Source organism: Osmia lignaria, unplaced genomic scaffold (genome assembly GCF_051020975.1).
Source record: "Osmia lignaria lignaria isolate PbOS001 unplaced genomic scaffold, iyOsmLign1 scaffold0006, whole genome shotgun sequence".
NCBI lineage: Eukaryota > Metazoa > Arthropoda > Insecta > Hymenoptera > Megachilidae > Osmia > Osmia lignaria.
Window position 1 is genome coordinate 13,959,903 of NW_027478163.1, and position 72,089 is coordinate 14,031,991.

A 72,089-nucleotide genomic window follows, 5' to 3' on the forward strand; every position below is an offset into this window, starting at 1 on the left:
CAGATTTATCTCAAGGGAAGGGGCCTGACGGACATATTTCGAGATATTTCTTCTTCTTGTTGTTCTTCTTCTGCACAGCTAAGCTGGAAGTGGCATTTGCGGCTCGCACTAGTGCAGAGTTATCTCAAAGAAAGGGGCCACGGTGTTTCTGTATCTCTATTATGTTGGTGCTGCTTCGGAACTTTTAAATATCTCGATATATCTCGAAAACTACGCTTCTGATCAAAAAATATCATAGAACATAAATTGTAGGAAACATAATTCTCTACAAAAAACGTCTCTTAACATTTTGCCATAGCTCGCTTCGTTTCCGAGATATTTGCAGATTTATCTCAAGGGAAGGGGCCTGACGGACACATTTCGAGATATTTCTTCTTCTTGTTGTTCTTCTTCTGCACAGCTAAGCTGGAAGTGGCATTTGCAGCTCGCAATAGTGCAGAGTTATCTCAAAGAAAGGGGCCACGGTGTTTCTGTATCTCTATTATGTTGGTGCGGCTTCGGAACTTTTAAATATCTTGATATATCTCGAGAACTACGCATCTGATCAAAAAATATCATAGAACATAAAAAGTAGGAAACTTAATTCTCTACAAAAAAGTCTGGTAAGATTTTGCCATAGCTCGCTTCGTTTCCGAGATATTTGCAGATTTATCTCAAGGGAAGGGGCCTAACGGACATATTTCGAGATATTTCTTCTTCTTGTTGTTCTTCTTCTGCACAGCTAAACTGGAAGTGGCATTTCCAGCTCGCAATAGTGCAGAGTTATCTCAAAGAAAGGGGCCACGGTGATTCTGTATCTCTATTATGTTGGTGCGGCTTCTTAACTTTTAAATATCTTGATATATCTCGAGAACTACGCATCTGATCAAAAAATATCATAGAACCTAAAAAGTAGGAAACTCAATTCTCTACAAAAAAGGTCTCTTAACATTTTGCAATAGCTCGCTTCGTTTCCGAGATATTTGCAGATTTATCTCAAGGGAAGGGGCCTGACGGACATATTTCGAGATATTTCTTCTTCTTGTTGTTCTTCTTCTGCACAGCTAAACTGGAAGTGGCATTTCCAGCTCGCAATAGTGCAGAGTTATCTCAAAGAAAGGGGCCACGGTGTTTCTGTATCTCTATTATGTTGGTGCTGCTTCGGAACTTTTAAATATCTTGATATATCTCGAGAACTACGCATCTGATCAAAAAATATCGTAGAACATGAAAAGTAGGAAACTTAATTCTCTACAAAAAAGGTCTCTTAACATTTAGCCATAGCTCTCTTCGTTTCCGAGATATTTGCAGATTTATCTCAAGGGAAGGGGCCTGACGGACATATTTCGAGATATTTCTTCTTCTTGTTGTTCTTCTTCTGCACAGCTAAGCTGGAAGTGGCATTTGCGGCTCGCACTAGTGCAGAGTTATCTCAAAGAAAGGGGCCACGGTGTTTCTGTATCTCTATTATGTTGGTGCTGCTTCGGAACTTTTAAATATCTCGATATATCTCGAAAACTACGCTTCTGATCAAAAAATATCATAGAACATAAATTGTAGGAAACATAATTCTCTACAAAAAACGTCTCTTAACATTTTGCCATAGCTCGCTTCGTTTCCGAGATATTTGCAGATTTATCTCAAGGGAAGGGGCCTGACGGACACATTTCGAGATATTTCTTCTTCTTGTTGTTCTTCTTCTGCACAGCTAAGCTGGAAGTGGCATTTGCAGCTCGCAATAGTGCAGAGTTATCTCAAAGAAAGGGGCCACGGTGTTTCTGTATCTCTATTATGTTGGTGCGGCTTCGGAACTTTTAAATATCTTGATATATCTCGAGAACTACGCATCTGATCAAAAAATATCATAGAACATAAAAAGTAGGAAACTTAATGCTCTACAAAAAAGTCTGGTAAGATTTTGCCATAGCTCGCTTCGTTTCCGAGATATTTGCAGATTTATCTCAAGGGAAGGGGCCTAACGGACATATTTCGAGATATTTCTTCTTCTTGTTGTTCTTCTTCTGCACAGCTAAACTGGAAGTGGCATTTCCAGCTCGCAATAGTGCAGAGTTATCTCAAAGAAAGGGGCCACGGTGATTCTGTATCTCTATTATGTTGGTGCGGCTTCTTAACTTTTAAATATCTTGATATATCTCGAGAACTACGCATCTGATCAAAAAATATCATAGAACCTAAAAAGTAGGAAACTCAATTCTCTACAAAAAAGGTCTCTTAACATTTTGCAATAGCTCGCTTCGTTTCCGAGATATTTGCAGATTTATCTCAAGGGAAGGGGCCTGACGGACATATTTCGAGATATTTCTTCTTCTTGTTGTTCTTCTTCTGCACAGCTAAACTGGAAGTGGCATTTCCAGCTCGCAATAGTGCAGAGTTATCTCAAAGAGAGGGGCCACGGTGTTTCTGTATCTCTATTATGTTGGTGCTGCTTCGGAACTTTTAAATATCTCGATATATCTCGAAAACTACGCTTCTGATCAAAAAATATCATAGAACATAAATTGTAGGAAACATAATTCTCTACAAAAAACGTCTCTTAACATTTTGCCATAGCTCGCTTCGTTTCCGAGATATTTGCAGATTTATCTCAAGGGAAGGGGCCTAACGGACATATTTCGAGATATTTCTTCTTCTTGTTGTTCTTCTTCTGCACAGCTAAGCTGGAAGTGGCATTTGCAGCTCGCATTAGTGCAGAGTTATCTCAAAGAAAGGGGCCACGGTGTTTCTGTATCTCTATTATGTTGGTGCGGCTTCTTAACTTTTAAATATCTTGATATATCTCGAGAACTACGCATCTGATCAAAAAATATCATAGAACATAAAAAGTAGAAAACTCAATTCTCTACAAAAAAGGTCTCTTAACATTTTGCAATAGCTCGCTTCGTTTCCGAGATATTTGCAGATTTATCTCAAGGGAAGGGGCCTAACGGACATATTTCGTGATATTTCTTCTTCTTGTTGTTCTTCTTCTGCACAGCTAAACTGGAAGTGGCATTTCCAGGTCGCAATAGTGCAGAGTTATCTAAAAGAAAGGAGCCACGGTGTTTCTGTATCTCTATTATGTTGGTGCGGCTTCGGAACTTTTAAATATCTTGATATATCTCGAGAACTACGCGTCTGATCAAAAAATATCATAGAACATAAAAAGTAGGAAACATAATTTCATACAAAAAAGGTCTCTTAACATTTTGCCATAGCTCTCTTCGTTTCCGAGATATTTGCAGATTTATCTCAAGGGAAGGGGCCTGACGGACACATTTCGAGATATTTCTTCTTCTTGTTGTTCTTCTTCTGCACGCTAAGCTGGAAGTGGCATTTGCAGCTCGCAATAGTGCAGAGTTATCTCAAAGAAAGGGGCCACGGTGTTTCTGTATCTCTATTATGTTGGTGCGGCTTCGGAACTTTTAAATATCTTGATATATCTCGAGAACTACGCATCTGATCAAAAAATATCATGGAACATAAAAAGTAGATAACTTAATTCTCTACAGAAAAGGTCTCTTAACGTTTTGCCATAGTTCGCTTCGTTTCCGAGATATTTGCAGATTTATCTCAAGGGAAGTGGCCTGACGGACATATTTCGAGATATTTCTTCTTCTTGTTGCTCTTCTTCTGCACAGCTAAGCTGGAAGTGGCATTTGCGGCTCGCACTAGTGCGGAGTTATCTCAAAGAAAGGGGCCACGGTGTTTCTGTATCTCTATTATGTTGGTGCGGCTTCGGAACTTTTAAATATCTTGATATATCTCGAGAACTACGCATCTGATCCAAAAATATCATAGAACATAAATAGTAGGAAACTTAATTCTCTACAAAAAAGGTCTCTCAACATTTTGCCATAGCTTGCTTCGTTTCCGAGATATTTGCAGATTTATCTCAAGGGAAGGGGCCTAACGGACATATTTCCAGATATTTCTTCTTCTCGTTGTTCTTCTTCTGCACAGCTAAGCTGGAAGTGGCATTTGCGGCTCGCACTAGTGCAGAGTTATCTCAAAGAAAGGGGCCACGGTGTTTCTGTATCTCTATTATGTTGGTGAAGCTTCAGAACTTTTAAATATCTTGATATATCTCGAGAACTACGCATCTGATCAAAAAATATCATGGAACATAAAAAGTAGAAAACTTAATTCTCTACAGAAAAGGTCTCTTAACATTTTGCCATAGCTCGCTTCGTTTCCGAGATATTTGCAGATTTATCTCAAGGGAAGGGGCCTGACGGACATATTTCGAGATATTTCTTCTTCTTGTTGTTCTTCTTCTGCACAGCTAAGCTGGAAGTGGCATTTGCAGCTCGCAATAGTGCAGAGTTATCTCAAAGAAAGGGGCCACGGTGTTTCTGTATCTCTATTATGTTGGTGCGGCTTCGGAACTTTTAAATATCTTGATATATCTCGAGATCTACGCATCTGATCAAAAAATATCATAGAACATAAAAAGTAGGAAACTTAATTCTCTACAAAAAAGGTCTCTCAACATTTTGCCATAGCTCGCTTCGTTTCCGAGATACTTGCCGATTTATCTCAAGGGAAGGGGCCTGACGGACATATTTCGAGATATTTCTTCTTCTTGTTGTTCTTCTTCTGCACAGCTAAGCTGGAAGTGGCATTTGCAGCTCGCAATTGTGCAGAGTTATCTCAAAGAGAGGGGCCACGGTGTTTCTGTATCTCTATTATGTTGGTGCGGCTTCGGAACTTTTAAATATCTTGATATATCTCGAGAACTACGAATCTGATCAGAAAATATCATAGAAGATAAAAAGTAGGAAACTTAATTCTCTACAAAAAAGGTCTCTTAACATTTTGCCATAGCTCGCTTCGTTTCCGAGATATTTGCAGATTTATCTCAAGGGAAGGGGCCTGACGGACATATTTCGAGATATTTCTTCTTCTTGTTGTTCTTCTTCTGCACAGCTAAGCTGGAAGTGGCATTTGCGGCTCGCACTAGTGCAGAGTTATCTCAAAGAAAGGGGCCACGGTGTTTCTGTATCTCTATTATGTTGGTGCAGCTTCAGAACTTTTAAATATCTTGATATATCTCGAGAACTACGCATCTGATCAAAAAATATCGTAGAACATGAAAAGTAGGAAACTTAATTCTCTACAAAAAAGGTCTCTTAACATTTAGCCATAGCTCTCTTCGTTTCCGAGATATTTGCAGATTTATCTCAAGGGAAGGGGCCTGACGGACATATTTCGAGATATTTCTTCTTCTTGTTGTTCTTCTTCTGCACAGCTAAGCTGGAAGTGGCATTTGCGGCTCGCACTAGTGCAGAGTTATCTCAAAGAAAGGGGCCACGGTGTTTCTGTATCTCTATTATGTTGGTGCTGCTTCGGAACTTTTAAATATCTCGATATATCTCGAAAACTACGCTTCTGATCAAAAAATATCATAGAACATAAATTGTAGGAAACATAATTCTCTACAAAAAACGTCTCTTAACATTTTGCCATAGCTCGCTTCGCTTCCGAGATATTTGCAGATTTATCTCAAGGGAAGGGGCCTAACGGACATATTTCGAGATATTTCTTCTTCTTGTTGTTCTTCTTCTGCACAGCTAAACTGGAAGTGGCATTTGCGGCTCGCACTAGTGCAGAGTTATCTCAAAGAAAGGGGCCACGGTGTTTCTGTATCTCTATTATGTTGGTGCTGCTTCGGAACTTTTAAATATCTCGATATATCTCGAAAACTACGCTTCTGATCAAAAAATATCATAGAACATAAATTGTAGGAAACATAATTCTCTACAAAAAACGTCTCTTAACATTTTGCCATAGCTCGCTTCGCTTCCGAGATATTTGCAGATTTATCTCAAGGGAAGGGGCCTAACGGACATATTTCGAGATATTTCTTCTTCTTGTTGTTCTTCTTCTGCACAGCTAAACTGGAAGTGGCATTTCCAGCTCGCAATAGTACAGAGTTATCTCAAAGAAAGGGGCCACGGTGTTTCTGTATCTCTATTATGTTGGTGCGGCTTCGGAACTTTTAAATATCTTGATATATCTCGAGAACTACGCATCTGATCAAAAAATATCATAGAACATAAAAAGTAGGAAACTTAATTCTCTACAAAAAAGGTCTCTTAACATTTTGCCATAGCTCTCTTCGTTTCCGAGATATTTGCAGATTTATCTCAAGGGAAGGGGCCTGACGGACACATTTCGAGATATTTCTTCTTCTTGTTGTTCTTCTTCTGCACAGCTAAGCTGGAAGTGGCATTTGCAGCTCGCAATAGTGCAGAGTTATCTCAAAGAAAGGGGCCACGGTGTTTCTGTATCTCTATTATGTTGGTGCGGCTTCGGAACTTTTAAATATCTTGATATATCTCGAGAACTACGCATCTGATCAAAAAATATCATAGAACATAAAAAGTAGGAAACTTCATTCTCTACAAAAAAGTCTGGTAAGATTTTGCCATAGCTCGCTTCGTTTCCGAGATATTTGCAGATTTATCTCAAGGGAAGGGGCCTAACGGACATATTTCGAGATATTTCTTCTTCTTGTTGTTCTTCTTCTGCACAGCTAAACTGGAAGTGGCATTTCCAGCTCGCAATAGTGCAGAGTTATCTCAAAGAAAGGGGCCACGGTGATTCTGTATCTCTATTATGTTGGTGCGGCTTCTTAACTTTTAAATATCTTGATATATCTCGAGAACTACGCATCTGATCAAAAAATATCATAGAACCTAAAAAGTAGGAAACTCAATTCTCTACAAAAAAGGTCTCTTAACATTTTGCAATAGCTCGCTTCGTTTCCGAGATATTTGCAGATTTATCTCAAGGGAAGGGGCCTGACGGACATATTTCGAGATATTTCTTCTTCTTGTTGTTCTTCTTCTGCACAGCTAAACTGGAAGTGGCATTTCCAGCTCGCAATAGTGCAGAGTTATCTCAAAGAGAGGGGCCACGGTGTTTCTGTATCTCTATTATGTTGGTGCTGCTTCGGAACTTTTAAATATCTCGATATATCTCGAAAACTACGCTTCTGATCAAAAAATATCATAGAACATAAATTGTAGGAAACATAATTCTCTACAAAAAACGTCTCTTAACATTTTGCCATAGCTCGCTTCGTTTCCGAGATATTTGCAGATTTATCTCAAGGGAAGGGGCCTAACGGACATATTTCGAGATATTTCTTCTTCTTGTTGTTCTTCTTCTGCACAGCTAAGCTGGAAGTGGCATTTCCAGGTCGCAATAGTGCAGAGTTATCTAAAAGAAAGGAGCCACGGTGTTTCTGTATCTCTATTATGTTGGTGCGGCTTCGGAACTTTTAAATATCTTGATATATCTCGAGAACTACGCATCTGATCAAAAAATATCATGGAACATAAAAAGTAGATAACTTAATTCTCTACAGAAAAGGTCTCTTAACGTTTTGCCATAGCTCGCTTCGTTTCCGAGATATTTGCAGATTTATCTCAAGGGAAGTGGCCTGACGGACATATTTCGAGATATTTCTTCTTCTTGTTGTTCTTCTTCTGCACAGCTAAGCTGGAAGTGGCATTTGCGGCTCGCACTAGTGCGGAGTTATCTCAAAGAAAGGGGCCACGGTGTTTCTGTATCTCTATTATGTTGGTGCGGCTTCGGAACTTTTAAATATCTTGATATATCTCGAGAACTACGCATCTGATCCAAAAATATCATAGAACATAAATAGTAGGAAACTTAATTCTCTACAAAAAAGGTCTCTCAACATTTTGCCATAGCTTGCTTCGTTTCCGAGATATTTGCAGATTTATCTCAAGGGAAGGGGCCTAACGGACATATTTCCAGATATTTCTTCTTCTCGTTGTTCTTCTTCTGCACAGCTAAGCTGGAAGTGGCATTTGCGGCTCGCACTAGTGCAGAGTTATCTCAAAGAAAGGGGCCACGGTGTTTCTGTATCTATTATGTTGGTGCAGCTTCAGAACTTTTAAATATCTTGATATATCTCGAGAACTACGCATCTGATCAAAAAATATCATGGAACATAAAAAGTAGAAAACTTAATTCTCTACAGAAAAGGTCTCTTAACATTTTGCCATAGCTCGCTTCGTTTCCGAGATATTTGCAGATTTATCTCAAGGGAAGGGGCCTGACGGACATATTTCGAGATATTTCTTCTTCTTGTTGTTCTTCTTCTGCACAGCTAAGCTGGAAGTGGCATTTGCAGCTTGCAATAGTGCAGAGTTATCTCAAAGAAAGGGGCCACGGTGTTTCTGTATCTCTATTATGTTGGTGCGGCTTCGGAACTTTTAAATATCTTGATATATCTCGAGATCTACGCATCTGATCAAAAAATATCATAGAACATAAAAAGTAGGAAACTTAATTCTCTACAAAAAAGGTCTCTCAACATTTTGCCATAGCTCGCTTCGTTTCCGAGATACTTGCCGATTTATCTCAAGGGAAGGGGCCTGACGGACATATTTCGAGATATTTCTTCTTCTTGTTGTTCTTCTTCTGCACAGCTAAGCTGGAAGTGGCATTTGCAGCTCGCAATTGTGCAGAGTTATCTCAAAGAGAGGGGCCACGGTGTTTCTGTATCTCTATTATGTTGGTGCGGCTTCGGAACTTTTAAATATCTTGATATATCTCGAGAACTACGAATCTGATCAGAAAATATCATAGAAGATAAAAAGTAGGAAACTTAATTCTCTACAAAAAAGGTCTCTTAACATTTTGCCATAGCTCGCTTCGTTTCCGAGATATTTGCAGATTTATCTCAAGGGAAGGGGCCTGACGGACATATTTCGAGATATTTCTTCTTCTTGTTGTTCTTCTTCTGCACAGCTAAGCTGGAAGTGGCATTTGCGGCTCGCACTAGTGCAGAGTTATCTCAAAGAAAGGGGCCACGGTGTTTCTGTATCTCTATTATGTTGGTGCGGCTTCTTAACTTTTAAATATCTTGATATATCTCGAGAACTACGCATCTGATCAAAAAATATCATAGAACATAGAAAGTAGGAAACTCAATCCTCTACAAAAAAGGTCTCTCAACATTTTGCAATAGCTCGCTTCGTTTTCGAGATATTTGCAGATTTATCTCAAGGGAAGGGGCCTGACGGACATATTTCGAGATATTTCTTCTTCTTGTTGTTCTTCTTCTGCACAGCTAAGCTGGAAGTGGCATTTGCAGCTCGCAATTGTGCAGAGTTATCTCAAAGAGAGGGGCCACGGTGTTTCTGTATCTCTATTATGTTGGTGCGGCTTCGGAACTTTTAAATATCTTGATATATCTCGAGAACTACGCATCTGATCAAAAAATATCACAGAACATAAAAAGTAGGAAACTTAATTCGCTACAAAAAAGGTCTCTTAACATTTTGCCATAGCTCGCTTCGTTTCCGAGATATTTGCAGATTTATCTCAAGGGAAGGGGCCTAACGGACATATTTCGTGATATTTCTTCTTCTTGTTGTTCTTCTTCTGCACAGCTAAACTGGAAGTGGCATTTCCAGGTCGCAATAGTGCAGAGTTATCTAAAAGAAAGGAGCCACGGTGTTTCTGTATCTCTATTATGTTGGTGCGGCTTCGGAACTTTTAAATATCTTGATATATCTCGAGAACTACGCGTCTGATCAAAAAATATCATAGAACATAAAAAGTAGGAAACATAATTCCATACAAAAAAGGTCTCTTAACATTTTGCCATAGCTCGCTTCGTTTCCGAGATATTTGCAGATTTATCTCAAGGGAAGGGGCCTGACGGACATATTTCGAGATATTTCTTCTTCTTGTTGTTCTTCTTCTGCACAGCTAAGCTGGAAGTGGCATATGCAGCTCGCAATAGTGCAGAGTTATCTCAAAGAAAGGGGCCATGGTGTTTCTGTATCTCTATTATGTTGGTGCGGCTTCGGAACTTTTAAATATCTTGATATATCTCGAGATCTACGCATCTGATCAAAAAATATCATAGAACATAAAAAGTAGGAAACTTAATTCTCTACAAAAAAGGTCTCTCAACATTTTGCCATAGCTCGCTTCGTTTCCGAGATACTTGCCGATTTATCTCAAGGGAAGGGGCCTGACGGACATATTTCGAGATATTTCTTCTTCTTGTTGTTCTTCTTCTGCACAGCTAAGCTGGAAGTGGCATTTGCAGCTCGCAATTGTGCAGAGTTATCTCAAAGAGAGGGGCCACGGTGTTTCTGTATCTCTATTATGTTGGTGCGGCTTCGGAACTTTTAAATATCTTGATATATCTCGAGAACTACGAATCTGATCAGAAAATATCATAGAAGATAAAAAGTAGGAAACTTAATTCTCTACAAAAAAGGTCTCTTAACATTTTGCCATAGCTCGCTTCGTTTCCGAGATATTTGCAGATTTATCTCAAGGGAAGGGGCCTGACGGACATATTTCGAGATATTTCTTCTTCTTGTTGTTCTTCTTCTGCACAGCTAAGCTGGAAGTGGCATTTGCGGCTCGCACTAGTGCAGAGTTATCTCAAAGAAAGGGGCCACGGTGTTTCTGTATCTCTATTATGTTGGTGCGGCTTCTTAACTTTTAAATATCTTGTTATATCTCGAGAACTACGCATCTGATCAAAAAATATCATAGAACATAGAAAGTAGGAAACTCAATCCTCTACAAAAAAGGTCTCTCAACATTTTGCAATAGCTCGCTTCGTTTTCGAGATATTTGCAGATTTATCTCAAGGGAAGGGGCCTGACGGACATATTTCGAGATATTTCTTCTTCTTGTTGTTCTTCTTCTGCACAGCTAAGCTGGAAGTGGCATTTGCAGCTCGCAATTGTGCAGAGTTATCTCAAAGAGAGGGGCCACGGTGTTTCCGTATCTCTATTATGTTGGTGCGGCTTCGGAACTTTTAAATATCTTGATATATCTCGAGAACTACGCATCTGATCAAAAAATATCATAGAACATAAAAAGTAGGAAACTTAATTCGCTACAAAAAAGGTCTCTTAACATTTTGCCATAGCTCGCTTCGTTTCCGAGATATTTGCAGATTTATCTCAAGGGAAGGGGCCTAACGGACATATTTCGTGATATTTCTTCTTCTTGTTGTTCTTCTTCTGCACAGCTAAGCTGGAAGTGGCATTTGCAGCTCGCAATAGTGCAGAGTTATCGCAAAGAAAGGGGCCACGGTGTTTCTGTATCTCTATTATGTTGGTGCGGCTTCGGAACTTTTAAATATCTTGATATATCTCGAGAACTACGCATCTGATCAAAAAATATCATAGAACATAAAAAGTAGGAAACCTAATTTTCTACAAAAAAGGTCTCTTAACATTTTGCCGTAGCTCGCTTCGTTTCCGAGATATTTGCAGATTTATCTCAAGGGAAGGGGTCTGACGGACATATTTCGAGATATTTCTTCTTCTTGTTGTTCTTCTTCTGCACAGCTATGCTGGAAGTGGCATTTGCAGCTCGCAATAGTGCAGAGTTATCTCAAAGAAAGGGGCCACGGTGTTTCTGTATCTCTATTATGTTGGTGCGGCTTCGGAACTTTTAAATATCTTGATATATCTCGAGAACTACGCCTCTGATCGAAAAATATCATAGAACATAAAAAGTAGGAAACTTAATTCTCTACAAAAGAGGTCTCTTAATATTTTGCCATAGCTCGCTTCGTTTCCGAGATATTTGCAGATTTATCTCAAGGGAAGGGGCCTGACGGACATATTTCGAGATATTTCTTCTTCTTGTTGTTCTTCTTCTGCACAGCTAAACTGGAAGTGGCATTTCCAGCTCGCAGTAGTGCCGAGTTATCTCAAAGAAAGGGGCCACGGTGTTTCTGTATCTCTATTATGTTGGTGCGGCTTCGGAACTTTTAAATATCTTGATATATCTCGAGAACTACGCATCTGATCAAAAAATATCATAGAACATAAAAAGTAGGAAACTTCATTCTCTACCAAAAAGGTCTCTTAACATTTTGCCATAGCTCGCTTCGTTTCCGAGATATATGCAGATTTATCTCAAGGGAAGGGGCCTGACGGACATATTTCGGGATATTTCTTCTTCTTGTTGTTCTTCTTCTGCACAGCTAAACTGGAAGTGGCATTTCCAGCTCGCAATAGTGCAGAGTTATCTGAAAGAAAGGGGCCACGGTGTTTCTGTATCTCTATTATGTTGGTGCGGCTTCGGAACTTTTAAATATCTCGATATATCTCGAGAACTACGCATCTGATCAAAAAATATCATAGAACATAAAAAGTAGGAAACTTAATTCTCTACAAATAAGGTCTCTTAACATTTTGGCATAGCTCGCTTCGTTTCCGAGATATTTGCAGATTTATCTCAAGGGAAGGGGCCTGACGGACATATTTCGAGATATTTCTTCTTCTTGTTGTTCTTCTTCTCCACAGCTAAGCTGGAAGTGGCATTTGCAGCTCGCAATAGTGCAGAGTTATCTCAAAGAAAGGGGCCACGGTGTTTCTGTACCTCTATTATGTTGGTGCGGCTTCGGAACTTTTAAATATCTTGATATATCTCGAGAACTACGAATCTGATCAGAAAATATCATAGAAGATAAAAAGTAGGAAACTTAATTCTCTACAAAAAAGGTCTCTTAACATTTTGCCATAGCTCGCTTCGTTTCCGAGATATTTGCAGATTTATCTCAAGGGAAGGGGCCTGACGGACATATTTCGAGATATTTCTTCTTCTTGTTGTTCTTCTTCTGCACAGCTAAGCTGGAAGTGGCATTTGCGGCTCGCACTAGTGCAGAGTTATCTCAAAGAAAGGGGCCACGGTGTTTCTGTATCTCTATTATGTTGGTGCGGCTTCTTAACTTTTAAATATCTTGATATATCTCGAGAACTACGCATCTGATCAAAAAATATCATAGAACATAGAAAGTAGGAAACACAATCCTCTACAAAAAAGGTCTCTCACCATTTTGCAATAGCTCGCTTCGTTTTCGAGATATTTGCAGATTTATCTCAAGGGAAGGGGCCTGACGGACATATTTCGAGATATTTCTTCTTCTTGTTGTTCTTCTTCTGCACAGCTAAGCTGGAAGTGGCATTTGCAGCTCGCAATTGTGCAGAGTTATCTCAAAGAGAGGGGCCACGGTGTTTCCGTATCTCTATTATGTTGGTGCGGCTTCGGAACTTTTAAATATCTTGATATATCTCGAGAACTACGCATCTGATCAAAAAATATCATAGAACATAAAAAGTAGGAAACTTAATTCGCTACAAAAAAGGTCTCTTAACATTTTGCCATAGCTCGCTTCGTTTCCGAGATATTTCCAGATTTATCTCAAGGGAAGGGGCCTGACGGACATATTTCGAGATATTTCTTCTTCTTGTTGTTCTTCTTCTGCACAGCTAAGCTGGAAGTGGCATTTGCGGCTCGCACTAGTGCAGAGTTATCTCAAAGAAAGGGGCCACGGTGTTTCTGTATCTCTATTATGTTGGTGCGGCTTCGGAACTTTTAAATATCTCGATATATCTCGAAAACTACGCTTCTGATCAAAAAATATCATAGAACATAAATTGTAGGAAACATAATTCTCTACAAAAAACGTCTCTTAAGATTTTGCCATAGCTCGCTTCGTTTCCGAGATATTTGCAGATTTATCTCAAGGGAAGGGGCCTAACGGACATATTTCGAGATATTTCTTCTTCTTGTTGTTCTTCTTCTGCACAGCTAAGCTGGAAGTGGCATTTGCAGCTCGCAATAGTGCAGAGTTATCTCAAAGAAAGGGGCCACGGTGTTTCTGTATCTCTATTATGTTGGTGCGGCTTCGGAACTTTTAAATATCTTGATATATCTCGAGAACTACGCATCTGATCAAAAAATATCATAGAACATAAAAAGTAGGAAACTTAATTCTCTACAAAAAAGGTCTCTTAACATTTTGCCATAGCTCGCTTCGTTTCCGAGATATTTGCAGATTTATCTCAAGGGAAGGGGCCTGACGGACATATTTCGAGATATTTCTTCTTCTTGTTGTTCTTCTTCTGCACAGCTAGGCTGGAAGTGGCATTTGCGGCTCGCACTAGTGCAGAGTTATCTCAAAGAAAGGGGCCACGGTGTTTCTGTATCTCTATTATGTTGGTGCGGCTTTGGAACTTTTAAATATCTCGATATATCTCGAAAACTACGCTTCTGACCAACAAATATCATAGAACATAAATTGTAGGAAACATAATTCTCTACAAAAAAGGTCTCTTAACATTTTGCCATAGCTCGCTTCGTTTCCGAGATATTTGCAGATATATCTCAAGGGAAGGGGCCTGACGGACATATTTCGAGATATTTCTTCTTCTTGTTGTTCTTCTTCTGCACAGCTAAGCTGGAAGTGGCATTTACAGTTCGCAATAGTGCAGAGTTATCTCAAAGAAAGGGGCCACGGTGTTTCTGTATCTCTATTATGTTGGTGCGGCTTCGGAACTTTTAAATATCTTGATATATCTCGAAAACTACGCTTCTGATCAAAAAATATCATAGAACATAAATTGTAGGAAACATAATTCTCTACAAAAAAGGTCTCTTAACCTTTTGCCATAGCTCGCTTCGTTTCCGAGATATTTGCAGATATATCTCAAGGGAAGGGGCCTAACGGACATATTTCGAGATATTTCTTCTTCTTGTTGTTCTTCTTCTGCACAGCTAAGCTGGAAGTGGCATTTGCAGCTCGCAATAGTGCAGAGTTATCTCAAAGAAAGGGGCCACGGTGTTTCTGTATCTCTATTATGTTGGTGCGGCTTCGGAACTTTTAAATATCTTGATATATCTCGAGAACTACGCATCTGATCAAAAAATATCATAGAACATAAAAAGTAGGAAACATAATTCTCTACAAAAAACGTCTCTTAAGATTTTGCCATAGCTCGCTTCGTTTCCGAGATATTTGCAGATTTATCTCAAGGGAAGGGGCCTGACGGACATATTTCGAGATATTTCTTCTTCTTGTTGTTCTTCTTCTGCACAGCTAAGCTGGAAGTGGCATTTACAGTTCGCAATAGTGCAGAGTTATCTCAAAGAAAGGGGCCACGGTGTTTCTGTATCTCTATTATGTTGGTGCGGCTTCGGAACTTTTAAATATCTTGATATATCTCGAGAACTACGCATCTGATCAAAAAATATCATAGAACATAAAAAGTAGGAAACTTAATTCTCTACAAAAAAGGTCTCTTAACATTTTGCCATAGCTCGCTTCGTTTCCGAGATATTTGCAGATTTATCTCAAGGGAAGGGGCCTAACGGACATATTTCGAGATATTTCTTCTTCTTGTTGTTCTTCTTCTGCACAGCTAAGCTGGAAGTGGCATTTGCAGCTCGCAATAGTGCAGAGTTATCTCAAAGAAAGGGGCCACGGTGTTTCTGTATCTCTATTATGTTGGTGCGGCTTCGGAACTTTTAAATATCTTGATATATCTCGAGAACTACGCATCTGATCAAAAAATATCATAGAACGTAAAAGGTAGGAAACTTAATTCTCTACAAATAAGGTCTCTTAACATTTTGCCATAGCTCGCTTCGTTTCCGAGATATTTGCAGATTTATCTCAAGGGAAGGGGCCTAACGGACATATTTCGAGATATTTTTGCTTCTTGTTGTTCTTCCTCTGCACAGCTAAACTGGAAGTGGCATTTCCAGCTCGCAATAGTGCAGAGTTATCTCAAAGAGAGGGGCCACGGTGTTTCTGTATCTCTATTATGTTGGTGCGGCTTCGGAACTTTTAAATATCTTGATATATCTCGAGAACTACGCATCTGATCAAAAAATATCATAGAACATAAAAAGTAGGAAATATAATTCTCTACAAAAAACGTCTCTTAAGATTTTGCCATAGCTCGCTTCGTTTCCGAGATATTTGCAGATTTATCTCAAGGGAAGGGGCCTAACGGACATATTTCGAGATATTTCTTCTTCTTGTTGTTCTTCTTCTGCACAGCTAAGCTGGAAGTGGCATTTGCAGCTCGCAATAGTGCAGAGTTATCTCAAAGAAAGGGGCCACGGTGTTTCTGTATCTCTATTATGTTGGTGCGGCTTCGGAACTTTTAAATATCTTGATATATCTCGAGAACTACGCATCTGATCAAAAAATATCATAGAACATAAAAAGTAGGAAACTTAATTCTCTACAAAAAAGGTCTCTTAACATTTTGCCATAGCTCGCTTCGTTTCCGAGATATTTGCAGATTTATCTCAAGGGAAGGGGCCTGACGGACATATTTCGAGATATTTCTTCTTCTTGTTGTTCTTCTTCTGCACAGCTAGGCTGGAAGTGGCATTTGCGGCTCGCACTAGTGCAGAGTTATCTCAAAGAAAGGGGCCACGGTGTTTCTGTATCTCTATTATGTTGGTGCGGCTTTGGAACTTTTAAATATCTCGATATATCTCGAAAACTACGCTTCTGACCAACAAATATCATAGAACATAAATTGTAGGAAACATAATTCTCTACAAAAAAGGTCTCTTAACATTTTGCCATAGCTCGCTTCGTTTCCGAGATATTTGCAGATATATCTCAAGGGAAGGGGCCTGACGGACATATTTCGAGATATTTCTTCTTCTTGTTGTTCTTCTTCTGCACAGCTAAGCTGGAAGTGGCATTTGCGGCTCGCACTAGTGCAGAGTTATCTCAAAGAAAGGGGCCACGGTGTTTCTGTATCTCTATTATGTTGGTGCGGCTTCGGAACTTTTAAATATCTCGATATATCTCGAAAACTACGCTTCTGATCAAAAAATATCATAGAACATAAAAAGTAGGAAACTTAATTCTCTACAAAAAAGGTCTCTTAACATTTTGCCATAGCTCGCTTCGTTTCCGAGATATTTGCAGATATATCTCAAGGGAAGGGGCCTGACGGACATATTTCGAGATATTTCTTCTTCTTGTTGTTCTTCTTCTGCACCGCTAAGCTGGAAGTGGCATTTACAGCTCGCAATAGTGCAGAGTTATCTCAAAGAAAGGGGCCACGGTGTTTCTGTATCTCTATTATGTTGGTGCGGCTTCGGAACTTTTAAATATCTTGATATATCTCGAGAACTACGCATCTGATCAAAAAATATCATAGAACGTAAAAAGTAGGAAACTTAATTCTCTACAAATAAGGTCTCTTAACATTTTGCCATAGCTCGCTTCGTTTCCGAGATATTTGCAGATATATCTCAAGGGAAGGGGCCTGACGGACATATTTCGAGATATTTCTTCTTCTTGTTGTTCTTCTTCTGCACCGCTAAGCTGGAAGTGGCATTTACAGCTCGCACTATTGCAGAGTTATCTCAAAGAAAGGGGCCACGGTGTTTCTGTATCTCTATTATGTTGGTGCGGCTTCGGAACTTTTAAATATCTCGATATATCTCGAAAACTACGCTTCTGATCAAAAAATATCATAGAACATAAATTGTAGGAAACATAATTCTCTACAAAAAACGTCTCTTAACATTTTGCCATAGCTCGCTTCGTTTCCGAGATATTTGCAGATTCAGCTCAAAGGAACTGGCCTGACGGACATATTTCGAGATATTTCTTCTTCTTGTTGTTCTTCCTCTGCACAGCTAAGCTGGAAGTGGCATTTGCAGCTCGCAATAGTGCAGAGTTATCTCAAAGAAAGGGGCCACGGTGTTTCTGTATCTCTATTATGTTGGTGCGGCTTCGGAACTTTTAAATATCTTGATATATCTCGAGAACTACGCATCTGATCAAAAAATATCATAGAACATAAAAAGTAGGAAACTTAATTCTCTACAAAAAAGGTCTCTTAACATTTGGCCATAGCTCGCTTCGTTTCCGAGATATTTGCAGATATATCTCAAGGGAAGGGGCCTGACGGACATATTTCGAGATATTTCTTCTTCTTGTTGTTCTTCATCTGCACAGCTAAGCTGGAAGTGGCATTTACAGCTCGCACTAGTGCAGAGTTAACCCAAAGAAAGGGGCCACGGTGTTTCTGTATCTCTATTATGTTGGTGCGGCTTCGGAACTTTTAAATATCTTGATATATCTCGAGAACTACGCATCTGATCAAAAAATGTCATAGAACATAAAAAGTAGGAAACTTAATTCTCTACAAAAAAGGTCTCTTAACATTTTGCCATAGCTCTCTTCGTTTCCGCGATATTTCCAGATTTATCTCAAGGGAAGGGGCCTGACGGACATATTTCGAGATATTTCTTCTTCTTGTTGTTCTTCTTCTGCACAGCTAAGCTGGAAGTGGCATTTGCAGCTCGCAATAGTGCAGAGTTATCTCAAAGAAAGGGGCCACGGTGTTTCTGTATCTCTATTATGTTGGTGCGGCTTCGGAACTTTTAAATATCTTGATATATCTCGAGAACTACGCATCTGATCAAAAAATATCATAGAACATAAAAAGTAGGAAACTTAATTCTCTACAAAAAATGTCTCTTAACATTTTGCCATAGCTCGCTTCGTTTCCGAGATATTTGCATATTTATCTCAAGGGAAGGGGCCTGACGGACATATTTCGAGATATTTCTTCTTCTTGTTGTTCTTCTTCTGCACCGCTAAGCTGGAAGTGGCATTTACAGCTCGCACTATTGCAGAGTTATCTCAAAGAAAGGGGCCACGGTGTTTCTGTATCTCTATTATGTTGGTGCGGCTTCGGAACTTTTAAATATCTCGATATATCTCGAAAACTACGCTTCTGATCAAAAAATATCATAGAACATAAATTGTAGGAAACATAATTCTCTACAAAAAACGTCTCTTAACATTTTGCCATAGCTCGCTTCGTTTCCGAGATATTTGCAGATTCAGCTCAAAGGAACTGGCCTGACGGACATATTTCGAGATATTTCTTCTTCTTGTTGTTCTTCCTCTGCACAGCTAAGCTGGAAGTGGCATTTGCAGCTCGCAATAGTGCAGAGTTATCTCAAAGAAAGGGGCCACGGTGTTTCTGTATCTCTATTATGTTGGTGCGGCTTCGGAACTTTTAAATATCTTGATATATCTCGAGAACTACGCATCTGATCAAAAAATATCATAGAACATAAAAAGTAGGAAACTTAATTCTCTACAAAAAAGGTCTCTTAACATTTGGCCATAGCTCGCTTCGTTTCCGAGATATTTGCAGATATATCTCAAGGGAAGGGGCCTGACGGACATATTTCGAGATATTTCTTCTTCTTGTTGTTCTTCATCTGCACAGCTAAGCTGGAAGTGGCATTTACAGCTCGCACTAGTGCAGAGTTAACCCAAAGAAAGGGGCCACGGTGTTTCTGTATCTCTATTATGTTGGTGCGGCTTCGGAACTTTTAAATATCTTGATATATCTCGAGAACTACGCATCTGATCAAAAAATGTCATAGAACATAAAAAGTAGGAAACTTAATTCTCTACAAAAAAGGTCTCTTAACATTTTGCCATAGCTCTCTTCGTTTCCGCGATATTTCCAGATTTATCTCAAGGGAAGGGGCCTGACGGACATATTTCGAGATATTTCTTCTTCTTGTTGTTCTTCTTCTGCACAGCTAAGCTGGAAGTGGCATTTGCAGCTCGCAATAGTGCAGAGTTATCTCAAAGAAAGGGGCCACGGTGTTTCTGTATCTCTATTATGTTGGTGCGGCTTCGGAACTTTTAAATATCTTGATATATCTCGAGAACTACGCATCTGATCAAAAAATATCATAGAACATAAAAAGTAGGAAACTTAATTCTCTACAAAAAATGTCTCTTAACATTTTGCCATAGCTCGCTTCGTTTCCGAGATATTTGCATATTTATCTCAAGGGAAGGGGCCTGACGGACATATTTCGAGATATTTCTTCTTCTTGTTGTTCTTCTTCTGCACAGCTAAGCTGGAAGTGGCATTTGCGGCTCGCACTAGTGCAGAGTTATCTCAAAGAAAGGGGCCACGGTGTTTCTGTATCTCTATTATGTTGGTGCGGCTTCGGAACTTTTAAATATCTTGATATATCTCGAGAACTACGCATCTGATCAAAAAATATCATAGAACATAAAAAGTAGGAAACTTAATTCTCTACAAAAAAGGTCTCTTAATATTTTGCCATAGCTCGCTTCGTTTCCGAGATATTTGCATATTTATCTCAAGGGAAGGGGCCTGACGGACATATTTCGAGATATTTCTTCTTCTTGTTGTTCTTCTTCTGCACAGCTAAGCTGGAAGTGGCATTTGCGGCTCGCACTAGTGCAGAGTTATCTCAAAGAAAGGGGCCACGGTGTTTCTGTATCTCTATTATGTTGGTGCGGCTTCGGAACTTTTAAATATCTTGATATATCTCGAGAACTACGCATCTGATCAAAAAATATCATAGAACGTAAAAAGTAGGAAACTTAATTCTCTACAAATAAGGTCTCTTAACATTTTGCCATAGCTCGCTTCGTTTCCGAGATATTTGCAGATTTATGTCAAGGGAAGGGGCCTGACGGACATATTTCGAGATATTTCTTCTTCTTGTTGTTCTTCTTCTGCACAGCTAAGCTGGAAGTGGCATTTGCAGCTCGCAATAGTGCAGAGTTATCTCAAAGAAAGGGGCCACGGTGTTTCTGTATCTCTATTATGTTGGTGCGGCTTCGGAACTTTTAAATATCTCGATATATCTCGAAAACTACGCTTCTGATCAAAAAATATCATAGACCATAAAAAGTAGGAAACTTAATTCTCTACAAAAAAGGTCTCTTAAGATTTTGCCATAGCTCGCTTCGTTTCCGAGATATTTGCATATTTATCTCAAGGGAAGGGGCCTGACGGACATATTTCGAGATATTTCTTCTTCTTGTTGTTCTTCTTCTGCACAGCTAAGCTGGAAGTGGCATTTGCGGCTCGCACTAGTGCAGAGTTATCTCAAAGAAAGGGGCCACGGTGTTTCTGTATCTCTATTATGTTGGTGCGGCTTCGGAACTTTTAAAAATCTCGATATATCTCGAAAACTACGCTTCTGATCAAAAAATATCATAGAACATAAATTGTAGGAAATATAATTCTCTACAAAAAAGGTCTCTTAACATTTTGCCATAGCTCGCTTCGTTTCCGAGATATTTGCATATTTATCTCAAGGGAAGGGGCCTGACGGACATATTTCGAGATATTTCTTCTTCTTGTTGTTCTTCTTCTGCACAGCTAAGCTGGAAGTGGCATTTGCGGCTCGCACTAGTGCAGAGTTATCTCAAAGAAAGGGGCCACGGTGTTTCTGTATCTCTATTATGTTGGTGCGGCTTCGGAACTTTTAAATATCTCGATATATCTCGAAAACTACGCTTCTGATCAAAAAATATCATAGAACATAAAAAGTAGGAAACTTAATTCTCTACAAAAAAGGTCTCTTAACATTTTGCCATAGCTCGCTTCGTTTCCGAGATATTTGCAGATTTATCTCAAGGGAAGGGGCCTAACGGACATATTTCGAGATATTTCTTCTTCTTGTTGTTCTTCTTCTGCACAGCTAAACTGGAAGTGGCATTTCCAGCTCGCAATAGTGCAGAGTTATCTCAAAGAAAGGGGCCACGGTGTTTCTGTATCTCTATTATGTTGGTGCGGCTTCGGAACTTTTAAATATCTTGATATATCTCGAGAACTACGCATCTGATCAAAAAATATCATAGAACATAAAAAGTAGGAAACTTAATTCTCTACAAAAAAGGTCTCTTAACATTTTGCCATAGCTCGCTTCGTTTCCGAGATATTTGCATATTTATCTCAAGGGAAGGGGCCTGACGGACATATTTCGAGATATTTCTTCTTCTTGTTGTTCTTCTTCTGCACAGCTAAGCTGGAAGTGGCATTTGCAGCTCGCAATAGTGCAGAGTTATCTCAAAGAAAGGGGCCACGGTGTTTCTGTATCTCTGTTATGTTGGTGCGGCTTCGGAACTTTTAAATATCTTGATATATCTCGAGAACTACGCATCTGATCAAAAAATATCATAGAACATAAAAAGTAGGAAACTTAATTCTCTACAAAAAAGGTCTCTTAACATTTTGCCATAGCTCGCTTCGTTTCCGAGATATTTGCAGATTTATCTCAAGGGAAGGGGCCTAACGGACATATTTCGAGATATTTCTTCTTCTTGTTGTTCTTCTTCTGCACAGCTAAACTGGAAGTGGCATTTCCAGCTCGCAATAGTGCAGAGTTATCTCAAAGAAAGGGGCCACGGTGTTTCTGTATCTCTATTATGTTGGTGCGGCTTCGGAACTTTTAAATATCTTGATATATCTCGAGAACTACGCATCTGATCAAAAAATATCATAGAACATAAAAAGTAGGAAACTTAATTCTCTACAAAAAAGGTCTCTTAACATTTTGCCATAGCTCGCTTCGTTTCCGAGATATTTGCATATTTATCTCAAGGGAAGGGGCCTGACGGACATATTTCGAGATATTTCTTCTTCTTGTTGTTCTTCTTCTGCACAGCTAAGCTGGAAGTGGCATTTGCGGCTCGCACTAGTGCAGAGTTATCTCAAAGAAAGGGGCCACGGTGTTTCTGTATCTCTATTATGTTGGTGCGGCTTCGGAACTTTTAAATATCTCGATATATCTCGAAAACTACGCTTCTGATCAAAAAATATCATAGAACATAAATTGTAGGAAACATAATTCTCTACAAAAAAGGTCTCTTAACATTTTGCCATAGCTCGCTTCGTTTCCGAGATATTTGCAGATATATCTCAAGGGAAGGGGCCTGACGGACATATTTCGAGATATTTCTTCTTCCTGTTGTTCTTCTTCTGCACAGCTAAGCTGGAAGTGGCATTTACAGCTCGCAATAGTGCAGAGTTATCTCAAAGAAAGGGGCCACGGTGTTTCTGTATCTCTATTATGTTGGTGCGGCTTCGGAACTTTTAAATATCTTGATATATCTCGAGAACTACGCATCTGATCAAAAAATATCATAGAACATAAAAGGTAGGAAACTTAATTCTCTACAAAAAAGGTCTCTTAACATTTTGCCATAGCTCGCTTCGTTTCCGAGATATTTGCATATTTATCTCAAGGGAAGGGGCCTGACGGACATATTTCGAGATATTTCTTCTTCTTGTTGTTCTTCTTCTGCACAGCTAAGCTGGAAGTGGCATTTGCGGCTCGCACTAGTGCAGAGTTATCTCAAAGAAAGGGGCCACGGTGTTTCTGTATCTCTATTATGTTGGTGCGGCTTCGGAACTTTTAAATATCTCGATATATCTCGAAAACTACGCTTCTGATCAAAAAATATCATAGAACATAAAAAGTAGGAAACTTAATTCTCTACGAAAAAGGTCTCTTAACATTTTGCCATAGCTCGCTTGGTTTCCGAGATATTTGCAGATTCATCTCAAGGGAAGGGGTCTGACGGACATATTTCGAGATATTTCTTCTTCTTGTTGTTCTTCTTCTGCACAGCTAAGCTCGAAGTGGCATTTGCAGCTCGCAATAGTGCAGAGTTATCTCAAAGAAAGAGGCCACGGTGTTTCTGTACCTCTATTATGTTGGTGCAGCTTCGGAACTTTTAAATATCTTGATATATCTCGAGAACTACGCATCTGATCAAAAAATATCATCGAACATAAAAAGTAGGAAACTTAATTCTCTACAAAAAAGGTCTCTTAACATTTTGCCATAGCTCGCTTCGTTTCCGGGATATTTGCAGATTCAGCTCAAAGGAACTGGCCTGACGGACATATTTCGAGATATTTCTTCTTCTTGTTGTTCTTCTTCTGCACAGCTAAGCTGGAAGTGGCATTTGCGGCTCGCACTAGTGCAGAGTTATCTCAAAGAAAGGGGCCACGGTGTTTCTGTATCTCTATTATGTTGGTGCGGCTTCGGAACTTTTAAATATCTTGATATATCTCGAGAACTACGCATCTGATCAAAAAATATCATAGAACATAAAAAGTAGGAAACTTAATTCTCTACAAAAAAGGTCTCTTAACATTTTGCCATAGCTCGCTTCGTTTCCGAGATATTTGCATATTTATCTCAAGGGAAGGGGCCTGACGGACATATTTCGAGATATTTCTTCTTCTTGTTGTTCTTCTTCTGCACAGCTAAGCTGGAAGTGGCATTTGCGGCTCGCACTAGTGCAGAGTTATCTCAAAGAAAGGGGCCACGGTGTTTCTGTATCTCTATTATGTTGGTGCGGCTTCGGAACTTTTAAATATCTTGATATATCTCGAGAACTACGCATCTGATCAAAAAATATCATAGAACGTAAAAAGTAGGAAACTTAATTCTCTACAAATAAGGTCTCTTAACATTTTGCCATAGCTCGCTTCGTTTCCGAGATATTTGCAGATATATCTCAAGGGAAGGGGCCTGACGGACATATTTCGAGATATTTCTTCTTCTTGTTGTTCTTCTTCTGCACCGCTAAGCTGGAAGTGGCATTTACAGCTCGCAATAGTGCAGAGTTATCTCAAAGAAAGGGGCCACGGTGTTTCTGTATCTCTATTATGTTGGTGCGGCTTCGGAACTTTTAAATATCTTGATATATCTCGAGAACTACGCATCTGATCAAAAAATATCATAGAACGTAAAAAGTAGGAAACTTAATTCTCTACAAATAAGGTCTCTTAACATTTTGCCATAGCTCGCTTCGTTTCCGAGATATTTGCAGATTTATGTCAAGGGAAGGGGCCTGACGGACATATTTCGAGATATTTCTTCTTCTTGTTGTTCTTCTTCTGCACAGCTAAGCTGGAAGTGGCATTTGCAGCTCGCAATAGTGCAGAGTTATCTCAAAGAAAGGGGCCACGGTGTTTCTGTATCTCTATTATGTTGGTGCGGCTTCGGAACTTTTAAATATCTCGATATATCTCGAAAACTACGCTTCTGATCAAAAAATATCATAGACCATAAAAAGTAGGAAACTTAATTCTCTACAAAAAAGGTCTCTTAACATTTTGCCATAGCTCGCTTCGTTTCCGAGATATTTGCATATTTATCTCAAGGGAAGGGGCCTGACGGACATATTTCGAGATATTTCTTCTTCTTGTTGTTCTTCTTCTGCACAGCTAAGCTGGAAGTGGCATTTGCGGCTCGCACTAGTGCAGAGTTATCTCAAAGAAAGGGGCCACGGTGTTTCTGTATCTCTATTATGTTGGTGCGGCTTCGGAACTTTTAAATATCTCGATATATCTCGAAAACTACGCTTCTGATCAAAAAATATCATAGAACATAAAAAGTAGGAAACTTAATTCTCTACAAAAAAGGTCTCTTAACATTTTGCCATAGCTCGCTTCGTTTCCGAGATATTTGCAGATTTATCTCAAGGGAAGGGGCCTAACGGACATATTTCGAGATATTTCTTCTTCTTGTTGTTCTTCTTCTGCACAGCTAAACTGGAAGTGGCATTTCCAGCTCGCAATAGTGCTGAGTTATCTCAAAGAAAGGGGCCACGGTGTTTCTGTATCTCTATTATGTTGGTGCGGCTTCGGAACTTTTAAATATCTTGATATATCTCGAGAACTACGCATCTGATCAAAAAATATCATAGAACATAAAAAGTAGGAAACTTAATTCTCTACAAAAAAGGTCTCTTAACATTTTGCCATAGCTCGCTTCGTTTCCGAGATATTTGCATATTTATCTCAAGGGAAGGGGCCTGACGGACATATTTCGAGATATTTCTTCTTCTTGTTGTTCTTCTTCTGCACAGCTAAGCTGGAAGTGGCATTTGCAGCTCGCAATAGTGCAGAGTTATCTCAAAGAAAGGGGCCACGGTGTTTCTGTATCTCTATTATGTTGGTGCGGCTTCGGAACTTTTAAATATCTTGATATATCTCGAGAACTACGCATCTGATCAAAAAATATCATAGAACATAAAAAGTAGGAAACTTAATTCTCTACAAAAAAGGTCTCTTAACATTTTGCCATAGCTCGCTTCGTTTCCGAGATATTTGCAGATTTATCTCAAGGGAAGGGGCCTAACGGACATATTTCGAGATATTTCTTCTTCTTGTTGTTCTTCTTCTGCACAGCTAAACTGGAAGTGGCATTTCCAGCTCGCAATAGTGCAGAGTTATCTCAAAGAAAGGGGCCACGGTGTTTCTGTATCTCTATTATGTTGGTGCGGCTTCGGAACTTTTAAATATCTTGATATATCTCGAGAACTACGCATCTGATCAAAAAATATCATAGAACATAAAAAGTAGGAAACTTAATTCTCTACAAAAAAGGTCTCTTAACATTTTGCCATAGCTCGGTTCGTTTCCGAGATATTTGCATATTTATCTCAAGGGAAGGGGCCTGACGGACATATTTCGAGATATTTCTTCTTCTTGTTGTTCTTCTTCTGCACAGCTAAGCTGGAAGTGGCATTTGCGGCTCGCACTAGTGCAGAGTTATCTCAAAGAAAGGGGCCACGGTGTTTCTGTATCTCTATTATGTTGGTGCGGCTTCGGAACTTTTAAATATCTCGATATATCTCGAAAACTACGCTTCTGATCAAAAAATATCATAGAACATAAATTGTAGGAAACATAATTCTCTACAAAAAAGGTCTCTTAACATTTTGCCATAGCTCGCTTCGTTTCCGAGATATTTGCAGATATATCTCAAGGGAAGGGGCCTGACGGACATATTTCGAGATATTTCTTCTTCCTGTTGTTCTTCTTCTGCACAGCTAAGCTGGAAGTGGCATTTACAGCTCGCAATAGTGCAGAGTTATCTCAAAGAAAGGGGCCACGGTGTTTCTGTATCTCTATTATGTTGGTGCGGCTTCGGAACTTTTAAATATCTTGATATATCTCGAGAACTACGCATCTGATCAAAAAATATCATAGAACATAAAAGGTAGGAAACTTAATTCTCTACAAAAAAGGTCTCTTAACATTTTGCCATAGCTCGCTTCGTTTCCGAGATATTTGCATATTTATCTCAAGGGAAGGGGCCTGACGGACATATTTCGAGATATTTCTTCTTCTTGTTGTTCTTCTTCTGCACAGCTAAGCTGGAAGTGGCATTTGCGGCTCGCACTAGTGCAGAGTTATCTCAAAGAAAGGGGCCACGGTGTTTCTGTATCTCTATTATGTTGGTGCGGCTTCGGAACTTTTAAATATCTCGATATATCTCGAAAACTACGCTTCTGATCAAAAAATATCATAGAACATAAAAAGTAGGAAACTTAATTCTCTACGAAAAAGGTCTCTTAACATTTTGCCATAGCTCGCTTGGTTTCCGAGATATTTGCAGATTCATCTCAAGGGAAGGGGTCTGACGGACATATTTCGAGATATTTCTTCTTCTTGTTGTTCTTCTTCTGCACAGCTAAGCTCGAAGTGGCATTTGCAGCTCGCAATAGTGCAGAGTTATCTCAAAGAAAGAGGCCACGGTGTTTCTGTACCTCTATTATGTTGGTGCAGCTTCGGAACTTTTAAATATCTTGATATATCTCGAGAACTACGCATCTGATCAAAAAATATCATCGAACATAAAAAGTAGGAAACTTAATTCTCTACAAAAAAGGTCTCTTAACATTTTGCCATAGCTCGCTTCGTTTCCGGGATATTTGCAGATTCAGCTCAAAGGAACTGGCCTGACGGACATATTTCGAGATATTTCTTCTTCTTGTTGTTCTTCTTCTGCACAGCTAAGCTGGAAGTGGCATTTGCGGCTCGCACTAGTGCAGAGTTATCTCAAAGAAAGGGGCCACGGTGTTTCTGTATCTCTATTATGTTGGTGCGGCTTCGGAACTTTTAAATATCTTGATATATCTCGAGAACTACGCATCTGATCAAAAAATATCATAGAACATAAAAAGTAGGAAACTTAATTCTCTACAAAAAAGGTCTCTTAACATTTTGCCATAGCTCGCTTCGTTTCCGAGATATTTGCATATTTATCTCAAGGGAAGGGGCCTGACGGACATATTTCGAGATATTTCTTCTTCTTGTTGTTCTTCTTCTGCACAGCTAAGCTGGAAGTGGCATTTGCGGCTCGCACTAGTGCAGAGTTATCTCAAAGAAAGGGGCCACGGTGTTTCTGTATCTCTATTATGTTGGTGCGGCTTCGGAACTTTTAAATATCTTGATATATCTCGAGAACTACGCATCTGATCAAAAAATATCATAGAACATAAAAAGTAGGAAACTTAATTCTCTACAAAAAAGGTCTCTTAACATTTTGCCATAGCTCGCTTCGTTTCCGAGATATTTGCATATTTATCTCAAGGGAAGGGGCCTGACGGACATATTTCGAGATATTTCTTCTTCTTGTTGTTCTTCTTCTGCACAGCTAAGCTGGAAGTGGCATTTGCGGCTCGCACTAGTGCAGAGTTATCTCAAAGAAAGGGGCCAGGGTGTTTCTGTATCTCTATTATGTTGGTGCGGCTTCGGAACTTTTAAATATCTCGATATATCTCGAAAACTACGCTTCTGATCAAAAAATATCATAGAACATAAATTGTAGGAAACATAATTCTCTACAAAAAAGGTCTCTTAACATTTTGCCATAGCTCGCTTCGTTTCCGAGATATTTGCAGATATATCTCAAGGGAAGGGGCCTGACGGATATATTTCGAGATATTTCTTCTTCCTGTTGTTCTTCTTCTGCACAGCTAAGCTGGAAGTGGCATTTACAGCTCGCAATAGTGCAGAGTTATCTCAAAGAAAGGGGCCACGGTGTTTCTGTATCTCTATTATGTTGGTGCGGCTTCGGAACTTTTAAATATCTTGATATATCTCGAGAACTACGCATCTGATCAAAAAATATCATAGAACATAAAAGGTAGGAAACTTAATTCTCTACAAAAAAGGTCTCTTAACATTTTGCCATAGCTCGCTTCGTTTCCGAGATATTTGCATATTTATCTCAAGGGAAGGGGCCTGACGGACATATTTCGAGATATTTCTTCTTCTTGTTGTTCTTCTTCTGCACAGCTAAGCTGGAAGTGGCATTTGCGGCTCGCACTAGTGCAGAGTTATCTCAAAGAAAGGGGCCACGGTGTTTCTGTATCTCTATTATGTTGGTGCGGCTTCGGAACTTTTAAATATCTCGATATATCTCGAAAACTACGCTTCTGATCAAAAAATATCATAGAACATAAAAAGTAGGAAACTTAATTCTCTACGAAAAAGGTCTCTTAACATTTTGCCATAGCTCGCTTGGTTTCCGAGATATTTGCAGATTCATCTCAAGGGAAGGGGTCTGACGGACATATTTCGAGATATTTCTTCTTCTTGTTGTTCTTCTTCTGCACAGCTAAGCTCGAAGTGGCATTTGCAGCTCGCAATAGTGCAGAGTTATCTCAAAGAAAGAGGCCACGGTGTTTCTGTACCTCTATTATGTTGGTGCAGCTTCGGAACTTTTAAATATCTTGATATATCTCGAGAACTACGCATCTGATCAAAAAATATCATCGAACATAAAAAGTAGGAAACTTAATGCTCTACAAAAAAGGTCTCTTAACATTTTGCCATAGCTCGCTTCGTTTCCGGGATATTTGCAGATTCAGCTCAAAGGAACTGGCCTGACGGACATATTTCGAGATATTTCTTCTTCTTGTTGTTCTTCTTCTGCACAGCTAAGCTGGAAGTGGCATTTGCGGCTCGCACTAGTGCAGAGTTATCTCAAAGAAAGGGGCCACGGTGTTTCTGTATCTCTATTATGTTGGTGCGGCTTCGGAACTTTTAAATATCTCGATATATCTCGAAAACTACGCTTCTGATCAAAAAATATCATAGAACATAAATTGTAGGAAACATAATTCTCTACAAAAAAGGTCTCTTAACATTTTGCCATAGCTCGCTTCGTTTCCGAGATATTTGCAGATATATCTCAAGGGATGGGGCCTGACGGACATATTTCGAGATATTTCTTCTTCTTGTTGTTCTTCCTCTGCACAGCTAAGCTGGAAGTGGCATTTGCAGCTCGCAATAGTGCAGAGTTATCTCAAAGAAAGGGGCCACGGTGTTTCTGTATCTCTATTATGTTGGTGCGGCTTCGGAACTTTTAAATATCTTGATATATCTCGAGAACTACGCATCTGATCAAAAAATATCATAGAACATAAAAAGTAGGAAACTTAATTCTCTACAAAAAAGGTCTCTTAACATTTTGCCATAGCTCGCTTCGTTTCCGAGATATTTGCATATTTATCTCAAGGGAAGGGGCCTGACGGACATATTTCGAGATATTTCTTCTTCTTGTTGTTCTTCTTCTGCACAGCTAAGCTGGAAGTGGCATTTGCGGCTCGCACTAGTGCAGAGTTATCTCAAAGAAAGGGGCCACGGTGTTTCTGTATCTCTATTATGTTGGTGCGGCTTCGGAACTTTTAAATATCTTGATATATCTCGAGAACTACGCATCTGATCAAAAAATATCATAGAACATAAAAAGTAGGAAACTTAATTCTCTACAAAAAAGGTCTCTTAACATTTTGCCATAGCTCGCTTCGTTTCCGAGATATTTGCATATTTATCTCAAGGGAAGGGGCCTGACGGACATATTTCGAGATATTTCTTCTTCTTGTTGTTCTTCTTCTGCACAGCTAAGCTGGAAGTGGCATTTGCGGCTCGCACTAGTGCAGAGTTATCTCAAAGAAAGGGGCCACGGTGTTTCTGTATCTCTATTATGTTGGTGCGGCTTCGGAACTTTTAAAAATCTCGATATATCTCGAAAACTACGCTTCTGATCAAAAAATATCATAGAACATAAATTGTAGGAAACATAATTCTCTACAAAAAAGGTCTCTTAACATTTTGCCATAGCTCGCTTCGTTTCCGAGATATTTGCAGATATATCTCAAGGGAAGGGGCCAGACGGACATATTTCGAGATATTTCTTCTTCTTGTTGTTCTTCTTCTGCACAGCTAAGCTGGAAGTGGCATTTGCGGCTCGCACTAGTGCAGAGTTATCTCAAAGAAAGGGGCCACGGTGTTTCTGTATCTCTATTATGTTGGTGCGGCTTCGGAACTTTTAAATATCTCGATATATCTCGAAAACTACGCTTCTGATCAAAAAATATCATAGAACATAAAAAGTAGGAAACTTAATTCTCTACAAAAAAGGTCTCTTAACATTTTGCCATAGCTCGCTTCGTTTCCGAGATATTTGCATATTTATCTCAAGGGAAGGGGCCTGACGGACATATTTCGAGATATTTCTTCTTCTTGTTGTTCTTCTTCTGCACAGCTAAGCTGGAAGTGGCATTTGCGGCTCGCACTAGTGCAGAGTTATCTCAAAGAAAGGGGCCACGGTGTTTCTGTATCTCTATTATGTTGGTGCGGCTTCGGAACTTTTAAATATCTTGATATATCTCGAGAACTACGCATCTGATCAAAAAATATCATAGAACATAAAAAGTAGGAAACTTAATTCTCTACAAAAAAGGTCTCTTAACATTTTGCCATAGCTCGCTTCGTTTCCGAGATATTTGCATATTTATCTCAAGGGAAGGGGCCTGACGGACATATTTCGAGATATTTCTTCTTCTTGTTGTTCTTCTTCTGCACAGCTAAGCTGGAAGTGGCATTCGCGGCTCGCACTAGTGCAGAGTTATCTCAAAGAAAGGGGCCACGGTGTTTCTGTATCTCTATTATGTTGGTGCGGCTTCGGAACTTTTAAAAATCTCGATATATCTCGAAAACTACGCTTCTGATCAAAAAATATCATAGAACATAAATTGTAGGAAACATAATTCTCTACAAAAAAGGTCTCTTAACATTTTGCCATAGCTCGCTTCGTTTCCGAGATATTTGCAGATATATCTCAAGGGAAGGGGCCTGACGGACATATTTCGAGATATTTCTTCTTCTTGTTGTTCTTCTTCTGCACAGCTAAGCTGGAAGTGGCATTTGCGGCTCGCACTAGTGCAGAGTTATCTCCAAGAAAGGGGCCACGGTGTTTCTGTATCTCTATTATGTTGGTGCGGCTTCGGAACTTTTAAATATCTCGATATATCTCGAAAACTACGCTTCTGATCAAAAAATATCATAGAACATAAAAAGTAGGAAACTTAATTCTCTACAAAAAAGGTCTCTTAACATTTTGCCATAGCTCGCTTCGTTTCCGAGATATTTGCATATTTATCTCAAGGGAAGGGGCCTGACGGACATATTTCGAGATATTTCTTCTTCTTGTTGTTCTTCTTCTGCACAGCTAAGCTGGAAGTGGCATTTGCGGCTCGCACTAGTGCAGAGTTATCTCAAAGAAAGGGGCCACGGTGTTTCTGTATCTCTATTATGTTGGTGCGGCTTCGGAACTTTTAAATATCTCGATATATCTCGAAAACTACGCATCTGATCAAAAAATATCATAGAACATAAAAAGTAGGAAACTTAATTCTCTACAAAAAAGGTCTCTTAACATTTTGCCATAGTTCGCTTCGTTTCCGAGATATTTGCATATTTATCTCAAGGGAAGGGGCCTGACGGACATATTTCGAGATATTTCTTCTTCTTGTTGTTCTTCTTCTGCACAGCTAAGCTGGAAGTGGCATTTGCGGCTCGCACTAGTGCAGAGTTATCTCAAAGAAAGGGGCCACGGTGTTTCTGTATCTCTATTATGTTGGTGCGGCTTCGGAACTTTTAAATATCTCGATATATCTCGAAAACTACGCTTCTGATCAAAAAATATCATAGAACATAAAAAGTAGGAAACATAATTCTCTACAAAAAAGGTCTCTTAACATTTTGCCATAGCTCGCTTCGTTTCCGAGATATTTGCAGATTTATCTCAAGGGAAGGGGCCTAACGGACATATTTCGAGATATTTCTTCTTCTTGTTGTTCTTCTTCTGCACAGCTAAACTGGAAGTGGCATTTCCAGCTCGCAATAGTGCAGAGTTATCGAAAAGAAAGGGGCCACGGTGTTTCTGTATCTCTATTATGTTGGTGCGGCTTCGGAACTTTTAAATATCTTGATATATCTCGAGAACTACGCATCTGATCAAAAAATATCATAGAACATAAAACGTAGGAAACTTAATTCTCTACAAAAAAGGTCTCTTAACATTTTGCCATAGCTCGCTTCGTTTCCGAGATATTTGCAGATTTATCTCAAGGGAAGGGGCCTGACGGACATATTTCGAGATATTTCTTCTTCTTGTTGTTCTTCTTCTGCACAGCTAAGCTGGAAGTGGCAATTGCGGCTCGCACTAGTGCAGAGTTATCTCAAAGAAAGGGGCCACGGTGTTTCTGTATCTCTATTATGTTGGTGCGGCTTCGGAACTTTTAAATATCTCGATATATCTCGAAAACTACGCTTCTGATCAAAAAATATCATAGAACATAAATTGTAGGAAACATAATTCTCTACAAAAAAGGTCTCTTAACATTTTGCCATAGCTCGCTTCGTTTCTGAGATATTTGCAGATATATCTCAAGGGAAGGGGCCTGACGGACATATTTCGAGATATTTCTTCTTCTTGTTGTTCTTCTTCTGCACAGCTAAGCTGGAAGTGGCATTTGCGGCTCGCACTAGTGCAGAGTTATCTCAAAGAAGGGGGCCACGGTGTTTCTGTATCTCTATTATGTTGGTGCGGCTTCGGAACTTTTAAATATCTCGATATATCTCGAAAACTACGCTTCTGATCAAAAAATATCATAGAACATAAAAAGTAGGAAACTTAATTCTCTACAAAAAAGGTCTCTTAACATTTTGCCATAGCTCGCTACGTTTCCGAGATATTTGCAGATTTATCTCAAGGGAAGGGGCCTAACGGACATATTTCGAGATATTTCTTCTTCTTGTTGTTCTTCTTCTGCACAGCTAAACTGGAAGTGGCATTTCCAGCTCGCAATAGTGCAGAGTTATCTCAAAGAAAGGGGCCACGGTGTTTCTGTATCTCTATTATGTTGGTGCGGCTTCGGAACTTTTAAATATCTTGATATATCTCGAGAACTACGCATCTGATCAAAAAATATCATAGAACATAAAACGTAGGAAACTTAATTCTCTACAAAAAAGGTCTCTTAACATTTTGCCATAGCTCGCTTCGTTTCCGAGATATTTGCAGATTTATCTCAAGGGAAGGGGCCTGACGGACATATTTCGAGATATTTCTTCTTCTTGTTGTTCTTCTTCTGCACAGCTAAGCTGGAAGTGGCAATTGCGGCTCGCACTAGTGCAGAGTTATCTCAAAGAAAGGGGCCACGGTGTTTCTGTATCTCTATTATGTTGGTGCGGCTTCGGAACTTTTAAATATCTCGATATATCTCGAAAACTACGCTTCTGATCAAAAAATATCATAGAACATAAATTGTAGGAAACATAATTCTCTACAAAAAAGGTCTCTTAACATTTTGCCATAGCTCGCTTCGTTTCCGAGATATTTGCATATTTATCTCAAGGGAAGGGGCCTGACGGACATATTTCGAGATATTTCTTCTTCTTGTTGTTCTTCTTCTGCACAGCTAAGCTGGAAGTGGCATTTGCGGCTCGCACTAGTGCAGAGTTATCTCAAAGAAAGGGGCCACGGTGTTTCTGTATCTCTATTATGTTGGTGCGGCTTCGGAACTTTTAAATATCTCGATATATCTCGAAAACTACGCTTCTGATCAAAAAATATCATAGAACATAAAAAGTAGGAAACCTAATTCTCTACAAAAAAGGTCTCTTAACATTTTGCCATAGCTCGCTTCGTTTCCGAGATATTTGCAGATTTATCTCAAGGGAAGGGGCCTAACGGACATATTTCGAGATATTTCTTCTTCTTGTTGTTCTTCTTCTGCACAGCTAAGCTGGAAGTGGCATTTGCGGCTCGCACTAGTGCAGAGTTATCTCAAAGAAAGGGGCCACGGTGTTTCTGTATCTCTATTATGTTGGTGCGGCTTCGGAACTTTTAAATATCTCGATATATCTCGAAAACTACGCATCTGATCAAAAAATATCATAGAAGATAAAACGTAGGAAACTTAATTCTCTACAAAAAAGGTCTCTTAACATTTTGCCATAGCTCGCTTCATTTCCGAGATATTTGCAGATTTATCTGAAGGGAAGGGGCCTGACGGACATATTTCGAGATATTTCTTCTTCTTGTTGTTCTTCTTCTGCACAGCTAAGCTGGAAGTGGCATTTGCGGCTCGCACTAGTGCAGAGTTATCTCAAAGAAAGGGGCCACGGTGTTTCTGTAGCTCTATTATGTTGGTGCGGCTTCGGAACTTTTAAATATCTTGATATATCTCGAGAACTACGCATCTGATCAAAAAATATCATGGAACATAAAAAGTAGGAAACTTAATTCTCTACAAAAAAGGTCTCTTAACATTTTGCCATAGCTCGCTTCGTTTCCGAGATATTTGCATATTTATCTCAAGGGAAGGGGCCTGACGGACATATTTCGAGATATTTCTTCTTCTTGTTGTTCTTCTTCTGCACAGCTAAGCTGGAAGTGGCATTTGCGGCTCGCACTAGTGCAGAGTTATCTCAAAGAAGGGGGCCACGGTGTTTCTGTATCTCTATTATGTTGGTGCGGCTTCGGAACTTTTAAATATCTCGATATATCTCGAAAACTACGCTTCTGATCAAAAAATATCATAGAACATAAAACGTAGGAAACTTAATTCTCTACAAAAAAGGTCTCTTAACATTTTGCCATAGCTCGCTTCGTTTCCGAGATATTTGCAGATTTATCTCAAGGGAAGGGGCCTGACGGACATATTTCGAGATATTTCTTCTTCTTGTTGTTCTTCTTCTGCACAGCTAAGCTGGAAGTGGCATTTGCGGCTCGCACTAGTGCAGAGTTATCTCAAAGAAAGGGGCCACGGTGTTTCTGTATCTCTATTATGTTGGTGCGGCTTCGGAACTTTTAAATATCTCGATATATCTCGAAAACTACGCTTCTGATCAAAAAATATCATAGAACATAAATTGTAGGAAACATAATTCTCTACAAAAAAGGTCTCTTAACATTTTGCTATAGCTCGCTTCGTTTCCGAGATATTTGCAGATATATCTCAAGGGAAGGGGCCTGACGGACATATTTCGAGATATTTCTTCTTCTTGTTGTTCTTCCTCTGCACAGCTAAGCTGGAAGTGGCATTTGCAGCTCGCAATAGTGCAGAGTTATCTCAAAGAAAGGGGCCACGGTGTTTCTGTATCTCTATTATGTTGGTGCGGCTTCGGAACTTTTAAATATCTTGATATATCTCGAGAACTACGCATCTGATCAAAAAATATCATAGAACATAAAACGTAGGAAACTTAATTCTCTACAAAAAAGGTCTCTTAACATTTTGCCATAGCTCGCTTCGTTTCCGAGATATTTGCAGATTTATCTCAAGGGAAGGGGCCTGACGGACATATTTCGAGATATTTCTTCTTCTTGTTGTTCTTCTTCTGCACAACTAAGCTGGAAGTGGCATTTGCGGCTCGCACTAGTGCAGAGTTATCTCAAAGAAAGGGGCCACGGTGTTTCTGTATCTCTATTATGTTGGTGCGGCTTCGGAACTTTTAAATATCTTGATATATCTCGAGAACTACGCATCTGATCAAAAAATATCATAGAACATAAAAAGTAGGAAACTTAATTCTCTACAAAAAAGGTCTCTTAACATTTTGCCATAGCTCGCTTCGTTTCCGAGATATTTGCATATTTATCTCAAGGGAAGGAGCCTGACGGACATATTTCGAGATATTTCTTCTTCTTGTTGTTCTTCTTCTGCACAGCTAAGCTGGAAGTGGCAATTGCGGCTCGCACTAGTGCAGAGTTATCTCAAAGAAAGGGGCCACGGTGTTTCTGTATCTCTATTATGTTGGTGCGGCTTCGGAACTTTTAAATATCTCGATATATCTCGAAAACTACGCTTCTGATCAAAAAATATCATAGAACATAAATTGTAGGAAACATAATTCTCTACAAAAAAGGTCTCTTAACATTTTGCCATAGCTCGCTTCGTTTCCGAGATATTTGCAGATATATCTCAAGGGAAGGGGCCTGACGGACATATTTCGAGATATTTCTTCTTCTTGTTGTTCTTCTTCTGCACAGCTAAGCTGGAAGTGGCATTTACAGCTCGCAATAGTGCAGAGTTATCTCAAAGAAAGGGGCCACGGTGTTTCTGTATCTCTATTATGTTGGTGCGGCTTCGGAACTTTTAAATATCTTGATATATCTCGAGAACTAAGCATCTGATCAAAAAATATCATAGAACATAAAAAGTAGGAAACTTAATTCTCTACAAAAAAGGTCTCTTAACATTTTGCCATAGCTCGCTTCGTTTCCGAGATATTTGCATATTTATCTCAAGGGAAGGGGCCTGACGGACATATTTCGAGATATTTCTTCTTCTTGTTGTTCTTCTTCTGCACAGCTAAGCTGGAAGTGGCATTTGCGGCTCGCACTAGTGCAGAGTTATCTCAAAGAAAGGGGCCACGGTGTTTCTGTATCTCTATTATGTTGGTGCGGCTTCGGAACTTTTAAATATCTCGATATATCTCGAGAACTACGCATCTGATCAAAAAATATCATAGAACATAAAAAGTAGGAAACTTAATTCTCTACAAAAAAGGTCTCTTAACATTTTGCCATAGCTCGCTTCGTTTCCGAGATATTTGCATATTTATCTCAAGGGAAGGGGCCTGACGGACATATTTCGAGATATTTCTTCTTCTTGTTGTTCTTCTTCTGCACAGCTAAGCTGGAAGTGGCATTTGCAGCTCGCAATAGTGCAGAGTTATCTCAAAGAAAGGGGCCACGGTGTTTCTGTATCTCTATTATGTTGGTGCGGCTTCGGAACTTTTAAATATCTTGATATATCTCGAGAACTACGCGTCTGATCAAAAAATATCATAGAACATAAAAAGTAGGAAACTTAATTCTCTACCACAACGGTCTCTTAACATTTTGCCACAGCTCGCTTCGTTTCCGAGATATTTGCATATTTATCTCAAGGGAAGGGGCCTGACGGACATATTTCGAGATATTTCTTCTTCTTGTTGTTCTTCTTCTGCACAGCTAAGCTGGAAGTGGCATTTGCGGCTCGCACTAGTGCAGAGTTATCTCAAAGAAAGGGGCCACGGTGTTTCTGTATCTCTATTATGTTGGTGCGGCTTCGGAACTTTTAAATATCTTGATATATCTCGAGAACTACGCCTCTGATCGAAAAATATCATAGAACATAAAAAGTAGGAAACTTAATTCTCTACAAAAAAGGTCTCTTAACATTTTGCCATAGCTCGCTTCGTTTCCGAGATATTTGTAGATTTATCTCAAGGGAAGGGGCCTGACGGACATATTTCGAGATATTTCTTCCTTTTGTTGTTCTTCTTCTGCACAGCTAAGCTGGAAGTGGCATTTGCAGCGCGCAATAGTGCAGAGTTATCTCAAAGAAAGGGGCCACGGTGTTTCTGTATCTCTATTATGTTGGTGCGGCTTCGGAACTTTTAAATATCTTGATATATCTCGAGAACTACGCATCTGATCAAAAAATATCATACTACATAAAAAGTAGGAAACTTAATTCTCTACAAGAAAGGTCTCTAAACATTTTGCCATAGCTCGCTTCGTTTCCGAGATATTTGCAGATTTATCTCAAGGGAAGGGGCGTGACGGACATATTTCGAGATATTTCTTCTTCTTGTTGTTCTTCTTCTGCACAGCTAAGCTGGAAGTGGCATTTGCGGCTCGCACTAGTGCAGAGTTATCTCAAAGAAAGGGGCCACGGTGTTTCTGTATCCCTATTATGTTGGTGCGGCTTCGGAACTTTTAAATATCTCGATATATCTCGAAAACTACGCTTCTGATCAAAAAATATCATAGAACATAAATTGTAGGAAACATAATTCTCTACAAAAAACGTCTCTTAACATTTTGCCATAGCCCGCTTCGTTTCCGAGATATTTGCAGATTCAGCTCAAAGGAACTGGCCCGACGGACATATTTCGAGATATTTCTTCTTCTTGTTGTTCTTCCTCTGCACAGCTAAGCTGGAAGTGGCATTTGCAGCTCGCAATAGTGCAGAGTTATCTCAAAGAAAGGGGCCACGGTGTTTCTGTATCTCTATTATGTTGGTGCGGCTTCGGAACTTTTAAATATCTTGATATATCTCGAGAACTACGCATCTGATCAAAAAATATCATAGAACATAAAAAGTAGGAAACTTAATTCTCTACAAAAAAGGTCTCTTAACATTTTGCCATAGCTCGCTTCGTTTCCGAGATATTTGCAGATTTATCTCAAGGGAAGGGGCCTGACGGACATATTTCGAGATATTTCTTCTTCTTGTTGTTCTTCTTCTGCACAGCTAAGCTGGAAGTGGCATTTGCGGCTCGCACTAGTGCAGAGTTATCTCAAAGAAAGGGGCCACGGTGTTTCTGTATCTCTATCATGTTGGTGCGGCTTCGGAACTTTTAAATATCTCGATATATCTCGAAAACTACGCTTCTGATCAAAAAATATCGTAGAACATAAATTGTAGGAAACATAATTATCTACAAAAAACGTCTCTTAACATTTTGCCATAGCTCGCTTCGTTTCCGAGATATTTGCAGATTCAGCTCAAAGGAACTGGCCTGACGGACATATTTCGAGATATTTCTTGTTCTTGTTGTTCTTCCTCTGCACAGCTAAGCTGGAAGTGGCATTTGCAGCTCGCCATAGTGCAGAGTTATCTCAAAGAAAGGGGCCACGGTGTTTCTGTATCTCTATTATGTTGGTGCGGCTTCGGAACTTTTAAATATCTTGATATATCTCGAGAACTACGCATCTGATCAAAAAATATCATAGAACATAAAAAGTAGGAAACTTAATTCTCTACAAAAAAGGTCTCTTAACATTTTGCCATAGCTCGCTTCGTTTCCGAGATATTTGCAGATTTATCTCAAGGGAAGGGGCCTGACGGACATATTTCGAGATATTTCTTCTTCTTGTTGTTCTTCTTCTGCACAGCTAAGCTGGAAGTGGCATTTGCCCCTCGCACTAGTGCAGAGTTATCTCAACGAAAGGGGCCACGGTGTTTCTGTATCTCTATTATGTTGGTGCGGCTTCGGAACTTTTAAATATCTCGATATATCTCGAAAACTACGCTTCTGATCAAAAAATATCATAGAACATAAATTGTAGGAAGCATAATTCTCTACAAAAAAGGTCTCTTAACATTTTGCCATAGCTCGCTTCGTTTCCGAGATATTTGCAGATATATCTCAAGGGAAGGGGCCTGACGGACATATTTCGAGATATTTCTTCTTCTTGTTGTTCTTCTTCTGCACATCTAAGCTGGAAGTGGCATTTACAGCTCGCAACAGTGCAGAGTTATCTCAAAGAAAGGGGCCACGGTGTTTCTGTATCTCTATTATGTTGCTGCGGCTTCGGATCTTTTAAATATCTTGATATATCTCGAGAACTACGCATCTGATCAAAAAATATCATAGAACATGAAAAGTAGGAAACTTAATTCTCTACAAAACAGGTCTCTTAACATTTTGCCATAGCTCTCTTCGTTTCCGAGATATTTGCAGATTTATCTCAAGGGAAGGGGCCTGGCGGACATATTTCGAGATATTTCTTCTTCTTGTTGTTCTTCTTCTGCACAGCTAAGCTGGAAGTGGCATTTGCAGCTCGCAATAGTTCAGAGTTATCTCAAAGAAAGGGGCCACGGTGTTTCTGTATCTCTATTATGTTGGTGCGGCTTCGGAACTTTTAAATATCTTGATATATCTCGAGAACTACGCATCTGATCAAAAAATATCATAGAACATGAAAAGTAGGAAACTTAATTCTCTACAAAAAAGGTCTCTTAACATTTTGCCATAGCTCTCTTCGTTTCCGAGATATTTGCAGATTTATCTCAAGGGAAGGGGCCTGACGGACATATTTCGGGATATTTCTTCTTCTTGTTGTTCTTCTTCTGCACAGCTAAGCTGGAAGTGGCATTTGCGGCTCGCACTAGTGCAGAGTTATCTCAACGAAAGGGGCCACGGTGTTTCTGTATCTCTATTATGTTGGTGCGGCTTCGGAACTTTTAAATATCTTGATATATCTCGAGAACTACGCTTCTGATCAAAAAATATCATAGAACATAAATTGTAGGAAACATAATTCTCTACAAAAAACGTCTCTTAACATTTTGCCATAGCTCGCTTCGTTTCCGAGATATTTGCAGATTCAGCTCAAAGGAACTGGCCTGACGGACATATTTAGAGATATTTCTTCTTCTTGTTGTTCTTCTTCTGCACAGCTAAGCTGGAAGTGGCATTTGCGGCTCGCACTAGCGCACAGTTATCTCAGAGAAAGGGGCCACGGTGTTTCTGTATCTCTATTATGTTGGTGCGTCTTCGGAACTTTTAAATATCTCGATATATCTCGAGAACTACGCGTCTGATCAAAAAATATCATAGAACATAAAAAGTAAGAAACATAATTCTCTACAAAAAAGGTCTCTTAACATTTTGCCATAGCTCGCTTCGTTTCCGAGATATTTGCAGATTTATCTCAAGGGAAGGGGCCTGACGGACATATTTCGAGATATTTCTTCTTCTTGTTGTTCTTCTTCTGCACAGCTAAGCTGGAAGTGGCATTTGCGGCTCGCACTAGTGCAGAGTTATCTCAACGAAAGGGGCCACGGTGTTTCTGTATCTCTATTATGTTGGTGCGGCTTCGGAACTTTTAAATATCTTGATATATCTCGAGAACTACGCGTCTGATCAAAAAATGTCATAGAACATAAAAAGTAGGAAACTTAATTCTCTACAAAAACGGTCTCTTAACATTTTGCCATAGCTCACTTCGTTTCCGAGATATTTGCAGATATATCTCAAGGGAAGGGGCCTGACGGACATATTTCGAGATATTTCTTCTTCTTGTTGTTCTTCTTCTGCACAGCTAAGCTGGAAGTGGCATTTGCGGCTCGCACTAGCGCACAGTTATCTCAGAGAAAGGGGCCACGGTGTTTCTGTATCTCTATTATGTTGGTGCGTCTTCGGAACTTTTAAATATCTCGATATATCTCGAGAACTACGCGTCTGATCAAAAAATATCATAGAACATAAAAAGTAAGAAACATAATTCTCTACAAAAAAGGTCTCTTAACATTTTGCCATAGCTCGCTTCGTTTCCGAGATATTTGCAGATTTATCTCAAGGGAAGGGGCCTGACGGACATATTTCGAGATATTTCTTCTTCTTGTTGTTCTTCTTCTGCACAGCTAAGCTGGAAGTGGCATTTGCGGCTCGCACTAGTGCAGAGTTATCTCAACGAAAGGGGCCACGGTGTTTCTGTATCTCTATTATGTTGGTGCGGCTTCGGAACTTTTAAATATCTTGATATATCTCGAGAACTACCCGTCTGATCAAAAAATATCATAGAACATAAAAAGTAGGAAACTTAATTCTCTACAAAAACGGTCTCTTAACATTTTGCCATAGCTCGCTTCGTTTCCGAGATATTTGCAGATATATTTCAAGGGAAGGGGCCTGACGGGCATATTTCGAGATATTTCTTCTTCTGCACAGCTAAGCTGGAAGTGGCATTTGCAGCTGGCAATAGTGCAGAGTTATCTCAAAGAAAGGGGCCACGGTTTTTCTGTATCTCTATTATGTTGGTGCGGCTTCGGAACTTTTAAATATCTCGATATATCTCGAAAACTACGCTTCTGATCAAAAAATATGATACAACATAAATTGTAGGAAACATAATTCTCTACAAAAAACGTCTGTTAACATTTTGCCATAGCTCGCTTCGTTTCCGAGATATTTGCAGATTCAGCTCAAAGGAACTGGCCTGACGGACATATTTCGAGATATTTCTTCTTCTTGTTGTTCTTCCTCTGCACAGCTAAGCTGGAAGTGGCATTTGCAGCTCGCACTAGTGCAGAGTTATCTCAAAGAAAGGGGCCACGGTGTTTCTGTATCTCTATTATGTTGGTGCGGCTTCGGAACTTTTAAATATCTTGATATATCTCGAGAACTACGCATCTGATCAAAAAATATCATACTACATAAAAAGTAGGAAACTTAATTCTCTACAAGAAAGGTCTCTAAAGATTTTGCCATAGCTCGCTTCGTTTCCGAGATATTTGCAGATTTATCTCAAGGGAAGGGGCCTGACGGACATATTTCGAGATGTTTCTTCTTCTTGTTGTTCTTCGTCTGCACAGCTAAGCTGGAAGTGGCATTTGCAGCTCGCAATAGTGCAGAGTTATCTCACAGAAAGAGGCCACGGTGTTTCTGTACCTCTATTATGTTGGTGCAGCTTCGGAACTTTTAAATATCTTGATATATCTCGAGAACTACGCATCTGATCAAAAAATATCATCGAACATAAAAAGTAGGAAACTTAATTCTCTACAAAAAAGGTCTCTTAACATTTTGCCATAGCTCGCTTCGTTTCCGAGATATTTGCAGATTTATCTCAAGGGAAGTGGCCTGACGGACATATTTCGAGATATTTCTTCTTCTTGTTGTTCTTCTTCTGCACAGCTAAGCTGGAAGTGGCATTTGCAGCTCGCAGTAGTGCTGAGTTATCTCAAAGAAAGGGGCCACGGTGTTTCTGTATCTCTATTATGTTGGTGCGGCTTCGGAACTTTTAAATATCTTGATATATCTCGAGAACTTCGCATCTGATCAAAAAATATCATAGAACATAAAAAGTAGGAAACTTAATTCTCTACAAAAAAGGTCTCTTAACATTTTGCCATAGCTCGCTTCGTTTCCGAGATATTTGCAGATTTATCTCAAGGGAAGGGGCCTAACGGACATATTTCGAGATATTTCTTCTTCTTGTTGTTCTTCTTCTGCACAGCTAAACTGGAAGTGGCATTTCCAGCTCGCAATAGTGCAGAGTTATCTCAAAGAGAGGGGCCACGGTGTTTCTGTATCTCTATTATGTTGGTGCGGCTTCGGAACTTTTAAATATCTTGATATATCTCGAGAACTACGCATCTGATCAAAAAATATCATAGAACATGAAAAGTAGGAAACTTAATTCTCTACAAAAAAGTTCTCTTAACATTTTGCCATAGCTCTCTTCGTTTCCGAGATATTTGCAGATTTATCTCAAGGGAAGGGGCCTGACGGACATATTTCGAGATATTTCTTGTTCTTGTTGTTCTTCTTCTGCACAGCTAAGCTGGAAGTGGCATTTGCGGCTCGCACTAGTGCAGAGTTATCTCAAAGAAAGGGGCCACGGTGTTTCTGTATCCCTATTATGTTGGTGCGGCTTCGGAACTTTTAAATATCTCGATATATCTCGAGAACTACGCTTCTGATCAAAAAATATCATAGAACATAAAAAGTAAGAAACATAATTCTCTACAAAAAAGGTCTCTTAACATTTTGCCATAGCTCGCTTCGTTTCCGAGATATTTGCAGATTTATCTCAAGGGAAGGGGCCTGACGGACATATTTCGAGATATTTCTTCTTCTTGTTGTTCTTCTTCTGCACAGCTAAGCTGGAAGTGGCATTTGCGGCTCGCACTAGTGCAGAGTTATCTCAACGAAAGGGGCCACGGTGTTTCTGTATCTCTATTATGTTGGTGCGGCTTCGGAACTTTTAAATATCTTGATATATCTCGAGAACTACGCGTCTGATCAAAAAATGTCATAGAACATAAAAAGTAGGAAACTTAATTCTCTACAAAAACGGTCTCTTAACATTTTGCCATAGCTCACTTCGTTTCCGAGATATTTGCAGATATATCTCAAGGGAAGGGGCCTGACGGACATATTTCGAGATATTTCTTCTTCTTGTTGTTCTTCTTCTGCACAGCTAAGCTGGAAGTGGCATTTGCGGCTCGCACTAGCGCACAGTTATCTCAGAGAAAGGGGCCACGGTGTTTCTGTATCTCTATTATGTTGGTGCGTCTTCGGAACTTTTAAATATCTCGATATATCTCGAGAACTACGCGTCTGATCAAAAAATATCATAGAACATAAAAAGTAAGAAACATAATTCTCTACAAAAAAGGTCTCTTAACATTTTGCCATAGCTCGCTTCGTTTCCGAGATATTTGCAGATTTATCTCAAGGGAAGGGGCCTGACGGACATATTTCGAGATATTTCTTCTTCTTGTTGTTCTTCTTCTGCACAGCTAAGCTGGAAGTGGCATTTGCGGCTCGCACTAGTGCAGAGTTATCTCAACGAAAGGGGCCACGGTGTTTCTGTATCTCTATTATGTTGGTGCGGCTTCGGAACTTTTAAATATCTTGATATATCTCGAGAACTACCCGTCTGATCAAAAAATATCATAGAACATAAAAAGTAGGAAACTTAATTCTCTACAAAAACGGTCTCTTAACATTTTGCCATAGCTCGCTTCGTTTCCGAGATATTTGCAGATATATTTCAAGGGAAGGGGCCTGACGGGCATATTTCGAGATATTTCTTCTTCTGCACAGCTAAGCTGGAAGTGGCATTTGCAGCTGGCAATAGTGCAGAGTTATCTCAAAGAAAGGGGCCACGGTTTTTCTGTATCTCTATTATGTTGGTGCGGCTTCGGAACTTTTAAATATCTCGATATATCTCGAAAACTACGCTTCTGATCAAAAAATATGATACAACATAAATTGTAGGAAACATAATTCTCTACAAAAAACGTCTGTTAACATTTTGCCATAGCTCGCTTCGTTTCCGAGATATTTGCAGATTCAGCTCAAAGGAACTGGCCTGACGGACATATTTCGAGATATTTCTTCTTCTTGTTGTTCTTCCTCTGCACAGCTAAGCTGGAAGTGGCATTTGCAGCTCGCACTAGTGCAGAGTTATCTCAAAGAAAGGGGCCACGGTGTTTCTGTATCTCTATTATGTTGGTGCGGCTTCGGAACTTTTAAATATCTTGATATATCTCGAGAACTACGCATCTGATCAAAAAATATCATACTACATAAAAAGTAGGAAACTTAATTCTCTACAAGAAAGGTCTCTAAAGATTTTGCCATAGCTCGCTTCGTTTCCGAGATATTTGCAGATTTATCTCAAGGGAAGGGGCCTGACGGACATATTTCGAGATGTTTCTTCTTCTTGTTGTTCTTCGTCTGCACAGCTAAGCTGGAAGTGGCATTTGCAGCTCGCAATAGTGCAGAGTTATCTCACAGAAAGAGGCCACGGTGTTTCTGTACCTCTATTATGTTGGTGCAGCTTCGGAACTTTTAAATATCTTGATATATCTCGAGAACTACGCATCTGATCAAAAAATATCATCGAACATAAAAAGTAGGAAACTTAATTCTCTACAAAAAAGGTCTCTTAACATTTTGCCATAGCTCGCTTCGTTTCCGAGATATTTGCAGATTTATCTCAAGGGAAGTGGCCTGACGGACATATTTCGAGATATTTCTTCTTCTTGTTGTTCTTCTTCTGCACAGCTAAGCTGGAAGTGGCATTTGCAGCTCGCAGTAGTGCTGAGTTATCTCAAAGAAAGGGGCCACGGTGTTTCTGTATCTCTATTATGTTGGTGCGGCTTCGGAACTTTTAAATATCTTGATATATCTCGAGAACTTCGCATCTGATCAAAAAATATCATAGAACATAAAAAGTAGGAAACTTAATTCTCTACAAAAAAGGTCTCTTAACATTTTGCCATAGCTCGCTTCGTTTCCGAGATATTTGCAGATTTATCTCAAGGGAAGGGGCCTAACGGACATATTTCGAGATATTTCTTCTTCTTGTTGTTCTTCTTCTGCACAGCTAAACTGGAAGTGGCATTTCCAGCTCGCAATAGTGCAGAGTTATCTCAAAGAGAGGGGCCACGGTGTTTCTGTATCTCTATTATGTTGGTGCGGCTTCGGAACTTTTAAATATCTTGATATATCTCGAGAACTACGCATCTGATCAAAAAATATCATAGAACATGAAAAGTAGGAAACTTAATTCTCTACAAAAAAGTTCTCTTAACATTTTGCCATAGCTCTCTTCGTTTCCGAGATATTTGCAGATTTATCTCAAGGGAAGGGGCCTGACGGACATATTTCGAGATATTTCTTGTTCTTGTTGTTCTTCTTCTGCACAGCTAAGCTGGAAGTGGCATTTGCGGCTCGCACTAGTGCAGAGTTATCTCAAAGAAAGGGGCCACGGTGTTTCTGTATCCCTATTATGTTGGTGCGGCTTCGGAACTTTTAAATATCTCGATATATCTCGAGAACTACGCTTCTGATCAAAAAATATCATAGAACATAAATTGTAGGAAACATAATTCTCTACAAATAAGGTCTCTTAACATTTTGCCATAGCTCTCTTCGTTTCCGAGATATTTGCAGATATATCTCAAGGGAAGGGGCCTGACGGACATATTTCGAGATATTTCTTCTTCTTGTTGTTCTTCTTCTGCACAGCTAAGCTGGAAGTGGCATTTACAGCTCGGAATAGTGCAGAGTTATCTCAAAGAAAGGGGCCACGGTGTTTCTGTATCTCTATTATGTTGGTGCGGCTTCGGAACTTTTAAATATCTTGATATATCTCGAGAACTACGCATCTGATCAAAAAATATCATAGAACATAAAAAGTAGGAAACTTAATTCTCTACAAAAAAGGTCTCTTAACATTTTGCCATAGCTCGCTTCGTTTCCGAGATATTTGCAGATTTATCTCAAGGGAAGGGGCCTAACGGACATATTTCGAGATATTTCTTCTTCTTGTTGTTCTTCTTCTGCACAGCTAAACTGGAAGTGGCATTTCCAGCTCGCAATAGTGCAGAGTTATCTCAAAGAGAGGGGCCACGGTGTTTCTGTATCTCTATTATGTTGGTGCGGCTTCGGAACTTTTAAATATCTTGATATATCTCGAGAACTACGCATCCGATCAAAAAATATCATAGAACATGAAAAGTAGGAAACTTAATTCTCTACAAAAAAGGTCTCTTAACATTTTGCCATAGCTCTCTTCGTTTCCGAGATATTTGCAGATTTATCTCAAGGGAAGGGGCCTGACGGACATATTTCGAGATATTTCTTCTGCTTGTTGTTCTTCTTCTGCACAGCTAAGCTGGAAGTGGCATTTGCGGCTCGCACTAGTGCACAGTTATATCAAAGAAAGGGGCCACGGTGTTTCTGTATCCCTATTATGTTGGTGCGGCTTCGGAACTTTTAAATATCTCGATATATCTCGAGAACTACGCTTCTGATCAAAAAATATCATAGAACATAAATTGTAGGAAACATAATTCTCTACAAAAAACGTCTGTTAACATTCTGCCATAGCTCGCTTCGTTTCCGAGATATTTGCAGATTTATCTCAAGGGAAGGGGCCTGACGGACATATTTCGAGATATTTCTTCTTCTTGTTGTTCTTCTTCTGCACAGCTAAGCTGGAAGTGGCATTTGCGGCTCGCCCTAGTGCAGAGTTATCTCAAAGAAAGGGGCCACGGTGTTTCTGTATCCGTATTATGTTGGTGCGGCTTCGGAACTTTTAAATATCTCGATATATCTCGAGAACTACGCTTCTGATCAAAAAATATCATAGAACATAAATTGTAGGAAACATAATTCTCTACAAAAAACGTCTCTTAACATTCTGCCATAGCTCGCTTCGTTTCCGAGATATTTGCAGATTTATCTCAAGGGAAGGGGCCTGACGGACATATTTCGAGATATTTCTTCTTCTTGTTGTTCTTCTTCTGCACAGCTAAGCTGGAAGTGGCATTTGCGGCTCGCACTAGTGCAGAGTTATCTCAAAGAAAGGGGCCACGGTGTTTCTGAATCCCTATTATGTTGGTGCGGCTTCGGAACTTTTAAATATCTCGATATATCTCGAGAACTACGCTTCTGATCAAAAAATATCATAGAACATAAAAAGTAGGAAACTTAATTCTCTACAAAAAAGGTCTCTTAACATTTTGCCATAGCTCGCTTCGTTTCCGAGATATTTGCAGATTTATCTCAAGGGAAGGGGCCTAACGGACATATTTCGAGATATTTCTTCTTCTTGTTGTTCTTCTTCTGCACAGCTAAACTGGAAGTGGCATTTCCAGCTCGCAATAGTGCAGAGTTATCTCAAAGAGAGGGGCCACGGTGTTTCTGTATCTCTATTATGTTGGTGCGGCTTCGGAACTTTTAAATATCTTGATATATCTCGAGAACTACGCATCTGATCAAAAAATATCATAGAACATAAAAAGTAGGAAACTTAATTCTCTACAAAAAAGGTCTCTTAACATTTTGCCATAGCTCGCTTCGTTTCCGAGATATTTGCAGATTTATCTCAAGGGAAGGGGCCTGACGGACATATTTCGAGATATTTCTTCTTCTTGTTGTTCTTCTTCTGCACAGCTAAGCTGGAAGTGGCATTAGCGGCTCGCACTAGTGCACAGTTATCTCAAAGAAAGGGGCCACGGTGTTTCTGTATCCCTATTATGTTGGTGCGGCTTCGGAACTTTTAAATATCTCGATATATCTCGAGAACTACGCTTCTGATCAAAAAATATCATAGAACATAAATTGTAGGAAACATAATTCTCTACAAAAAACGTCTGTTAACATTCTGCCATAGCTCGCTTCGTTTCCGAGATATTTGCAGATTTATCTCAAGGGAAGGGGCCTGACGGACATATTTCGAGATATTTCTTCTTCTTGTTGTTCTTCTTCTGCACAGCTAAGCTGGAAGTGGCATTTGCGGCTCGCCCTAGTGCAGAGTTATCTCAAAGAAAGGGGCCACGGTGTTTCTGTATCCGTATTATGTTGGTGCGGCTTCGGAACTTTTAAATATCTCGATATATCTCGAGAACTACGCTTCTGATCAAAAAATATCATAGAACATAAATTGTAGGAAACATAATTCTCTACAAAAAACGTCTCTTAACATTCTGCCATAGCTCGCTTCGTTTCCGAGATATTTGCAGATTTATCTCAAGGGAAGGGGCCTGACGGACATATTTCGAGATATTTCTTCTTCTTGTTGTTCTTCTTCTGCACAGCTAAGCTGGAAGTGGCATTTGCAGCTCGCAATAGTGCAGAGTTATCTCAAAGAAAGGGGCCACGGTGTTTCTGTATCTCTATTATGTTGGTGCGGCTTCGGAACTTTTAAATATCTTGATATATCTCGAGAACTACGCATCTGATCAAAAAATATCATAGAACATAAAAAGTAGGAAACTTAATTCTCTACAAAAAAGGTCTCTTAACATTTTGCCATAGCTCGCTTCGTTTCCGAGATATTTGCAGATTTATCTCAAGGGAAGGGGCCTAACGGACATATTTCGAGATATTTCTTCTTCTTGTTGTTCTTCTTCTGCACAGCTAAACTGGAAGTGGCATTTCCAGCTCGCAATCGTGCAGAGTTATCTCAAAGAAAGGGGCCACGGTGTTTCTGTATCTCTATTATGTTGGTGCGGCTTCGGAACTTTTAAATATCTTGATATATCTCGAGAACTACGCATCTGATCAAAAAATATCATACTACATAAAAAGTAGGAAACTTATTTCTCTACAAGAAAGGTCTCTAAACATTTTGCCATAGCTCGCTTCGTTTCCGAGATATTTGCAGATTTATCTCAAGGGAAGGGGCCTGACGGACATATTTCGAGATATTTCTTCTTCTTGTTGTTCTTCTTCTGCACAGCTAAGCTGGAAGTGGCATTTGCAGCTCGCAATAGTGCAGAGTTATCTCAAAGAAAGGGGCCACGGTGTTTCTGTATCTCTATTATGTTGGTGCGGCTTCGGAACTTTTAAATATCTTGATATATCTCGAGAACTACGCATCTGATCAAAAAATATCATAGTACATAAAAAGTAGGAAACTTAATTCTCTACAAAAAAGGTCTCTTAACATTTTGCCATAGCTCGCTTCGTTTCCGAGATATTTGCAGATTTATCTCAAGGGAAGGGGCCTGACGGACATATTTCGAGATATTTCTTCTTCTTGTTGTTCTTCTTCTGCACAGCTAAGCTGGAAGTGGCATTTGCGGCTCGCACTAGTGCAGACTTATCTCAAAGAAAGGGGCCACGGTGTTTCTGTATCTCTATTATGTTGGTGCGGCTTCGGAACTTTTAAATATCTTGATATATCTCGAGAACTACGCATCTGATCAAAAAATATCATAGAACGTAAAAAGTAGGAAACTTAATTCTCTACAAAAAAGGTCTCTTAACATTTTGCCATAGCTCGCTTCGTTTCCGAGATATTTGCAGATTTATCTCAAGGGAAGGGGCCTGACGGACATATTTCGAGATATTTCTTCTTCTTGTTGTTCTTCTTCTGCACAGCCAAACTGGAAGTGGCATTTGCAGGTCGCAATAGTGCAGAATTATCTCAAAGAAAGGGGCCACGGTGTTTCTGTATCTCTATTATGTTGGTGCGTCTTCGGAACTTTTAAATATCTCGATATATCTCGAAAACTACGCTTCTGATCAAAAAATATCATAGAACATAAATTGTAGGAAACATAATTCTCTACAAAAAACGTCTCTTAACATTCTGCCATAGCTCGCTTCGTTTCCGAGATATTTGCAGATTTATCTCAAGGGAAGGGGCCTGACGGACATATTTCGAGATATTTCTTCTTCTTGTTGTTCTTCTTCTGCACAGCTAAGCTGGAAGTGGCATTTGCGGCTCGCCCTAGTGCAGAGTTATCTCAAAGAAAGGGGCCACGGTGTTTCTGTATCCCTATTATGTTGGTGCGGCTTCGGAACTTTTAAATATCTCGATATATCTCGAGAACTACGCTTCTGATCAAAAAATATCATAGAACATAAATTGTAGGAAACATAATTCTCTACAAATAAGGTCTCTTAACATTTTGCCATAGCTCTCTTCGTTTCCGAGATATTTGCAGATATATCTCAAGGGAAGGGGCCTGACGGACATATTTCGAGATATTTCTTCTTCTTGTTGTTCTTCTTCTGCACAGCTAAGCTGGAAGTGGCATTTACAGCTCGGAATAGTGCAGAGTTATCTCAAAGAAAGGGGCCACGGTGTTTCTGTATCTCTATTATGTTGGTGCGGCTTCGGAACTTTTAAATATCTTGATATATCTCGAGAACTACGCATCTGATCAAAAAATATCATAGAACATAAAAAGTAGGAAACTTAATTCTCTACAAAAAAGGTCTCTTAACATTTTGCCATAGCTCGCTTCGTTTCCGAGATATTTGCAGATTTATCTCAAGGGAAGGGGCCTAACGGACATATTTCGAGATATTTCTTCTTCTTGTTGTTCTTCTTCTGCACAGCTAAACTGGAAGTGGCATTTCCAGCTCGCAATAGTGCAGAGTTATCTCAAAGAGAGGGGCCACGGTGTTTCTGTATCTCTATTATGTTGGTGCGGCTTCGGAACTTTTAAATATCTTGATATATCTCGAGAACTACGCATCCGATCAAAAAATATCATAGAACATGAAAAGTAGGAAACTTAATTCTCTACAAAAAAGGTCTCTTAACATTTTGCCATAGCTCTCTTCGTTTCCGAGATATTTGCAGATTTATCTCAAGGGAAGGGGCCTGACGGACATATTTCGAGATATTTCTTCTGCTTGTTGTTCTTCTTCTGCACAGCTAAGCTGGAAGTGGCATTTGCGGCTCGCACTAGTGCACAGTTATATCAAAGAAAGGGGCCACGGTGTTTCTGTATCCCTATTATGTTGGTGCGGCTTCGGAACTTTTAAATATCTCGATATATCTCGAGAACTACGCTTCTGATCAAAAAATATCATAGAACATAAATTGTAGGAAACATAATTCTCTACAAAAAACGTCTGTTAACATTCTGCCATAGCTCGCTTCGTTTCCGAGATATTTGCAGATTTATCTCAAGGGAAGGGGCCTGACGGACATATTTCGAGATATTTCTTCTTCTTGTTGTTCTTCTTCTGCACAGCTAAGCTGGAAGTGGCATTTGCGGCTCGCCCTAGTGCAGAGTTATCTCAAAGAAAGGGGCCACGGTGTTTCTGTATCCGTATTATGTTGGTGCGGCTTCGGAACTTTTAAATATCTCGATATATCTCGAGAACTACGCTTCTGATCAAAAAATATCATAGAACATAAATTGTAGGAAACATAATTCTCTACAAAAAACGTCTCTTAACATTCTGCCATAGCTCGCTTCGTTTCCGAGATATTTGCAGATTTATCTCAAGGGAAGGGGCCTGACGGACATATTTCGAGATATTTCTTCTTCTTGTTGTTCTTCTTCTGCACAGCTAAGCTGGAAGTGGCATTTGCGGCTCGCACTAGTGCAGAGTTATCTCAAAGAAAGGGGCCACGGTGTTTCTGAATCCCTATTATGTTGGTGCGGCTTCGGAACTTTTAAATATCTCGATATATCTCGAGAACTACGCTTCTGATCAAAAAATATCATAGAACATAAAAAGTAGGAAACTTAATTCTCTACAAAAAAGGTCTCTTAACATTTTGCCATAGCTCGCTTCGTTTCCGAGATATTTGCAGATTTATCTCAAGGGAAGGGGCCTAACGGACATATTTCGAGATATTTCTTCTTCTTGTTGTTCTTCTTCTGCACAGCTAAACTGGAAGTGGCATTTCCAGCTCGCAATAGTGCAGAGTTATCTCAAAGAGAGGGGCCACGGTGTTTCTGTATCTCTATTATGTTGGTGCGGCTTCGGAACTTTTAAATATCTTGATATATCTCGAGAACTACGCATCTGATCAAAAAATATCATAGAACATAAAAAGTAGGAAACTTAATTCTCTACAAAAAAGGTCTCTTAACATTTTGCCATAGCTCGCTTCGTTTCCGAGATATTTGCAGATTTATCTCAAGGGAAGGGGCCTGACGGACATATTTCGAGATATTTCTTCTTCTTGTTGTTCTTCTTCTGCACAGCTAAGCTGGAAGTGGCATTAGCGGCTCGCACTAGTGCACAGTTATCTCAAAGAAAGGGGCCACGGTGTTTCTGTATCCCTATTATGTTGGTGCGGCTTCGGAACTTTTAAATATCTCGATATATCTCGAGAACTACGCTTCTGATCAAAAAATATCATAGAACATAAATTGTAGGAAACATAATTCTCTACAAAAAACGTCTGTTAACATTCTGCCATAGCTCGCTTCGTTTCCGAGATATTTGCAGATTTATCTCAAGGGAAGGGGCCTGACGGACATATTTCGAGATATTTCTTCTTCTTGTTGTTCTTCTTCTGCACAGCTAAGCTGGAAGTGGCATTTGCGGCTCGCCCTAGTGCAGAGTTATCTCAAAGAAAGGGGCCACGGTGTTTCTGTATCCGTATTATGTTGGTGCGGCTTCGGAACTTTTAAATATCTCGATATATCTCGAGAACTACGCTTCTGATCAAAAAATATCATAGAACATAAATTGTAGGAAACATAATTCTCTACAAAAAACGTCTCTTAACATTCTGCCATAGCTCGCTTCGTTTCCGAGATATTTGCAGATTTATCTCAAGGGAAGGGGCCTGACGGACATATTTCGAGATATTTCTTCTTCTTGTTGTTCTTCTTCTGCACAGCTAAGCTGGAAGTGGCATTTGCAGCTCGCAATAGTGCAGAGTTATCTCAAAGAAAGGGGCCACGGTGTTTCTGTATCTCTATTATGTTGGTGCGGCTTCGGAACTTTTAAATATCTTGATATATCTCGAGAACTACGCATCTGATCAAAAAATATCATAGAACATAAAAAGTAGGAAACTTAATTCTCTACAAAAAAGGTCTCTTAACATTTTGCCATAGCTCGCTTCGTTTCCGAGATATTTGCAGATTTATCTCAAGGGAAGGGGCCTAACGGACATATTTCGAGATATTTCTTCTTCTTGTTGTTCTTCTTCTGCACAGCTAAACTGGAAGTGGCATTTCCAGCTCGCAATCGTGCAGAGTTATCTCAAAGAAAGGGGCCACGGTGTTTCTGTATCTCTATTATGTTGGTGCGGCTTCGGAACTTTTAAATATCTTGATATATCTCGAGAACTACGCATCTGATCAAAAAATATCATACTACATAAAAAGTAGGAAACTTATTTCTCTACAAGAAAGGTCTCTAAACATTTTGCCATAGCTCGCTTCGTTTCCGAGATATTTGCAGATTTATCTCAAGGGAAGGGGCCTGACGGACATATTTCGAGATATTTCTTCTTCTTGTTGTTCTTCTTCTGCACAGCTAAGCTGGAAGTGGCATTTGCAGCTCGCAATAGTGCAGAGTTATCTCAAAGAAAGGGGCCACGGTGTTTCTGTATCTCTATTATGTTGGTGCGGCTTCGGAACTTTTAAATATCTTGATATATCTCGAGAACTACGCATCTGATCAAAAAATATCATAGTACATAAAAAGTAGGAAACTTAATTCTCTACAAAAAAGGTCTCTTAACATTTTGCCATAGCTCGCTTCGTTTCCGAGATATTTGCAGATTTATCTCAAGGGAAGGGGCCTGACGGACATATTTCGAGATATTTCTTCTTCTTGTTGTTCTTCTTCTGCACAGCTAAGCTGGAAGTGGCATTTGCGGCTCGCACTAGTGCAGACTTATCTCAAAGAAAGGGGCCACGGTGTTTCTGTATCTCTATTATGTTGGTGCGGCTTCGGAACTTTTAAATATCTTGATATATCTCGAGAACTACGCATCTGATCAAAAAATATCATAGAACGTAAAAAGTAGGAAACTTAATTCTCTACAAAAAAGGTCTCTTAACATTTTGCCATAGCTCGCTTCGTTTCCGAGATATTTGCAGATTTATCTCAAGGGAAGGGGCCTGACGGACATATTTCGAGATATTTCTTCTTCTTGTTGTTCTTCTTCTGCACAGCCAAACTGGAAGTGGCATTTGCAGGTCGCAATAGTGCAGAATTATCTCAAAGAAAGGGGCCACGGTGTTTCTGTATCTCTATTATGTTGGTGCGTCTTCGGAACTTTTAAATATCTCGATATATCTCGAAAACTACGCTTCTGATCAAAAAATATCATAGAACATAAATTGTAGGAAACATAATTCTCTACAAAAAACGTCTCTTAACATTCTGCCATAGCTCGCTTCGTTTCCGAGATATTTGCAGATTTATCTCAAGGGAAGGGGCCTGACGGACATATTTCGAGATATTTCTTCTTCTTGTTGTTCTTCTTCTGCACAGCTAAGCTGGAAGTGGCATTTGCGGCTCGCCCTAGTGCAGAGTTATCTCAAAGAAAGGGGCCACGGTGTTTCTGTATCCCTATTATGTTGGTGCGGCTTCGGAACTTTTAAATATCTCGATATATCTCGAGAACTACGCTTCTGATCAAAAAATATCATAGAACATAAATTGTAGGAAACATAATTCTCTACAAATAAGGTCTCTTAACATTTTGCCATAGCTCTCTTCGTTTCCGAGATATTTGCAGATATATCTCAAGGGAAGGGGCCTGACGGACATATTTCGAGATATTTCTTCTTCTTGTTGTTCTTCTTCTGCACAGCTAAGCTGGAAGTGGCATTTGCAGCTCGCAATAGTGCAGAGTTATCTCAAAGAAAGGGGCCACGGTGTTTCTGTATCTCTATTATGTTGGTGCGGCTTCGGAACTTTTAAATATCTTGATATATCTCGAGAACTACGCATCTGATCAAAAAATATCATAGTACATAAAAAGTAGGAAACTTAATTCTCTACAAAAAAGGTCTCTTAACATTTTGCCATAGCTCGCTTCGTTTCCGAGATATTTGCAGATTTATCTCAAGGGAAGGGGCCTGACGGACATATTTCGAGATATTTCTTCTTCTTGTTGTTCTTCTTCTGCACAGCTAAGCTGGAAGTGGCATTTGCGGCTCGCACTAGTGCAGACTTATCTCAAAGAAAGGGGCCACGGTGTTTCTGTATCTCTATTATGTTGGTGCGGCTTCGGAACTTTTAAATATCTTGATATATCTCGAGAACTACGCATCTGATCAAAAAATATCATAGAACGTAAAAAGTAGGAAACTTAATTCTCTACAAAAAAGGTCTCTTAACATTTTGCCATAGCTCGCTTCGTTTCCGAGATATTTGCAGATTTATCTCAAGGGAAGGGGCCTGACGGACATATTTCGAGATATTTCTTCTTCTTGTTGTTCTTCTTCTGCACAGCCAAACTGGAAGTGGCATTTGCAGGTCGCAATAGTGCAGAATTATCTCAAAGAAAGGGGCCACGGTGTTTCTGTATCTCTATTATGTTGGTGCGTCTTCGGAACTTTTAAATATCTCGATATATCTCGAAAACTACGCTTCTGATCAAAAAATATCATAGAACATAAATTGTAGGAAACATAATTCTCTACAAAAAACGTCTCTTAACATTCTGCCATAGCTCGCTTCGTTTCCGAGATATTTGCAGATTTATCTCAAGGGAAGGGGCCTGACGGACATATTTCGAGATATTTCTTCTTCTTGTTGTTCTTCTTCTGCACAGCTAAGCTGGAAGTGGCATTTGCAGCGCGCAATAGTGCAGAGTTATCTCAAAGAAAGGGGCCACGGTGTTTCTGTATCTCTATTATGTTGGTGCGGCTTCGGAACTTTTAAATATCTTGATATATCTCGAGAACTACGCATCTGATCAAAAAATATCATAGAACGTAAAAAGTAGGAAACTTAATTCTCTACAAAAAAGGTCTCTTAACATTTTGCCATAGCTCGCTTCGTTTCCGAGATATTTGCAGATTTATCTCAAGGGAAGGGGCCTGACGGACATATTTCGAGATATTTCTTCTTCTTGTTGTTCTTCTTCTGCACAGCTGAGCTGGAAGTGGCATTTGCAGGTCGCAATAGTGCAGAATTATCTCAAAGAAAGGGGCCACGGTGTTTCTGTATCTCTATTATGTTGGTGCGTCTTCGGAACTTTTAAATATCTCGATATATCTCGAAAACTACGCTTCTGATCAAAAAATATCATAGAACATAAATTGTAGGAAACATAATTCTCTACAAAAAACGTCTCTTAACATTTTGCTATAGCTCGCTTCGTTTCCGAGATATTTGCAGATTCAGCTCAAAGGAACTGGCCTGACGGACATATTTCGAGATATTTCTTCTTCTTGTTGTTCTTCTTCTGCACAGCTGAGCTGGAAGTGGCATTTGCAGGTCGCAATAGTGCAGAGTTATCTCAAAGAAAGGGGCCACGGTGTTTCTGTATCTCTATTATGTTGGTGCGGCTTCGGAACTTTTAAATATCTCGATATATCTCGAAAACTACGCTTCTGATCAAAAAATATCATAGAACGTAAATTGTAGGAAACATTATTCTCTACAAAAAAGGTCTCTTAACATTTTGCCATAGCTCGCTTCGTTTCCGAGATATTTGCAGATTTATCTCAAGGGAAGGGGCCTGACGGACATATTTCGAGATATTTCTTCTTCTTGTTGTTCTTCTTCTGCACAGCTAAGCTGGAAGTGGCATTTGCAGCGCGCAATAGTGCAGAGTTATCTCAAAGAAAGGGGCCACGGTGTTTCTGTATCTCTATTATGTTGGTGCGGCTTCGGAACTTTTAAATATCTTGATATATCTCGAGAACTACGCATCTGATCAAAAAATATCATACTACATAAAAAGTAGGAAACTTAATTCTCTACAAGAAAGGTCTCTAAAGATTTTGCCATAGCTCGCTTCGTTTCCGAGATATTTGCAGATTTATCTCAAGGGAAGGGGCCTGACGGACATATTTCGAGATATTTCTTCTTCTTGTTGTTCTTCTTCTGCACAGCTAAGCTGGAAGTGGCATTTGCAGCTCGCAATAGTGCAGAGTTATCTCAAAGAGAGGGGCCACGGTGTTTCTGTATCTCTATTATGTTGGTGCGGCTTCGGAACTTTTAAATATCTCGATATATCTCGAAAACTACGCTTCTGATAAAAAAATATCATAGAACATAAATTGTAGGAAACATAATTCTCTACAAAAAAGGTCTCTTAACATTTTGCCATAGCTCGCTTCGTTTCCGAGATATTTGCAGATATATCTCAAGGGAAGGGGCCTGACGGACATATTTCGAGATATTTCCTCTTCTTGTTGTTCTTCTTCTGCACAGCTGAGCTGGAAGTGGCATTTGCAGGTCGCAATAGTGCAGAGTTATCTCAAAGAAAGGGGCCACGGTGTTTCTGTATCTCTATTATGTTGGTGCGGCTTCGGAACTTTTAAATATCTCGCTATATCTCGAAAACTACGCTTCTGATCAAAAAATATCATAGAACGTAAATTGTAGGAAACATTATTCTCTACAAAAAAGGTCTCTTAACATTTTGCCATAGCTCGCTTCGTTTCCGAGATATTTGCAGATTTATCTCAAGGGAAGGGGCCTGACGGACATATTTCGAGATATTTCTTCTTCTTGTTGTTCTTCTTCTGCACAGCTAAGCTGGAAGTGGCATTTGCAGCGCGCAATAGTGCAGAGTTATCTCAAAGAAAGGGGCCACGGTGTTTCTGTATCTCTATTATGTTGGTGCGGCTTCGGAACTTTTAAATATCTTGATATATCTCGAGAACTACGCATCTGATCAAAAAATATCATACTACATAAAAAGTAGGAAACTTAATTCTCTACAAGAAAGTTCTCTAAAGATTTTGCCATAGCTCGCTTCGTTTCCGAGATATTTGCAGATTTATCTCAAGGGAAGGGGCCTGACGGACATATTTCGAGATATTTCTTCTTCTTGTTGTTCTTCTTCTGCACAGCTAAGCTGGAAGTGGCATTTGCAGCTCGCAATAGTGCAGAGTTATCTCAAAGAGAGGGGCCACGGTGTTTCTGTATCTCTATTATGTTGGTGCGGCTTCGGAACTTTTAAATATCTCGATATATCTCGAAAACTACGCTTCTGATAAAAAAATATCATAGAACATAAATTGTAGGAAACATAATTCTCTACAAAAAAGGTCTCTTATCATTTTGCCATAGCTCGCTTCGTTTCCGAGATATTTGCAGATATATCTCAAGGGAAGGGGCCTGACGGACATATTTCGAGATATTTCTTCTTCTTGTTGTTCTTCTTCTGCACAGCTAAGCTGGAAGTGGCATTTGCAGCTCGCAATAGTGCAGAGTTATCTCAAAGAAAGGGGCCACGGTGTTTCTGTATCTCTATTATGTTGGTGCGGCTTCGGAACTTTTAAATATCTTGATATATTTCGAGAACTACGCATCTGATCGAAGAATATCATAGAACATAAAAAGTAGGAAACTTAATTCTCTACAAAAAAGGTCTCTTAACATTTTGCCATAGCTCGCTTCGTTTCCGAGATATTAGCAGATTTATCTCAAGGGAAGGGGCCTGACGGACATATTTCGAGATATTTCTTCTTCTTGTTGTTCTTCTTCTGCACAGCTAAGCTGGAAGTGGCATTTGCGGCTCGCACTAGTGCAGTTATCTCAAAGAAAGGGGCCACGGTGTTTCTGTATCTCTATTATGTTGGTGCGGCTTCGGAACTTTTAAATATCTCGATATATCTCGAAAACTACGCTTCTGATCAAAAAATATCATAGAACATAAATTGTAGGAAACAGAATTCTCTACAAAAAAGGTCTCTTAACATTTTGCCATAGCTCGCTTCGTTTCCGAGATATTTGCAGATATATCTCAAGGGAAGGGGCCTGACGGACATATTTCGAGATATTTCTTCTTCTTGTTGTTCTTCTTCTGCACAGCTAAGCTGGAAGTGGCATTTGCGGCTCGCACTAGTGCAGAGTTATCTCAAAGAAAGGGGCCACGGTGTTTCTGTATCCCTATTATGTTGGTGCGGCTTCGGAACTTTTAAATATCTCGATATATCTCGAAAACTACGCTTCTGATCAAAAAATATCATACAACATAAATTGTAGGAAACATAATTCTCTATAAAAAACGTCTCTTAACATTTTGCCATAGCTCGCTTCGTTTCGGAGATATTTGCAGATTCAGCTCAAGGGAAGGGGCCTGACGGACATATTTCGAGATATTTCTTCTTCTTGTTGTTCTTCCTCTGCACAGCTAAGCTGGAAGTGGCATTTGCAGCTCGCAATAGTGCAGAGTTATCTCAAAGAAAGGGGCCACGGTGTTTCTGTATCTCTATTATGTTGGTGCGGCTTCGGAACTTTTAAATATCTTGATATATCTCGAGAACTACGCATCCGATCAAAAAATATCATAGAACATAAAAAGTAGGAAACTTAATTCTCTACAAAAAAGGTCTCTTAACATTTTGCCATAGCTCGCTTCGTTTCCGAGATATGTGCAGATTTATCTCAAGGGAAGGGGCCTGACGGACATATTTCGAGATATTTCTTCTTCTTGTTGTTCTTCTTCTGCACAGCTAAGCTGGAAGTGGCATTTGCGGCTCGCACTAGTGCAGAGTTATCTCAACGAAAGGGGCCACGGTGTTTCTGTATCTCTATTATGTTGGTGCGGCTTCGGAACTTTTAAATATCTCGATATATCTCGAAAACTACGCTTCTGATCAAAAAATATCATAGAACATAAATTGTAGGAAACAGAATTCTCTACAAAAAAGGTCTCTTAACATTTTGCCATAGCTCGCTTCGTTTCCGAGATATTTGCAGATATATCTCAAGGGAAGGGGCCTGACGGACATATTTCGAGATATTTCTTCTTCTTGTTGTTCTTCTTCTGCACAGCTAAGCTGGAAGTGGCATTTGCGGCTCGCACTAGTGCAGAGTTATCTCAAAGAAAGGGGCCACGGTGTTTCTGTATCCCTATTATGTTGGTGCGGCTTCGGAACTTTTAAATATCTCGATATATCTCGAAAACTACGCTTCTGATCAAAAAATATCATACAACATAAATTGTAGGAAACATAATTCTCTATAAAAAACGTCTCTTAACATTTTGCCATAGCTCGCTTCGTTTCGGAGATATTTGCAGATTCAGCTCAAGGGAAGGGGCCTGACGGACATATTTCGAGATATTTCTTCTTCTTGTTGTTCTTCCTCTGCACAGCTAAGCTGGAAGTGGCATTTGCAGCTCGCAATAGTGCAGAGTTATCTCAAAGAAAGGGGCCACGGTGTTTCTGTATCTCTATTATGTTGGTGCGGCTTCGGAACTTTTAAATATCTTGATATATCTCGAGAACTACGCATCCGATCAAAAAATATCATAGAACATAAAAAGTAGGAAACTTAATTCTCTACAAAAAAGGTCTCTTAACATTTTGCCATAGCTCGCTTCGTTTCCGAGATATGTGCAGATTTATCTCAAGGGAAGGGGCCTGACGGACATATTTCGAGATATTTCTTCTTCTTGTTGTTCTTCTTCTGCACAGCTAAGCTGGAAGTGGCATTTGCGGCTCGCACTAGTGCAGAGTTATCTCAACGAAAGGGGCCACGGTGTTTCTGTATCTCTATTATGTTGGTGCGGCTTCGGAACTTTTAAATATCTCGATATATCTCGAAAACTACGCTTCTGATCAAAAAATATCATAGAACATAAATTGTAGGAAACATAATTCTCTACAAAAAAGGTCTCTTAACATTTTGCCATAGCTCGCTTTGTTTCCGAGATATTTGCAGATATATCTCAAGGGAAGGGGCCTGACGGACATATTTCGAGATATTTCTTCTTCTTCTTGTTCTTCTTCTGCACAGCTAAGCTGGAAGTGGCATTTACCGCTCGCAATAGTGCAGAGTTATCTCAAAGAAAGGGGCCACGGTGTTTCTGTATCTCTATTATGTTGGTGCGGCTTCGGAACTTTTAAATATCTCGATATATCTCGAAAACTACGCTTCTGATCAAAAAATATCATAGAACATAAATTGTAGGAAACATAATTCTCTACAAAAAAGGTCTCTTAACATTTTGCCATAGCTCGCTTCGATTCCGAGATATTTGCAGATTTATCTCAAGGGAAGGGGCCTAACGGACATATTTCGAGATATTTCTTCTTCTTGTTGTTCTTCTTCTGCACAGCTAAACTGGAAGTGGCATTTCCAGCTCGCAATAGTGCAGAGTTATCTCAAAGAGAGGGGCCACGGTGTTTCTGTATCTCTATTATGTTGGTGCGGCTTCGGAACTTTTAAATGTCTTGATATATCTCGAGAACTACGCATCTGATCAAAAAATATCATAGAAGATAAAAAGTAGGAAACTTGATTTTCTACAAAAAAGGGCTCTTAACATTTTGCCATAGCTCGCTTCGTTTCCGAGATATTTGCAGATTTATCTCAAGGGAAGGGGCCTGACGGACATATTTCGAGATATTTCTTCTTCTTGTTGTTCTTCTTCTGCACAGCTAAGCTGGAAGTGGCATTTGCAGCTCGCAATAGTGCAGAGTTATCTCAAAGAAAGGGGCCACGGTGTTTCTGTATCTCTATTATGTTGGTGCGGCTTCGGAACTTTTAAATATCTTGATATATCTCGAGAACTACGCATCTGATCAAAAAATATCATAGAACATAAAAAGTAGGAAACTTAGTTCTCTACAAAAAAGGTCTCTTAACATTTTGCCATAGCTCGCTTCATTTCCGAGATATTTGCAGATTTATCTCAAGGGAAGGGGCCTGACGGACATATTTCGAGATATTTCTTCTTCTTGTTGTTCTTCTTCTGCACAGCTAAGCTGGAAGTGGCATTTGCAGCTCGCAATAGTGCAGAGTTATCTCAAAGAAAGGGGCCACGGTGTTTCTGTATCTCTATTATGTTGGTGCGGCTTCGGAACTTTTAAATATCTTGATATATCTCGAGAACTACGCATCTGATCAAAAAATATTATAGAACATAAAAAGTAGGAAACTTAATTCTCTACAAAAAAGGTCTCTTAACATTTTGCCATAGCTCGCTTCGTTTCCGAGATATTTGCAGATTTATCTCAAGGGAAGGGGCCTAACGGACATATTTCGAGATATTTCTTCTTCTTGTTGTTCTTCTTCTGCACAGCTAAACTGGAAGTGGCATTTCCAGCTCGCAATAGTGCAGAGTTATCTCAAAGAAAGGGGCCACGGTGTTTCTGTATCTCTATTATGTTGGTGCGGCTTCGGAACTTTTAAATATCTCGATATATCTCGAAAACCACGCTTCTGATCAAAAAATATCATAGAACATAAATTGTAGGAAACATAATTCTCTACAAAAAAGGTCTCTTAACATTTTGCCATAGCTCGCTTCGTTTCCGAGATATTTGCAGATTTATCTCAAGGGAAGGGGCCTAACGGACATATTTCGAGATATTTCTTCTTCTTGTTGTTCTTCTTCTGCACAGCTAAACTGGAAGTGGCATTTCCAGCTCGCAATAGTGCAGAGTTATCTCAAAGAGAGGGGCCACGGTGTTTCTGTATCTCTATTATGTTGGTGCGGCTTCGGAACTTTCAAATGTCTTGATATATCTCGAGAACTACGCATCTGATCAAAAAATATCATAGAAGATAAAAAGTAGGAAACTTAATTCTCTACAAAAAAGGTCTCTTACCATTTTGCCATAGCTCGCTTCGTTTCCGAGATATTTGCAGATTTATCTCAAGGGAAGGGGCCTGACGGACATATTTCGAGATATTTCTTCTTCTTGTTGTTCTTCTTCTGCACAGCTAAGCTGGAAGTGGCATTTGCGGCTCGCACTAGTGCAGAGTTATCTCAAAGAAAGGGGCCACGGTGTTTCTGTATCTCTATTATGTTGGTGCGGCTTCGGAACTTTTAAATATCTCGATATATCTCGAAAACTACGCTTCTGATCAAAAAATATCATAGAACATAAATTGTAGGAAACAGAATTCTCTACAAAAAAGGTCTCTTAACATTTTGCCATAGCTCGCTTCGTTTCCGAGATATTTGCAGATATATCTCAAGGGAAGGGGCCTGACGGACATATTTCGAGATATTTCTTCTTCTTGTTGTTCTTCTTCTGCACAGCTAAGCTGGAAGTGGCATTTGCGGCTCGCACTAGTGCAGAGTTATCTCAAAGAAAGGGGCCACGGTGTTTCTGTATCCCTATTATGTTGGTGCGGCTTCGGAACTTTTAAATATCTCGATATATCTCGAAAACTACGCTTCTGATCAAAAAATATCATACAACATAAATTGTAGGAAACATAATTCTCTATAAAAAACGTCTCTTAACATTTTGCCATAGCTCGCTTCGTTTCGGAGATATTTGCAGATTCAGCTCAAGGGAAGGGGCCTGACGGACATATTTCGAGATATTTCTTCTTCTTGTTGTTCTTCCTCTGCACAGCTAAGCTGGAAGTGGCATTTGCAGCTCGCAATAGTGCAGAGTTATCTCAAAGAAAGGGGCCACGGTGTTTCTGTATCTCTATTATGTTGGTGCGGCTTCGGAACTTTTAAATATCTTGATATATCTCGAGAACTACGCATCCGATCAAAAAATATCATAGAACATAAAAAGTAGGAAACTTAATTCTCTACAAAAAAGGTCTCTTAACATTTTGCCATAGCTCGCTTCGTTTCCGAGATATGTGCAGATTTATCTCAAGGGAAGGGGCCTGACGGACATATTTCGAGATATTTCTTCTTCTTGTTGTTCTTCTTCTGCACAGCTAAGCTGGAAGTGGCATTTGCGGCTCGCACTAGTGCAGAGTTATCTCAACGAAAGGGGCCACGGTGTTTCTGTATCTCTATTATGTTGGTGCGGCTTCGGAACTTTTAAATATCTCGATATATCTCGAAAACTACGCTTCTGATCAAAAAATATCATAGAACATAAATTGTAGGAAACATAATTCTCTACAAAAAAGGTCTCTTAACATTTTGCCATAGCTCGCTTTGTTTCCGAGATATTTGCAGATATATCTCAAGGGAAGGGGCCTGACGGACATATTTCGAGATATTTCTTCTTCTTCTTGTTCTTCTTCTGCACAGCTAAGCTGGAAGTGGCATTTACCGCTCGCAATAGTGCAGAGTTATCTCAAAGAAAGGGGCCACGGTGTTTCTGTATCTCTATTATGTTGGTGCGGCTTCGGAACTTTTAAATATCTCGATATATCTCGAAAACTACGCTTCTGATCAAAAAATATCATAGAACATAAATTGTAGGAAACATAATTCTCTACAAAAAAGGTCTCTTAACATTTTGCCATAGCTCGCTTCGATTCCGAGATATTTGCAGATTTATCTCAAGGGAAGGGGCCTAACGGACATATTTCGAGATATTTCTTCTTCTTGTTGTTCTTCTTCTGCACAGCTAAACTGGAAGTGGCATTTCCAGCTCGCAATAGTGCAGAGTTATCTCAAAGAGAGGGGCCACGGTGTTTCTGTATCTCTATTATGTTGGTGCGGCTTCGGAACTTTTAAATGTCTTGATATATCTCGAGAACTACGCATCTGATCAAAAAATATCATAGAAGATAAAAAGTAGGAAACTTGATTTTCTACAAAAAAGGGCTCTTAACATTTTGCCATAGCTCGCTTCGTTTCCGAGATATTTGCAGATTTATCTCAAGGGAAGGGGCCTGACGGACATATTTCGAGATATTTCTTCTTCTTGTTGTTCTTCTTCTGCACAGCTAAGCTGGAAGTGGCATTTGCAGCTCGCAATAGTGCAGAGTTATCTCAAAGAAAGGGGCCACGGTGTTTCTGTATCTCTATTATGTTGGTGCGGCTTCGGAACTTTTAAATATCTTGATATATCTCGAGAACTACGCATCTGATCAAAAAATATCATAGAACATAAAAAGTAGGAAACTTAGTTCTCTACAAAAAAGGTCTCTTAACATTTTGCCATAGCTCGCTTCATTTCCGAGATATTTGCAGATTTATCTCAAGGGAAGGGGCCTGACGGACATATTTCGAGATATTTCTTCTTCTTGTTGTTCTTCTTCTGCACAGCTAAGCTGGAAGTGGCATTTGCAGCTCGCAATAGTGCAGAGTTATCTCAAAGAAAGGGGCCACGGTGTTTCTGTATCTCTATTATGTTGGTGCGGCTTCGGAACTTTTAAATATCTTGATATATCTCGAGAACTACGCATCTGATCAAAAAATATTATAGAACATAAAAAGTAGGAAACTTAATTCTCTACAAAAAAGCTCTCTTAACATTTTGCCATAGCTCGCTTCGTTTCCGAGATATTTGCAGATTTATCTCAAGGGAAGGGGCCTAACGGACATATTTCGAGATATTTCTTCTTCTTGTTGTTCTTCTTCTGCACAGCTAAACTGGAAGTGGCATTTCCAGCTCGCAATAGTGCAGAGTTACCTCAAAGAGAGGGGCCACGGTGTTTCTGTATCTCTATTATGTTGGTGCGGCTTCGGAACTTTTAAATGTCTTGATATATCTCGAGAACTACGCATCTGATCAAAAAATATCATAGAACATAAATAGTAGGAAGCTTAATTCTCTACAAAAAAGGTCTCTCAACATTTTGCCATAGCTCGCTTCGTTTCCGAGATATTTGCACATTTATCTCAAGGGAAGGGGCCTAACGGACATATTTCGAGATATTTCTTCTTCTTGTTGTTCTTCTTCTGCACAGCTAAGCTGAAAGTGGCATTTGCAGCTCGCAATAGTGCAGAGTTATCTCAAAGAAAGGGGCCACGGTGTTTCTGTATCTCTATTATGTTGGTGCGGCTTCGGAACTTTTAAATATCTTGATATATCTCGAGAACTACGCATCTGATCAAAAAATATTATAGAACATAAAAAGTAGGAAACTTAATTCTCTACAAAAAAGGTCTCTTAACATTTTGCCATAGCTCGCTTCGTTTCCGAGATATTTGCAGATTTATCTCAAGGGAAGGGGCCTAACGGACATATTTCGAGATATTTCTTCTTCTTGTTGTTCTTCTTCTGCACAGCTAAACTGGAAGTGGCATTTCCAGCTCGCAATAGTGCAGAGTTATCTCAAAGAAAGGGGCCACGGTGTTTCTGTATCTCTATTATGCTGGTGCGGCTTCGGAACTTTTAAATATCTTGATATATCTCGAGAACTACGCATCTGATCAAAAAATATTATAGAACATAAAAAGTAGGAAACTTAATTCTCTACAAAAAAGGTCTCTTAACATTTTGCCATAGCTCGCTTCGTTTCCGAGATATTTGCAGATTTATCTCAAGGGAAGGGGCCTAACGGACATATTTCGAGATATTTCTTCTTCTTGTTGTTCTTCTTCTGCACAGCTAAGCTGGAAGTGGCATTTGCAGCTCGCAATAGTGCAGAGTTATCTCAAAGAAAGGGGCCACGGTGTTTCTGTATCTCTATTATGTTGGTGCGGCTTCGGAACTTTTAAATGTCTTGATATATCTCGAGAACTACGCATCTGATCAAAAAATATCATAGAAGATAAAAAGTAGGAAACTTGATTTTCTACAAAAAAGGGCTCTTAACATTTTGCCATAGCTCGCTTCGTTTCCGAGATATTTGCAGATTTATCTCAAGGGAAGGGGCCTGACGGACATATTTCGAGATATTTCTTCTTCTTGTTGTTCTTCTTCTGCACAGCTAAGCTGGAAGTGGCATTTGCAGCTCGCAATAGTGCAGAGTTGTCTCAAAGAAAGGGGCCACGGTGTTTCTGTATCTCTATTATGTTGGTGCGGCTTCGGAACTTTTAAATATCTTGATATATCTCGAGAACTACGCATCTGATCAAAAAATATCATAGAACATAAAAAGTAGGAAACTTAGTTCTCTACAAAAAAGGTCTCTTAACATTTTGCCATAGCTCGCTTCATTTCCGAGATATTTGCAGATTTATCTCAAGGGAAGGGGCCTGACGGACATATTTCGAGATATTTCTTCTTCTTGTTGTTCTTCTTCTGCACAGCTAAGCTGGAAGTGGCATTTGCAGCTCGCAATAGTGCAGAGTTATCTCAAAGAAAGGGGCCACGGTGTTTCTGTATCTCTATTATGTTGGTGCGGCTTCGGAACTTTTAAATATCTTGATATATCTCGAGAACTACGCATCTGATCAAAAAATATTATAGAACATAAAAAGTAGGAAACTTAATTCTCTACAAAAAAGCTCTCTTAACATTTTGCCATAGCTCGCTTCGTTTCCGAGATATTTGCAGATTTATCTCAAGGGAAGGGGCCTAACGGACATATTTCGAGATATTTCTTCTTCTTGTTGTTCTTCTTCTGCACAGCTAAACTGGAAGTGGCATTTCCAGCTCGCAATAGTGCAGAGTTACCTCAAAGAGAGGGGCCACGGTGTTTCTGTATCTCTATTATGTTGGTGCGGCTTCGGAACTTTTAAATGTCTTGATATATCTCGAGAACTACGCATCTGATCAAAAAATATCATAGAACATAAATAGTAGGAAGCTTAATTCTCTACAAAAAAGGTCTCTCAACATTTTGCCATAGCTCGCTTCGTTTCCGAGATATTTGCACATTTATCTCAAGGGAAGGGGCCTAACGGACATATTTCGAGATATTTCTTCTTCTTGTTGTTCTTCTTCTGCACAGCTAAGCTGGAAGTGGCATTTGCAGCTCGCAATAGTGCAGAGTTATCTCAAAGAAAGGGGCCACGGTGTTTCTGTATCTCTATTATGTTGGTGCGGCTTCGGAACTTTTAAATATCTTGATATATCTCGAGAACTACGCATCTGATCAAAAAATATTATAGAACATAAAAAGTAGGAAACTTAATTCTCTACAAAAAAGGTCTCTTAACATTTTGCCATAGCTCGCTTCGTTTCCGAGATATTTGCAGATTTATCTCAAGGGAAGGGGCCTAACGGACATATTTCGAGATATTTCTTCTTCTTGTTGTTCTTCTTCTGCACAGCTAAACTGGAAGTGGCATTTCCAGCTCGCAATAGTGCAGAGTTATCTCAAAGAAAGGGGCCACGGTGTTTCTGTATCTCTATTATGCTGGTGCGGCTTCGGAACTTTTAAATATCTTGATATATCTCGAGAACTACGCATCTGATCAAAAAATATTATAGAACATAAAAAGTAGGAAACTTAATTCTCTACAAAAAAGGTCTCTTAACATTTTGCCATAGCTCGCTTCGTTTCCGAGATATTTGCAGATTTATCTCAAGGGAAGGGGCCTAACGGACATATTTCGAGATATTTCTTCTTCTTGTTGTTCTTCTTCTGCACAGCTAAGCTGGAAGTGGCATTTGCAGCTCGCAATAGTGCAGAGTTATCTCAAAGAAAGGGGCCACGGTGTTTCTGTATCTCTATTATGTTGGTGCGGCTTCGGAACTTTTAAATATCTTGATATATCTCGAGAACTACGCATCTGATCAAAAAATATCATAGAACATAAAAAGTAGGAAACTTAGTTCTCTACAAAAAAGGTCTCTTAACATTTTGCCATAGCTCGCTTCATTTCCGAGATATTTGCAGATTTATCTCAAGGGAAGGGGCCTGACGGACATATTTCGAGATATTTCTTCTTCTTGTTGTTCTTCTTCTGCACAGCTAAGCTGGAAGTGGCATTTGCAGCTCGCAATAGTGCAGAGTTATCTCAAAGAAAGGGGCCACGGTGTTTCTGTATCTCTATTATGTTGGTGCGGCTTCGGAACTTTTAAATATCTTGATATATCTCGAGAACTACGCATCTGATCAAAAAATATTATAGAACATAAAAAGTAGGAAACTTAATTCTCTACAAAAAAGCTCTCTTAACATTTTGCCATAGCTCGCTTTGTTTCCGAGATATTTGCAGATTTATCTCAAGGGAAGGGGCCTAACGGACATATTTCGAGATATTTCTTCTTCTTGTTGTTCTTCTTCTGCACAGCTAAACTGGAAGTGGCATTGCCCGCTCGCAATAGTGCAGAGTTACCTCAAAGAGAGGGGCCACGGTGTTTCTGTATCTCTATTATGTTGGTGCGGCTTCGGAACTTTTAAATGTCTTGATATATCTCGAGAACTACGCATCTGATCAAAAAATATCATAGAACATAAATAGTAGGAAACTTAATTCTCTACAAAAAAGGTCTCTCAACATTTTGCCATAGCTCGCTTCGTTTCCGAGATATTTGCACATTTATCTCAAGGGAAGGGGCCTAACGGACATATTTCGAGATATTTCTTCTTCTTGTTGTTCTTCTTCTGCACAGCTAAGCTGGAAGTGGCATTTGCAGCTCGCAATAGTGCAGAGTTATCTCAAAGAAAGGGGCCACGGTGTTTCTGTATCTCTATTATGTTGGTGCGGCTTCGGAACTTTTAAATGTCTTGATATATCTCGAGAACTACGCATCTGATCAAAAAATATCATAGAAGATAAAAAGTAGGAAACTTGATTTTCTACAAAAAAGGGCTCTTAACATTTTGCCATAGCTCGCTTCGTTTCCGAGATATTTGCAGATTTATCTCAAGGGAAGGGGCCTGACGGACATATTTCGAGATATTTCTTCTTCTTGTTGTTCTTCTTCTGCACAGCTAAGCTGGAAGTGGCATTTGCAGCTCGCAATAGTGCAGAGTTGTCTCAAAGAAAGGGGCCACGGTGTTTCTGTATCTCTATTATGTTGGTGCGGCTTCGGAACTTTTAAATATCTTGATATATCTCGAGAACTACGCATCTGATCAAAAAATATCATAGAACATAAAAAGTAGGAAACTTAGTTCTCTACAAAAAAGGTCTCTTAACATTTTGCCATAGCTCGCTTCATTTCCGAGATATTTGCAGATTTATCTCAAGGGAAGGGGCCTGACGGACATATTTCGAGATATTTCTTCTTCTTGTTGTTCTTCTTCTGCACAGCTAAGCTGGAAGTGGCATTTGCAGCTCGCAATAGTGCAGAGTTATCTCAAAGAAAGGGGCCACGGTGTTTCTGTATCTCTATTATGTTGGTGCGGCTTCGGAACTTTTAAATATCTTGATATATCTCGAGAACTACGCATCTGATCAAAAAATATTATAGAACATAAAAAGTAGGAAACTTAATTCTCTACAAAAAAGCTCTCTTAACATTTTGCCATAGCTCGCTTCGTTTCCGAGATATTTGCAGATTTATCTCAAGGGAAGGGGCCTAACGGACATATTTCGAGATATTTCTTCTTCTTGTTGTTCTTCTTCTGCACAGCTAAACTGGAAGTGGCATTTCCAGCTCGCAATAGTGCAGAGTTACCTCAAAGAGAGGGGCCACGGTGTTTCTGTATCTCTATTATGTTGGTGCGGCTTCGGAACTTTTAAATGTCTTGATATATCTCGAGAACTACGCATCTGATCAAAAAATATCATAGAACATAAATAGTAGGAAGCTTAATTCTCTACAAAAAAGGTCTCTCAACATTTTGCCATAGCTCGCTTCGTTTCCGAGATATTTGCACATTTATCTCAAGGGAAGGGGCCTAACGGACATATTTCGAGATATTTCTTCTTCTTGTTGTTCTTCTTCTGCACAGCTAAGCTGGAAGTGGCATTTGCAGCTCGCAATAGTGCAGAGTTATCTCAAAGAAAGGGGCCACGGTGTTTCTGTATCTCTATTATGTTGGTGCGGCTTCGGAACTTTTAAATATCTTGATATATCTCGAGAACTACGCATCTGATCAAAAAATATTATAGAACATAAAAAGTAGGAAACTTAATTCTCTACAAAAAAGGTCTCTTAACATTTTGCCATAGCTCGCTTCGTTTCCGAGATATTT